General features: G+C 39.5%; 7 protein-coding genes and 1 pseudogene across 10 annotated transcripts; 4 read left to right on the top strand and 4 right to left on the bottom strand.

Annotated features, from left to right (window-relative positions):
• The first annotated feature begins 23,417 nt into the window (after positions 1-23,417).
• LOC104710818 (amino acid transporter AVT6A) lies at positions 23,418-26,211 on the top strand. Of its 3 annotated transcripts, XM_087464146.1 has the most exons (7): positions 23,651-23,901; positions 23,976-24,031; positions 24,149-24,584; positions 24,685-24,837; positions 24,969-25,172; positions 25,271-25,736; positions 25,831-26,211. In XM_087464146.1, exons 3-7 carry the CDS (start codon positions 24,167-24,169, stop codon positions 25,964-25,966), a joined length of 1,377 nt encoding a protein of 458 aa, XP_087320272.1. In that variant the 5' UTR covers positions 23,651-23,901; positions 23,976-24,031; positions 24,149-24,166; the 3' UTR covers positions 25,967-26,211. The 3 variants fall into 3 exon arrangements, with proteins under 3 accessions (XP_010425778.2, XP_010425779.2, XP_087320272.1); XM_010427476.3 differs by lacking the exon at positions 23,976-24,031 and having other exon boundaries at positions 23,418-23,901; XM_010427477.3 differs by lacking the exon at positions 23,976-24,031 and having other exon boundaries at positions 23,550-23,870.
• Positions 26,212-26,380: 169 nt separating this feature from the next.
• LOC104710819 (uncharacterized) lies at positions 26,381-29,139 on the bottom strand. Of its 2 annotated transcripts, XM_087464148.1 has the most exons (7): positions 28,851-29,101; positions 28,294-28,735; positions 27,704-27,740; positions 27,370-27,606; positions 27,229-27,276; positions 26,703-27,139; positions 26,381-26,619 (listed from the first exon to the last, which is right to left on the bottom strand). In XM_087464148.1, the coding sequence occupies exons 2-7, from the start codon at positions 28,590-28,592 to the stop codon at positions 26,547-26,549; spliced, it is 1,131 nt and encodes a 376-aa protein (XP_087320274.1). In that variant the 5' UTR covers positions 28,593-28,735; positions 28,851-29,101; the 3' UTR covers positions 26,381-26,546. The 2 variants fall into 2 exon arrangements, with proteins under 2 accessions (XP_087320274.1, XP_087320273.1); XM_087464147.1 differs by having other exon boundaries at positions 28,294-29,139.
• A 1,760-nt stretch (positions 29,140-30,899) lies between these two features.
• On the top strand, positions 30,900-32,159 carry LOC104743761 (uncharacterized). Its single transcript, XM_087463780.1, has one exon. It carries the CDS (start codon positions 30,900-30,902, stop codon positions 32,157-32,159), a length of 1,260 nt encoding a protein of 419 aa, XP_087319906.1.
• A 327-nt stretch (positions 32,160-32,486) lies between these two features.
• Positions 32,487-33,029, bottom strand: LOC147938042 (uncharacterized protein At4g04775 pseudogene; annotated as a pseudogene).
• Positions 33,030-33,462: 433 nt separating this feature from the next.
• On the bottom strand, positions 33,463-36,450 carry LOC147938041 (uncharacterized). The gene is made up of 5 exons (XM_087465440.1): positions 35,596-36,450; positions 34,815-35,402; positions 34,391-34,590; positions 34,223-34,304; positions 33,463-34,146 (listed from the first exon to the last, which is right to left on the bottom strand). Exons 1-5 carry the CDS (start codon positions 36,448-36,450, stop codon positions 33,463-33,465), a joined length of 2,409 nt encoding a protein of 802 aa, XP_087321566.1.
• A 12,075-nt stretch (positions 36,451-48,525) lies between these two features.
• LOC147938040 (uncharacterized) lies at positions 48,526-49,137 on the top strand. Its single transcript, XM_087465439.1, has one exon. It carries the CDS (start codon positions 48,526-48,528, stop codon positions 49,135-49,137), a length of 612 nt encoding a protein of 203 aa, XP_087321565.1.
• A 69-nt stretch (positions 49,138-49,206) lies between these two features.
• Positions 49,207-49,697, top strand: LOC147938039 (uncharacterized). The gene is made up of 2 exons (XM_087465438.1): positions 49,207-49,293; positions 49,410-49,697. Exons 1-2 carry the CDS (start codon positions 49,207-49,209, stop codon positions 49,695-49,697), a joined length of 375 nt encoding a protein of 124 aa, XP_087321564.1.
• Positions 49,698-49,729: 32 nt separating this feature from the next.
• LOC109131579 (uncharacterized) lies at positions 49,730-51,724 on the bottom strand. Its single transcript, XM_087465437.1, has 7 exons — positions 51,590-51,724; positions 51,239-51,503; positions 50,966-51,059; positions 50,734-50,876; positions 50,570-50,654; positions 50,422-50,482; positions 49,730-49,867 (listed from the first exon to the last, which is right to left on the bottom strand). Exons 1-7 carry the CDS (start codon positions 51,722-51,724, stop codon positions 49,730-49,732), a joined length of 921 nt encoding a protein of 306 aa, XP_087321563.1.
• Positions 51,725-70,981: the final 19,257 nt, after the last annotated feature.

Raw genomic sequence — 70,981 nt, 5'->3', positions numbered from 1 at the left:
ACAAATGTCCTAAACAGGACCACCACCAAGGCCAAACAAATGTCCTCAACAGGACCGTCACAAAGGCCAAACAAATGTCCTAAACAGGACCGCCACCAAGGCCAAACAAATGTCCTAACCAGGACCGCCACCAAGGCCACTCGTCCCGAAGGACTGTCACAAAGACCACTTGTCTCGAAGGACCGTCAGAAAGACCACACTGGCTAAACAGCCCGCCACAAAGGCCACACATCTGGCTAAACAGCCCGGCACAAAGTAAACACAACTGGCTAAACAGCCCACCACAAAGGCCACACATCTTGCTAAACAGCCCGCCACAAAGGCCACACAACTGGCTAAACAGCCCGCCACAAAGGCCACACAATGTCTCAAAAGACTGCCACACACGGGCACACGACTCAAAAGTCCACCACTAAGGCCACACAAGCCCTTCCAAGGCTCTCGACCACCAAAATGGACAAATTCTAACTCCCATAAAACTTTCCATTTTTAGCACTTTCCACTTTTGGAAACTTCTATTTCATGAAACTTTCCTCCAAAAACCCCGTCTCACGGAAACTTTGTACCCCGAGCACCACCTCATCTTGTTACTGAGTCGCACAACCAACCATCCCAAGCGACCAAGTAAACAAGAGAGATGGGCTGGAATACTCCATTCCCGCTCCAGCCACAGATTACAGATGGGACCAGGCTAGACAAGCTCAACTCGCGGCTTGCTTCTCATACCACTTCTTAAACCTTTCCTTCATCCTCGCCTCTGGCTCCCAAGTCTGCTCCTCAACACCATCACAGTCCCAAAGGACTATCATCAAAGGAATCTTCTTCTTCCGAAGTTCCTTGATCCTTCTCTCGAGAACCCTCACTGGTCTCGCCTCCAAAGTCATGTTAGGCTGAAGATCTTCAGGAATCTTAGTCAACAACTGATCATCCTCACAGAGACACTTTCGCAACATAGAAATATGAAACACCTTGTGGAACGCACGCATAGCCTCAGGCAACTCCAGACTATATGCTACCGGTCCCACCCGCTCAATCGCTCTGAACGGACCCATAAACCTCGGACTCAACTTAGTCTCTGTCAATGACCTGTTCGGACTCCGTAACATGGCCATCTTGAGGTACACTCTGTTTCCTACCTGAAACTCAAGATCTCTCCTCCTCCTATCGGCATAACTCCTCTGCCGATCCTGAGCTTCCTTCATGTTCAGCTTGAGCACTCTCTGAGGTCTCCTGAACAAAATCTACCCTGAACATGCTCCTCTCCCCCACCTGAGTCCAGCATAACAGTGTACGGCATGGCCTCCCATACAAAGACTCATAAGGAGCCATCTTAATACTCGCCTGATAATTGTTGTTGTAAGCAAACTCTACCATGTTCAGGTGATATGCCCAATGGCCACCCCAATCCAACACACACATCCTCAACAAATCCTCCAGCGTCTGGATTGTCCTCTCTGACTGTCCATCTGTCTAGGGATGATAAGCTATACTCATATGCACCTTAGTGCCCATCTCTGCATGTAATGCCTTCCAGAACACCGAAGTGAACTTAGAATCCCTGTCAGACACAATGCTCGCTGGCACTCCATGCAATCTGACTATCTCTCTCACATACTTCTTAGCCAAGACCGCTGCTCCACCAGTCTTCTTAATGGCCAGAAAATGTGCTGACTTAGTCAACCGGTCCACAATGACCCAAATAGCATCAAAAGTCCGAGACACTAGCAATCCTACCACAAAATCCATCGTGATCATATCCCACTTCCACTCAGGAATGGGTAGACTCTTCAGTAACCCGCCTAGAACCTGCTGCTCAACCTTCACTAGCTGACACACATCGCACCTCACGACCCAACTAGCTACATCCTTCTTCATCCCGACCCAGTAATAGTACCTCTTGAGATCACGGTACATCTTAGTCGCTCCTGGATGAATAGAAAACCGGCTCGCATGAGCCTCTCTCAGGATCTCCTGCCTCAACTCCTCATCCTTGGGCACACAAACCCGACCGTGCACCAAGATAGTACCATTATCTGAGACCTGATACTCTGAATCAACATCCTTTGAGGCATTTACCAGCCCCAAATCACATTCTTGAGCCAACCGCACCCTACTCAGAACATCTGCTCTATCAAATGCCTCCAAACCCAACGGTTCCTGAGACACTGCACACAAATTCAACGCACTGATCTCTCCTACCAGAGACTCCATCTCCTGCTCCTGAGCCGAAGCTACCCTCTTCCGACTCAAAGCATCTGCAACCAAGTTAGCCCTACCAGAATGATAGGCTATCTCAAAATCATAGTCTGCCACAAGTTCCATCCACCGCCTCTGTCTCAAATTCAACTCAGGCTGAGTGAATATATACTTCAGACTCTTATGATCTGTAAACAGTTGTACCTTTGCACCATAAAGATAAGATCTCCAAATCTTCAGGGCAAAGACTACAACACCCATCTCCAAATCATGAGTAGGATAGTTTTCCTCATGTTTCCGCAACTGTCGCGAAGCGTAGGCAATCACCTTCCCATGCTGCATCAACACACACCCCAAAACAACTCTGGATGCATCAGTATAAACCACATAGGGTTCTCCCTACTCCGGCAAAGCCAACACTGGCGTAGTAATCAACATCTCCTTAAGGCTTGCAAAGCCCTCCTCACACTCCTGTGACCCAAACAAAAGGAACATCCTTCCCTGTCAACTTAGTCAACAGACGTGCTCTGCTTGCAAACCCCTGCACAAACCTCCTGTAGTAACCTGCCAGACCAAGGAAACTCCTGATCTCTGTGGCATTTTGCGGTCTAGGCCAATCCCTGATAGCCTGAATCTTCTCCGGATCTACCGAAACTCCCTCTGCAGAAAGAATGTGACCCAGAAAACTCATCTCACGCTGACAAAAACTGCACTTGCTCAACTTAGCAAACAACTTTTGCTCCCGCAGCTTCTCCAGAATTGCCCTCAAATGTACTGCATGCTCTTCAGGACTCTTAGAAAATACCAGGATATCGTCGATGAAAATGATGACAGACACGTTCAGAAACTCCTTAAACACGCTGTTCATCAACCTCATAAACGCTGCTGGTGCGTTAGTCAACCCTAAAGGCATCACCACAAATTCATAATGCCCATACCTCGTCCTGAAAGCCGTCTTCCTCACATCTGCCTCATCTATCGGTATCTGATGATAACCTGATGCCAGATTTACCTTGGAGAACCAAGTAGTACCCCTCAGCTGATCGAACAACTCATCGATCCTGGGAAGAGGGTACTTGTTCTTCATAGTGACCCGGTTCAAACCCCGATAATCAATACATAACCGAAAACTCCCATCCTTCTTCTTCACAAACAACACCAGCACTCCCCATGGTGATACACTAGGACAGATGAATCCCTTACTCAACAAATCCTCTAGCTGCTTTTTCAGCTCTTCCATCTCTGCTGGAGCCATTATGTAAGAAGCCTTGTATAACGGCGTCGTCCCCGGTTCCAGTTCAATAGTAAAAGGATCCGACCGAGATGGTGGTAATCCCTGCAATGACTGAGACACGTCCTCAAACTCCTCCACTACCGGAATACCGCTAACCGTAGACTTCCCCACTGACTCTAGCATAGATATAGTAACCAGATAAGCCTCACGACCCTTCTCGATCATCTTCCCAGCCTGAATGGCCAAGATCACGAGACTCCCCAAAGTCGGTTTAATACCCTGAAAAACCAACTTTCCTCCTGGACGCTCAAACTCCACTCTACCTCGATGACAATCCAAATGCACCATATGCCGATGCAACCAATCCATCCCGAGAATAACATCATATAACTCCACTGGACTGATAAGCAAATCCGCTGGCCATGACTCCCCTGCGATCTGAATATCAACTCCTCTAGCTTGTCCAATAACTCTCAGGAACTTGCCTCCCGCAACCCTGACAACTCCTGCACGCTCTCCGGGATCCCCTCTGATCCCCGCGCTCTCTGCACACTCCGGAGTAATGAAGCTATGAGAAGCTCCATTATCAAACATAACATGTGACTTAAACCAGCCCACCAACAAGGTCCCTATACAAACCTTATGTGTTGAGAACCTAACACTTTATCACAGGAAAACATAAAATCTGAACCTACTAAAAATTCACAAAGCTTAAGTGCCAGAAATTGTACCTGTGATCGCCCCGGCACTGGTTCCACCAGTCTCCACTATCGTGTAGACCTGTGGCGCCTGCTCAATCTGTGCCACCTGCTGTCCTCCAGGCTGCACCTGCTGCAACCCTGCCACTGCTACCGGCTGCAACTTGGGACATATGGGCCTGATATGCCCTGGCTCCCTACAATGATAGCATACACGAGCTGCTGCCGTCGGGACATTCCTCATGGGACAACTAGCAACCTTGTGATCCTTTCTCCCACAACTGAAGCAACTCGCACCACTCGGCCTCTGCGTAGCCTCCCACCTCCTCTTGGTTCCCTGTGCAGGCCTACCGCCCCTGCTAGAACCACCCTGCTGCTGAGCCTTACTAGGCTGAACTGCTGGACTAGCCACCACTGTCTGTGCCCGGATATCCTCCTCAATCTCTACTGTAGTCTCAACCAGCTCTACACGCGTAGCATAACTCCGTCCTCTACAATGGACTCTCAAATCATCACATAGAGCCCTCAAAAACCTCATGATCTGAGCCTCCTCAGACTCCATAGCCCGACCCCATAACATAGAAGTCCACTTAACTCCAAGTCCAGCTCCCGCACTGACCGCGTCCCTGAGATAACTGAAGGAACTGAACCTCTAACCGGTCCAATGCCTCTCTAGGAAAATACTTGCGGTTGAACTCCAAGACGAAGTCAGCCCAAGTCATCTCCCGTTGCACTCTCCTAGCAGCCACTGATCTCCACCACAACTCAGCTTCACCACTCAAATGGTGGACCCCTATGTCCACCCAAAACTCCTCAGGACATCTCAGAGTATGGTGGACCCCTATGTCCACCCAAAACTCCTTAGGACTCCTCAGGACATTCCACACTCGTCCTCCACGCATCTGCAGCAGTAGGATCTGTACCACCCGAAAACCGCGAAGTCTCGATGCCCTTCATCTCCTTGAGCATGGACAAATAATGTCCATGTGCTCATGCATCCGCAGCAACTGGCTGCCGCTCCTCCGCCACCACTGGTGGCACTACCTGAGCCTGAGCCGGTACCACTGGTGGTAACCGCTCTAACACCTGTGCTAGCATAGCCGCAAAGTCAACACCAGTGACTCCATCCGCTGGAACTCCCACACCCGGGACCCTAGCATCACCGACCACTGGAGCATCAACACCGCCCCCTCCGGCCACACTCACTGAATCCCCCGGAACACCCTGCGACTCGCCAACACCCTCAACTTTCACACTCTGGTCCTCGGCCTCACTAACCTCTGGGACTCTGCCCCTACCACGACCACGTCCGCGTCCATGACCACATCCGCGTCCACGACCACGACCAGGAATAGTACCATCTGTAGCCATCTGCACTACCATGAACAGAAGACTAAGCACATAATTACTATTATAACACAGAAAGCATAAACTCACCGTGGAATCACACAGTAGGCTCGAAGAGGATGTTCTAGGACTCCATGCCACACACAATTGACTAACTCGCATAATCAATCAAAGCATGCAAATCCCAAACATCTACATCACAAAGCCTGGTGAACCCAAACCTAGAACCGTAAGGGCTCTGATACCAAAATGAAAGGACCGACCTTTTTTTTTTAATAATAAATAATATATAATTATTAATATATAATAAATATATATACAGACTACAACTAGTGGTCCCATATCCACTAGCCACCTAACCACATTCACAATCAACAGTGGAATAACCATACCAATATCCAATAATAAACCAATAATAATCCAATATTATAGCATCAGCAATATTCCAATACCAAACAACAAGAAACGTTAAACCAGCAACCTAGAAATGTTTCTAATGACTCAACTCTAGCAACCTAGCAATGCCAGACAACATCCAATCGACTCCCTAGAACATCCTCCTCTTCATTGCCTTGATTCCACGATCACACTTTGCCTTTATCTGCACCACAAATACAAATTAAGATGCATGAGTATTGTGACAACCCGTCCCGTTGACCCCACTAGTCCACCGCTAGCTTGCCCCCATAGGCCCGAAGCTGGCCCTGCAGGGCATCGAATCTAACCCCTCAGGTCAATTGGTGACAGCTTGTCATGTGGGAAGGTTGTTAAAGGGTGGGGACCAGGGTTCGAGGAACGCTTGGCGCACCAATAACCTACTGTTGATTTGGATGAATAGTTCCATTTGCCCAGTGAGGGGTTAGGATCGATGCCCTGCAGGGCCAGCTTCGGGCCTATGGGGGCAAGCTAGCGGTGGGCTAGTGGGGTCAACGGGACGGGTTGTCACAAGTATTTGATAAATAGTCAGTGAGGCAATCCTCCCATCTACTGGGCTATACACACAAGCAGCAGAGATTCCAAGTTCCAAACAATCAACAAAACAAGGCACACAAACCAGGAAATCAAACATCGTCTCGCTGGAAGGGAGGTGTCGACCGACACCTGCCAAGTGTCGATCGACACTGGCTCTTGGAGTCGACCGACACTACCCCACAGTGTCGATCGATGCTCAATTTGCTGGTGTCGACCGACACCAAGTGGTGTCGAGCGACACTCCCTCTGCAATCGCGATCCGCTCAAAGCCGAGAGTCGAGTCTCGCTCCCGAACTCCCCCAAATCGTCCAATACTCGAAACCCAAGCCTTATACATCTGTAGGAACCTGTAGCAACCAATCCCAGCAAGAAAAACACACAAACAAGCAAACAACCAAGCAAGAACAAGGAATCAAAGGCTTAGATAAGCCATGGTCATGCACTCACCGCTTTGCAGGAAGATAAAGACCAATAGCAACGAACCTAACCCTCTTAGCAAGCTTCTAGATCCTTTCTAGCTCCAAAACTCTCAAGAACAGCCAGAAATCTCACCAACCTCTCTCAAAATCTCAGGAACAATGCTTTTCTCTCCTTTTTCTCTCAAAAGCATTAAACGGCGAAAGAGAACTTCCCAAAATCCTTCTGGTCGACAAAACACTTAAATATCTCGGTTTAGTGGTTTTTCCTAAACTAAACCGGTTCAAATCGATAATAAAATTGAACTGGTCAAACCAGAAAAACAATGGTGTCGACCGACACCCCCTTGGTGTCGATCGACACCCTCGTCCAAAACGCATAATTTGGTTCGCGGGTGTTACATTGTTCATCTACAATTTTGCCACTCTAAATTTGTCCACATTTTGTTTTAATAATTGTTTCCTCACTAAAATAAAAGAGTTTAAACAAATCTTATTATAATTTTCAGAATATCGAAAATTCAATATCAGTTACTAGTTACTTAAATTATTTTCAATTAATTTCAACCATAATCAATGAAAATTCATTATGGATTTCATTTTATACTATTCATCATTTATTTTAATTTATCATATTATTTTATTGTAAAATTAGAATTTTAACGAAATTAGAATTTAGTAGATAGTTCATAAATTTTAAAATAATAATTTATTTTTATCTATAATCTATATATACATTTTCGAAGATATTTATAAAATAAATTTTGAAGTTGGCACTTATTTACAGGTATGCCATTGACATTAAACAATTAATTTAATAAACAAATAAACTCTTGTTCTATTTAATTTTTTATAGAAACTAACTGATTTAAAAGGTAACAAACATAATTGTAAACATATACAGATTTTATCTCCTTGTTTTATAAGGAGGTGAGTGAAGAGATATTGTTCATTAAAAATTTGAAAAACTGATTTGATAAAAAGTAACTTTTTGGCATACCCCTTTTCAAAAATGCCCTTTTTTGAACATTTTCATTTTTGCCCTCTTTTACATAATTACCTTATGTTAAATTAATTTTTAGAATTTGTTTTTTTTGTTTGGGTTCCCAATTTACAATTAGAATATAGTTTTTAAGGCATAGGGTTTAGTATTTGGGGTTTAGGTTTTATAATTTTGTCATTTTATATATTAAAAACTGTATTTTTTTAAATGGACACCATCAAAGGGTATTTTTGAAAAGTGACATAGAAAAATGGATATTTTTGAAAATCCCCTTTATGAAAATTGAATTAAAAATAATAATAATTACCTAATATTTATGGAAATTATTTAAGTTTATTGCCATAAAACTCAGACTCTTAAATTCGTAATTACATATATGTAAATATATTTAATTTTTAATATATATTGAGATATTTCTGGAAACAACTATTTAATTATAATATAATGATAACTATTTAGATGGGTAAAAAGTAGTCCAAATTAATTTGTTATCATAAATAATGTGGTTAATTAAAGGAAACAAATATTGGATTATCAAAAATAGAAATAGATAACGTTAGGTTTTTAAATTTGTTCAAAAAAAAACTAGAAAAAAATACTTTTGTGAAATAAAACAATAGTTACAAACAAGACCACAATAACCAATGAAAACTATCTATAAAAGGAATATGTTCTTTTCTATTGATTTCAAAATGTTTAATAAGAAAGTATTTCAAAAATCTATTCAAACTAGGTTTTCACCTGCAGTACACCGCGAGACAGCGCATGACTAAATTATAAATTAATGTATTGTAAATAATAATTTTTAATTTATTTAATTTTCAAATTCCCAATTAATTAAATTTTATCTAATTAATTTCTAATTTTGTTTAGAATATTTTTTCTTCTTCTTACGTTTTATACAATTTATAACCTAATTACATTAAATTTGTTATTAAATAGAATATAAAATTTTAAAACACTTAGTTTTGTTTTCTATAAATTAATAGAGGTATATGCCTATATGGTATGTTAGTGTATATTTTTATGTGTATACATTTTTTTTTGAATATTAGGAATGTGTTTGTAGTATGTGTAATATATTGTAATTCATATACTAAATCATTTATAAGTTAATTTTCCAAACTATGACTACAAATCTATAGTATATGAAATAAACTAATAGTTTTAGTGATGGTTCTATAGTCTAAACCCGCCATGCTAGGCAGAACATGCAAGACGTTCAAAGATTTTTAATTCACAAAAACTCATCATACGAAACCCGTAAAAGTAAAATATAGTAGGGGGATTGATGTGACCCGAGGACACGGTCACGATACGATCGCGGTACGGACGCGGCTTGAGCTCTCGGTCAACTTTCAGTCGGTGAAGCTTTTCTCGGCCGAGGTCCTGGGCTTCGGTTCTAGGAGAGAATCAAACGAGGGAAACGGAGTTTGAAGGAATTCAAACGAGCCGATCGGGAGATACGTCGAGAAGCCACGAACGGTTCAATCGGACAGTACAGATGCGGAACGAGCGGGGATGATTTGAGGTGATTCGAGGGGACTCGAGAACTGATGAAAGAGGACTCGAATTTAAGAAGAGGACAGATGGAAACGAGGTGAGGGGGAATACGGATGGATCGATTGACGACACAAGAGGTTTGGCTCTCCTCTTGATACGGTCGCTAACAAGGGCGAACCCGGTTCGCGGCTTGTTAGGGTTTTCTCAAGGTTCAATCCCGGATTGAAGAAAGAGAAGAGTGAGACAAGTTTCAAGAATCTCTCTTGAGGAAAAGTTTATTTTCATACAAGTCAAAGGAGGAACAAGGGCTTAAGGAGAGTTTAAATAGCTAGGTCTAGATAGGAGCTTTAGGACACGCGGATTCATCTTGATTCGCACATCGTCCTTTTGACGTGTCCCCTTTACAAAGAGAACACATCGCCACCTTTTGACTAACACGCTTAGCCACAAACACTCTCCAACGTTCACAAACATAGGATCAAAAGAGAATATTCTCAGGTTCAAAAAATTAGACCAAAAATAAGAGGGAAAGAGAGATAACCGCCTTGGCCTTGCGCGTGAAGCAACTTAGCCTTTAGGCGTTTTGCGTTTAGCTCCATGCCTCGTTAAAACCTCCTCCGGTAAACCCATTGGGACAAACCCGGAGTGAGGAAAAAGAGTACACCTCCTCGCTTAACGACTTGACCGTCTTCACTCTTGGGTAAGAGTGAAGACTAAGCGGACTGAGCCTTCGGAGTTTTCGTGGGGTGGCTGGTGTTGGACGTAGGTTCGGACAAATAGGTTGAGCCGCTGTTTGGCTGCCTTTGCTGAGCTCTTGGAACGTGTGGTGGCTCCGGGAAGGATCGTTGGAGCCTTGGCCGCGTCTAAAGAGGTTGCCCTGGTCGCGTCCGATGCGTCTTGGTCAGGCGTCTCGGTCGCGTCCGGCGTGCCTTGGTCTTCTTGGCTGAGGTCGCGTCCTGCGATCACATCATTCCCTCCCCCTTGAAAAGGTTTTGTCCCCAAAACATCTTCGTCCTCACCTACATCAAACGGAACGAGGTCAGTGACATTGAATGAGGTGGATGTACCAAACTCACCTGGAAGCTCAAGTCGGTAGGCGTTATCGTTGATCTTCTCGATGACTCGGAATGGGCCATCTCCTCGCGGGCTGAGCTTGTCCTTGCGTTTCTGCTGGAACTCCCCGGCCTTAAGTGTAACCAGACCCAATCACCAGGCTTGAACAGCATCGGTTTACGTCCTCGGTTGAGGAAGCGTGCATACTGCTTGTTCCTTCGCTCTATGTTGGCTCGGACCTCCTCGTGCAAAGCCTTGACCATTTCTGCTCGTGCGACTCCGTCTTGATTCTCAGCTTCATTCGGTGGTATAGGGAGGAGATCCAGGGGCGTCAAAGGCTTGAATCCGTATACGACCTCAAACGGCGACCTTTTCGTAGCTGAATGCACCGCTTGGTTGCATGCAAACTCGATGATCGGAATGCACTCGAGCCAGGAGCCTTTGTTGCTGGCGATAGCTGTGCGGAGTAAGGCGCCTATTGATCTGTTGACGACCTCCGTTTGGCCGTCGGTCTGAGGGTGAGCCGCGGTGGAGTACAGTAACTTCGTCCCGAGCTTGCGCCAAATAGTTCGCCAGAAGTGACCAAGAAACTTGGGATCCCGATCGGATATGATGGTGCGCGGAACGCCATGAAGCCTTACGACCTGATTAAAGAACAAGTTTGCCAATTGCACAGCATCATTGTTCTTATTGCATGGAATGAAGTGAGCCATCTTCGAGAATCTATCAACAACCACCATGATACTATCTTTATGCGCCAAGAAGGGTAGGCCGAGGATGAAATCCATGGAGAGATCGATCCATGGTGCGGTGGACACGGGCAAAGGCATGTAGAGGCCATGCGGGTGAGTTGTCGACTTGGAGGTGCGACAAACTATGCAACGGCCGACGTGCTTCTCTACCATACTTCGCATCTTTGGCCAGTAAAAATGCTCCTTGAGCACGGCTAAGGTCTTGGTGATGCCAAAATGACCCGCTAAACCTCCACTATGGGCTTCACGAACTAACAACTCCCGGATAGAACCATTTGGTATACACAGCCTTCGACCTCTGAACAGGAAACCCTCGTGAATGTAGAACTTGGTGTAGATTCCTTTCCCATGGTTCTGGAAGCAATCTCCAAACTCAGCATCTCCAGCATAAGCATCTTTGATGCTTTCAAAACCCAATACTCGCGCGTCCATTGTGGTGATTAGTGCATGCCATCTCGACAAGGCGTCGGCGACTACGTTCTCCTTGCCCTTCTTGTACTTAATGACGTATGGAAACGACTCAATGAACTCCAACCATTTCGCATGACATCTCTTGAGGTTGGTCTGGCCGCGGAGGTGCTTGAGAGTTTCGTGATCAGTGTGAATCACAAACTCTCTCGCCAATAGATAATGTTGCCAAACCTCCATGGCACGAACGAGGGCGTATAACTCCTTGTCATACGTAGGGTAATTAAGCGTAGCTCCACTAAGCTTCTCACTAAAGTATGCCACCGGTTTGCCTCCTTGAGTCAGGACAGCTCCGACTCCAACTCCCGACGCATCGCACTCAACCTCAAAAGTTTTGTTGAAGTCGGGCAATGTAAGCAAGGGTGCTTGCGTGAGGCGTTTCTTGAGCTCGGTGAACGCCTTGTCTTGTTCCTCTCCCCATCGAGACTCGCTGTTCTTCTTGATCACGGAGGTGAGAGGCGCGGCGACCGTACTGAAATCTCGCACAAACCTCCGGTAAAAGCTGGCTAGGCCGTGGAACGACCGGACTTGAGTGATGCTCGTCGGTGTGGGCCACTCCTCTATTGCGCGTATCTTCTCTCCATCGACCTTGAGGCCCTGCGAACTCACAACAAAGCCCAAAAAGACCAATTCATCAGCAGCAAACACACACTTTTTCAAGTTTGCGTAGAGTTGCTCTTCGCGGAGGGTAAACAAGATAGCCTCTAGGTGTTTTATATGATCAGTCAAACTAGAGCTATATACCAATATATCATCAAAATAAACCACTACGAGTTTATTGATAAACGATCTCAAAACATGGTTCATAAGACGCATAAAGGTAGAGGGGGCGTTCGAAAGACCGAATGGCATTACCAGCCATTCGTACAAACCCTGTTTTGTCTTGAAGGCCGTTTTCCACTCGTCACCCTCCTTCATCCGAACTTGATGGTAGCCGCTCTTCAAATCGATCTTTGAGAAGACACTGGCGCCGCTAAGCTCGTCTAGCATGTCATCGAGGCGTGGAATGGGGTGGCGGTATTTGATAGTGATGTTGTTGACGGCTCGACAGTCAACGCACATCCTCCATGATCCGTCTTTCTTTGGGACTAGGAGCACTGGTACAGCACACGGACTCAAACTCTCTCGGACGTAACCTTGCGCCATGAGCTCTTTGACTTGTCGCTCAAGCTCCTTCGCCTCTTCGGGGTTGACACGGTAGGCTGGCCGATTGGGAAGCTGCGCTCCTGGAACTAGATCGATCTGATGTTCGATGCCTCTGATCGGTGGTAGGCCTTCGGGGAGTTCTTCGGGGAACACATCGGCAAATCGCTTGAGGACGCCGCGTATGACCTCCGGTAAGGCCTCTAGTGACCCATCAAGACCTGAAAGCAATGCATCTCGAAACAACATCAAAATCACTTGGGATGAGTCCTTAAGGGACTTTCTAACATCACCATACTGAATCAGGAAATTCTTTTTATCGTTCGAGTCTTTAGACAACTTGTCTTGCATTTCATGTACTTGCGTGGGGCTCAAGGGTTTTAGGCAAATACGTTTGTTTTCATGAACGAAAAAGTATTGGTTAGTATGGCCGCAGTGTGTGGTGCGCTTATCAAACTGCCATGGGCGCCCCAATAAGAGGTGGCTAGCTTGCATAGGCACCAAATCACAAAGGACTTGATCCTTATACGGACCGATACTGAATGGGACCGTGACTTGTTCCTTTACTTGGATCACGGTCTTATCATTTAACCATCTCAAGCGATAAGGGCGAGGGTGGTTTGTGGTTTCAAGAGAAAGTTTCTTGACAAGACTGGAACTTGCCACGTTAGTGCAAGAACCTCCATCTATGATCAGGCCACAAACGCGACCACTTACAGTGCATCTCGTGTGGAAAATGTTGTCACGTTGGTTGGCGTCATCCATGGCTACACCGGCGTTCAGGATGCAGCGTATCATGAGCAGTTCTCCGACCTCGGGTTCCGCAACAGCTTCTTCCAGCTCGGTTTCTCCTCGCACCATTTCTTTAGTGGCCTCATTGTCGGACTCGATCTCGCCAGCCTCGGTCAGTATCATCGTCCGTGCGTTCGGACAATCACGAGCGTAATGGCCTCTCCCTTGACACTTGAAACATACAATGTCGCGGCTCCGGACGTCGGTGGTGTTGCGTCGCGGATCTTGGCGCTCATTGGTGACCGGCTCCCTAGGTTTGAATTTCGAGTCCGCGCTGGTCCGGCAATCGGTTTGATGGCGACGCGTTAGGAGTCCAATTGGTAGCTCCTTGAATTCGGCCACGAGGCGCAGAGGCGCTCTTCTTCTTGATTTGAGTCTCAATTTGCACCGAGAGATGCAATAACTCCTCAAAGGTTTGAAAGGGTTGGCGCTTGACCTTGCGCGCAATGCGTTCCTGCAATCCGTCCAAAAACTGAGCCATGAGTGACTCTTCGGAGTCATCGACTTGCAACCGGTTGCGCAAGTGTTCAAATTCTTCGTAATACTCTTCCACGTTCCGTGCGCCTTGCGTTAGTCGCCGAAACTTCTTCTGGAGCTCGCGGTGGTAGTATGGAGGCACGTAGCGCCTTCGCATCTCTGCTTTCAAGACCTCCCAAACGGTGATAGGTCGATCGCGGTTGCGTTGTTGTTCAGCTTCCAGTCGATCCCACCAGGTAAGGGCGTGATCGGTGAATTGTGCCACCGCATATTGGACCTTTTGTAGCTCCGGATAGGCATGGCACGAGTATAAGTGGTCCATGCGACTTTCCCATTCAAGATAGGCCTCGGGGTCTGACTTGCCTGCAAACGTTGGTGGGACCATCTTGTCGTTCGGCTCGTAACGTCTCGGACCTTCGTCGTCTTGATCATCATAGCGGTGTCGTCGTCTAGGTCTCGGTTCAAAGTCCTCATCGGACTGATCACTCGCCGGCTCGCGTCGTGGTCGCCTCGCGGGTAACGGATCTTCGCGAGGAGGATTCATAAGTTCAATCCTCGTGAGGCGATCAGCTAGTTGCTCTAGGCTGGTTCGTAATGCGGCGAGGGTGACACCAATCTCTGGTGGTGCTGGTGGAATTTCTTCGGCCATCGTACGGACTGTTTGTTGGTGACGAGGTGTGGCTCCGCGGTATAAGTTTGCATTTAAACCTCGCAAAAAAAAGAATACCACACGTGAGTTTCGCACGCTCAAGAGGACCACACAAAGATTCGTTTCACTAACAATGATTAAGGACAGCTATGACACATGCAATCCTATGACTAAAACAAATAAAGCAAAAGCAAAAGTAAAAGTGCTACGCGACAAGAATTGCTTTATGCCTAAGACCGGAAACACAAAAACTAAACGCGAAACTAGCTTTGTGGATCTAAAAGTGAGCTCGCAAGAACACAAAGGAACAGAGATATGAACACGAAGAACAAATACGACTTCTAACAACCTAAGCGAACGAAAGACAATCCTAAGCATGCACCAAATTAAACCAAAAGAACAAGCGAGTCCTATGGAGCTAAAAGATGCAAGCTTTAAACTCAAAGATTGAAACTTTAAAGGAACAGAGAGTTCTGGAAAGAAACAACCTCGTAGGAGCTTTGAATCTCTGATACCAAGTTGATGTGACCCGAGGACACGGTCACGATAAGATTGCGGTACGGACGCGGCTTGAGCTCTCGGTCAACTTTCAGTCGGTGAAGCTTTTCTCGGCCGAGGTCCTGGGCTTCGGTTCTAGGAGAGAATCAAACGAGGGAAACGGAGTTTGAAGGAATTCAAACGAGCCGATCGGGAGATACTTCGAGAAGCCACGAACGGTTCAATCGGACAGTACAGATGCGGAACGAGCGGGGATGATTTGAGGTGATTCGAGGGGACTCGAGAACTGATGAAAGAGGACTCGAATTTAAGAAGAGGACAGATGGAAACGAGGTGAGGGGGAATACGGATGGATCGATTGACGACACAAGAGGTTTGGCTCTCCTCTTGATACGGTCGCTAACAAGGGCGAACCCGGTTCGCGGCTTGTTAGGGTTTTCTCAAGGTTCAATCCCGGATTGAAGAAAGAGAAGTGTGAGACAAGTTTCAAGAATCTCTCTTGAGGAAAAGTTTATTTTCGTACAAGTCTAAGGAGGAACAAGGGCTTAAGGAGAGTTTAAATAGCTAGGTCTAGATAGGAGCTTTAGGACACGTGGATTCATCTTGATCCGCACATCGTCCTTTTGACGTGTCCCCTTTACAAAGAGAACACATCGCCACCTTTTGACTAACACGCTTAGCCACAAACACTCTCCAACGTTCACAAACATAGGATCAAAAGAGAATATTCTCAAGTTCAAAAAATTAAACCAAAAATAAGAGGGAAAGAGAGATAACCGCCTTGGCCTTGCGCGTGAAGCAACTTAGCCTTTAGGCATTTTGCGTTTAGCTCCATGCCTCGTTAAAACCTCCTCCGGTAAACCCATTGGGACAAACCCGGAGTGAGGAAAAAGAGTACACTTCCTCGCTTAACGACTTGACCGTCTTCACTCTTGGGTAAGAGTGAAGACTAAGCGGACTGAGCCTTCGGAGTCTTCGTGGGGTGGCTGGTGTTGGACGTAGGTTCGGACAAATAGGTTGAGCCGCTGTTTGGCTGCCTTTGCTGAGCGCTTGGAACGTGTGGTGGCTCCGGGAAGGATCGTTGGATCCTTGGCCGCGTCTGAAGAGGTTGCCCTGGTCGCGTCCGATGCGTCTTGGCCAGGCGTCTCGGTCGCGTCCGGCGTGCCTTGGTCTTCTTGGCTGAGGTCGCGTCCTGCGATCACATCAGGGATTTTCAAAAATACCCATTTCTCTGTCACTTTTTAAAAATACCCTTTGTTGGTGTCCATTTTAAAAAATACCCCTTTTTAATATATGAAATGACAAAATTGTAAACCCTAAACCCCAAATACTAAACTTTTTTTTTTGTCAAAATTAATTAAGCAGCATCCTCAAAAAGAGGTGAGTTCTTACAACCAGATTTAACATAAACAAAGCAACATAAAGATAAGAGTTCCATGAGCTTAACAAAGGGATTTTCAACTTGAACAAGTTTTACAATATTTGAGAAGTCTATTGGAACCAATGCGGATTCGTCTTTGAAGCAAGGCTTCACGAGATCCTCGACCCAAGAGAGGTCATAAAAAGCTCTAGCGGATAACGCATTCGAGCTTGTAGAAAAGTGTTCCACGGGGGGAACAATTGGAGAGCTTCTTGCCTATAGGAGAGGGTTCATGAGCATAGTCACATAATCTTTTAAGCTTTTAGAAACAGACCTCATTGTTCTAGATGAAGCTAAAATCGGGATTTGCAGAGAGTGGGTAACAAACTGTATCAAAGCAGGTGGGTCCTCCCTCACATGAAACTCAATGTCATGGAGGTTAAGGAAATCCACACAAAGCTTGAAGTCAGTTTGGCCCTGAAAGTTAACAACATACCCAGGCTTAAGATCTAGTGGCGATAGATGGGAAGTGGGTTCAATGGGTAGAAGCAGCAGGTTCAAAAACAAAGTCGGTTCAGGTTCATACTTATTGCTACCCAATGCAAACATCCGACCAAGGCTGATAACATGGTCTCGACACACAAGTCTATCAAACCATTCTAAAGACGCCAATGCTCTGCTACCGAGGAAATCTCGACTTGACCAAGCAGAAGTAGTGGGTACTAAAGAGGGTGAGCTTGATATAACCTTATCGGCATCGAAACTGGGAGGGTTTAAGTTCGGTTCAAGGTCAGGGAAAGGGACAATGGCTTGATACGTATCATAATACATAATGTTCAAGACTCCACAAAGCTTCAAACATAAAATTACGTCCGGTGGCAGGTAAAATGCAATATCCATACGGTTTTGAGGATTGATTAAACTAGTTTTCTCTAAAAACAATGTTCCTATGACCGAATGGGAGACCTTTCTCTCCATTATCAAGCAAACACTTTTCTGAGAGAAACTAAGCATAGCAGTTGAGAAATCAGACCTGGATATGGTCCACATTGGGTTTAATGGGCCATAAAGATAACTGAGGCCCATCCTAGTAAACCCTAGGGTTGATGCTGTTGGGTGGTGAGAGCAAAATTCGCTGCCGTTCTGAAGGATTGGAGTGGCGTACGGCGATGGAGCACCTTGTTGGACCATCCGCCAGCTGATGAGCTCACCGTGTGCCGTCGGCGTTCCCACTGGAAAAGGCACATCTGATGGTCCAAAAGAAACTCTTGCCATCAACGAAATCCAGTAGGAAGGAGAAAAAGGTGGTCCCGATGCTAGTCCAGATCTAGAGCGAAAAGATGTATTGATGAAGTCTTGCTCAGATGTATGAGATAACGAGCATTTGGACTGATTTGAAGCTTCTGATGTAGGGTTCACGAGCGGGTATGCATCCGAGGCCTGGTTCAGATCGGATCTTGTAGAGTAACAAATAACTCTTCTGTCGGTAGAGTAACCCTGAGAAAAGAAAGCTTCTTGGAGATTTTTGCTTGGATTTTTAGGGGTAGAGAAATTAGGGGTAAAATATAAGAACAGAGCAAAGCTTAGATAGATAACAGAGAGATTAAACAGGTTTATCACCCCCCAATGCTGGCGAAACGAGATCTCACCGGCGCCGGAAGGCATGGTTGGTAAGGGGATCTCGATTCCTGTGCCTGAGAGCAAAGCGTTAAATAAATGTCTCTTTTCACTTTCTATCCCAAATACTAAACCCTATCCCTTAAAAACTATACTCTAAATGTAAATTGGAAACCCAAACCTAAAAAAAAAAATCTAAAAATTAATTTAACATAGGGTAATTGTGTAAAAGAGGGCAAAAATGAAAATATTCAAAAAAAAATGAGCATTTTTGAAAAGGGATAGGCCAAAAAGAGCATTTCTAACAAATTCTATTTTCATAAACATTATGTAATTATTATCTTGTTAATTGCGCTGTTATAGTATAATAATTTCAATTAAATATATTTACATATATGAAATTTCAAATTTAAGAGTACGACTTTTATGGCAACAAACTTAAATAATTTCCATAAATATTAGGTAATTATTATTATTTTTAAATCAATTTCTATAAACATTAGATAATTTTTATCCTGTTGATTGCGTAATTTCCATAAATATAGGTAATTACGTGGGAAGATTTATTTAGCTTTTAGAAAAATATACACATTAATATGTGTCATCTTGTTTGGCTACGATTTTTATTTGTTTAGCTTAAATGACATATACAATTAAATACTAAATAATATCTGTTTGGCTCCATTTTTTTTGCTAATCCTAACTCATTTAGTGTCTGTTTGGCTCGAAGATTAAGTCTAATTTGAGGGGCATTTCATGTAATAATCTCTTAATCTATGTCTATTTACTAAAAATACTTCCCTTTTAATAGTATAGATGATAAATTAGATTCAAAGAAAAAATATCATATAAACAACTAATGCAACATTTAGCTGAAAAGAGATTGAAAAACTATTGGTTTGAATGGTAACTGTGATTAGGGTGGCCAAATCCATCTGCGGTCTGGACCGCTCCATTTTTAAGGCGGACTACAGACTGCTGCGGACCAACTCTATTTGTATGCAAAAGCGGTCCGCAATTGGTCCGCTGCGGTTTTGTCTCTGCTTTATTTGGACCGCACTACTGTAGACTACATTTGCTGAATGATAAATAAAAAGCAGTCTAGTCCGTAGACGGATTTGTCCGCCCCAACCGCTGCACAACCATTCATACCCTATGAATTTAAAAATAAGCTCTTGAACCAACGGAGGATGTCCTTGTGGTATATCACCCATGCCTTGTATCGATAATAGGCAGTTCCGAACCTGTTTGTCAATCCATTTTATTAAAAGAGGAGCTGGGTTGGGAGTTCCTCCATGCCTTCTTCCATTTCTTTCACGCCAAACCATGTAGACCGTGGTTTGAAAAAAGTAACGATGTAACATCCCCAAATTCTATAGGTGTGGGCTTCTTTGTATTTGGATCCATTAATGGCCCAATTGGAGAAAAATCTCAAAATAGAGAAAGGTTGGTTGAGTGTGGCCAGATATATGTATATAAGTGTAAACATCTCCCTTTACGTTTAGAAAATATTAAAAACTAACCTAAGCCGCCAAGGGAGAGGGAGAGAGAAGCCGCCAAGGGAGAGGGAGAGAGAAGCCGCCAAGGGAGAGGGAGAGAGAAAGCCGTGAGAAGAAGAGAGAGAAGGACACGTCGCGGAGATGGCGGATCTAATAATGCTTATAGTGACTGTGGCAAGCTTTGATGGTGGTGGGGAAGCAAAACCGGAGTAAACAGAGGTGGAGTAAGAAAATAAAGAGAAAGGACAAAGATTAATTAAGGAGGCAGATCCGAGTTCATGTTTTGTGGGGATTATTTCCGTCACACCAGAAGGAGTTAGGCCACAAGTAGGACGTTTCTGGAAAGCTGATGCAGTGAAAAAATCGCAGCAGTTGACGGAACCTTAATCGGAAATAAACCCAAGGAGTTATGGGCGTTGCTTTCTGGACAAGTAACTGCAAGTCTGTAAACTCAGAAACCCTAAGAGGCTGTTCCGAGATAGGTTCTTCATGGCAACGTTTGGAGGTCATAGCAATGTCCGATCGGTCTGAATCTTTGTGGAGTTCTTCATGCTATTACTAGCTACATATTCAACGGTGGGATCGTGATTTTAACGGTTAGTTAAGGTTTTACCTGTGTTCTCCTGAGACATATTTGTATAGAAATAAATGGTGACATTGTAATGTTTGGTTGGCAAACGAGATTGGATGGAGCTACAGCTTTGTAGGAGTATTCATGAATCTTGGGTCTGACATTAAAAGGGAAAGGATAATTGATCTCCATCATTTAAGTGGCAAAGGCGAGGGTGGTTATCGCGGAAACACAATGATTATTTTCTAAACATGTTCTTCATGAATTGATTGTATAGGCTTGGAAACTATGTGATTGGATATGTCTATTGTTTGATATTGTAAGCTTTGATATGATGATTAGATGTATGATTATAATGAATGATGACATGATATGATGAGTTGATGTGTAACATGATGATCGTTGTGTAGTGATATGAAATGAGATTGTGTGTTGGGGACACAAACATGGGATTTGTTTTGTGTCTCGTGATGGGCGGAACATGGGATTTGTTTCGTACCTGGTGATGGGCGGAACATGGGATTTGTTTCGTACCTGGTGATTGGACGAACATGAGATTTGTTTCGTGCCATGCTAAGCGGATGGGATTTCGGTTTAGCGATATTGATGAACGTGGATATGATTGACTATGATGATTTGAGAAATGTGGTTAAAATGATATTATGATTATATGCTAGGTTGAATATTATGTGAAATCATTATGCTTGTTGGATGTATGTCAAGAATGTGGAGTCTCATTCTATGCAATGCACTGATTGTTGAATGTGATTAGAATGTCGTCATTGTGTTCACCCTTTTATCTTTTCCCTCAGGTTAAAAAAACAAGATTGAAGAGTTTTATTTTTAAGAAAGAAGGATTTTGGCGAGACCATTTGAATAACACCTTGTCTTGGCCGATAAGATGGGATGGGTGTTACAATTTTGGTATCAGAGCCTAGGTTAAGGCCACTCCGGTTCTGACCCGGAGGGTCAGATTTTAAAAATCGTTTTCAAAAAAAAAAAAAAAAAAACATTTTGGTTGTTTAATTGTTGTGTGCTTATGTTAAGTGAGTTGATTTATCGTGTTTGAATTTATGATTGTGTTGGTTGCTTTTAAAGTTCTTTCCGCGTGAGAGTAAGAATAGCGGTTGCATTAAAGTTCCGAGGTGGTTAAGTTGGAAGTTCCGCTAAATAGTCACTCGATTAGTCGACAGTGAGATTGCATCTTGAATATGAAAGAAGATCAGAAAGCTTTGTATTAAAGATGACCGCTAAGAATTTGGGGACGAATTCCGTTTGAGTGGAGGAGAATTGTAACATCCCCAAATTCTATAAGGGTGGGCTTCTTTGTATTTGGATCCATTAATGGCCCAATTGGAGAAAAATCTCAAAATAGAGAAAGGTTGGTTGAGTGTGGCCAGATATATGTATATAAGAGAAAGCCGTGAGAAGAAGAGAGAGAAGGACATGTCGCGGAAGTGGCGGATCTAATAATACTTATAGTGACTGTGGCAAGCTTTGATGGTGGTGGGGAAGCAAAACAGGAGTAAACAGAGGTGGAGTAAGAAAACAAAGAGAAAGGAGAAAGATTAATTAAGGAGGCAGATCCGAGTTCATGCTTTGTGGGGATTATTTCCGTCGGACCAGAAGGAGTTAGGCCACGAGTAGGACGTCTCTGGAAAGCTGATGCAGTGAAGAATTCGCAGCAGTTGACAGAACCTTAATCGGAGTTAAACCCGAGGAGTTATGGGCGTTGCTTTCTGGAGAAGTAACTGCAAGTCTGTAAACTCAGAAACCCTAAGAGGCTGTTCCGAGATAGGTTCTTCATGGCAACGTTTGGAGGTCATAGCAATGTCCGATCGGTCTGAATCTTTGTGGAGTTCTTCATGCTATTACTAGCTACATATTCAACAGTGGGATCGTGATTTTAACGGTTAGTTAAGGTTTTACCTGTGTGTTCCTGAGACATATTTGTGTGGAAATAAATGGTGACAATGTAATGTTTGGTTGGCAAACGAGGTTGGATGGAGCTGCAGCTTTGTAGGAGTGTTCATGAATCTTGGGTCTGACATTAAAAGGGAAAGGATAATTGATCTCCATCAATTAAGTGGCAAAGGTGAGGGTGGTAATCGCGGAAACACAATGATTATTTTCTAAACATGTTCTTCATGAATTGATTGTATAGGCTTGGAAACTATGTGATTGGATATGTCTATTGTTTGATATTGTATGCTTTGATATGATGATTAGATGTATGATTATAATGAATGTTGACATGATATGATGAGTTGATGTGTAACATGATGATCGTTGTGTAGTGATATGAAATGAGATTGTGTGTTGGGGACACAAACATGGGATTTGTTTTGTGTCTCGTGATGGGTGGAACATGGGATTTGTTTCGTACCTGGTGATGGGCGGAACATGGGATTTGTTTTGTACCTGGTGATTGGACGAACATGGGATTTGTTTCGTGCCATGCTAAGCCGATGGGATTTCAGTTTAGCGATATTGATGAACGTGGATATGATTGACTATGATGATTTGAGAAATGTGGTTAAAATGATATTATGATTATATGCTAGGTTGAATATTATGTGAAATCGTTATGCTTGTTGGATGTATGTCAAGAATGTGGAGTCTGATTCTATGCAATGCACTGATTGTTGAACGTGATTAAAATGTCGTCATTGTGTTCACCCTTTAATGTTTTTCCTCAGGTTAAAAAAACAAGATTGAAGAGTTTTATTTTTAAGAAAGAAGGATTTTGGCGGGACCATTTGAATAACACCTTATCTTGGCCGATAAGGCGGGATGGGTGTTACAAACGAGCTATGAAACCCTCTAGTCGATTTTGCAATGTTTCAGAGATAGTTTTAAGTAAGTCCATGGAGTATCTTGATTTGTAAACGTTTTCGGCTAGAGCTTCCCAAACCTGCGAGATAAAACCACAAGCAAAAACAGGTTGTTTCTAGTCTATGTATTGCAGAAGACACATGTACATTAACGATCACATAATACTTCTTCCTAAACTTGTAGAACTCTTAAACATCCCTGAAATGGCAAGCTCACATCAAAATGTTATATATACAACCATCCTCTCTCTTTTTTTTTTTTTTTTTTTTTTGACAGCAAACAGAAATAATTAACGTCTTGCTATTTTTTAACACCACATATGTACATCTCTTCATTTTAGATAACTTCAAGCAAATTATATACGAATTCAGTGAATCCTGAAAACACCGCGTCGATTCTCACCCAAATCGAATCAGCACACCTAAGGTCAAATAAATCGTCAGCACAATAATAATACAGTAAATTTGACAATATTTAATTCACCTCTTCCGGCTAAACACGTTTCTCATCATCCAATAACAAACAAAAACTCTTCTTTTAAAAAAAGAAGATTAAACAGAGTTTCGTACAGAATCATCATTTGCATCGTCAGCAAAACCAAATTCGTGTGGCCTATAATTTCCCATCACCCCCCAAATCTCTTTCTCCACAAAAACTCTTCTTCAGGAGATAAATCAATCTTCTCTCTAATCTAATCTCTCTCCAACTCTTTTGATAAAACTTTTCCCTAATTTCTTCTTCTACTTTGGGTGTCTGATCTCTCCAACTGGGTTTCGATCAAAATTAGGTCTTTTTGATTCCCTACTTTGTCTAATCCTGTAAGTTTATCAATCAAAGTTCAAATCTTTATCCCAAAAAAAAGAGTCAAATTCGTCTAATTTCAATTTGCCAGCTTAATAATCAGAATCCATTTTCTGGGTCGAACCAGTTTTGCTCAGCTTCAACTGGGTTTGAATCAATTTTACGACTTTTTGATTTCATACTTGTTGAATCAAACCTCGTCTCTTTAATGGTTGTTAAAAACTTTTGTCTTTTTTCCTTTTTTTTTTTTAATGATGTTGACAGCTTGTGGAATAGAAGAAGATGACGATTGAAGATGTAACTCCGGTTCCAAAGAGGAACGGTTCTTCATCTGATGAAATCGTTGCTCCGTTATTACCAAAGTCTCAAGGAGACGAAGTTGCTTATGATGAATTCAATGGAGCTTCGTTTAGTGGAGCGGTTTTTAATCTCGCTACGACTGTAATAGGTGCTGGTATCATGGCTTTGCCTGCTACGATGAAGATACTTGGGCTTGTACTTGGAATCATTATGATTGTTGTTATGGCTTTCTTGACTGATGCCTCCATTGAGTTCTTGCTTAGGTTTAGTAAAGCTGGCAAGAATCGATCTTATGGTGGTTTGATGGGTGGTTCTTTTGGTAATCCTGGAAGGATTTTGCTTCAAGTCGCTGTTTTAGTTAACAACATCGGTGTTTTGATCGTCTACATGATCATCATTGGTATAGTAAATCATCTCCTTGTTTTTTCTAGATTCTGATCATTTGTTGTTGCTACTACTGTGGTTGTTGAATCTTGTTTTTTTTTTTTTTTGGTTTGAAGGTGATGTGTTGGCTGGGAAGACAGAAGATGGAACCCACCATTTCGGTGTTCTTGAAGGATGGTTCGGTCACCATTGGTGGAACGGAAGAGCTGCTATTCTTCTTATTACAACTCTTGGTGTGTTTGCTCCTTTGGCTTGCTTCAAGCGAATTGGTTAGTGTTTTTGAGTTCGAACACGAATTGTCTAATTCTTTCCTTTTGTCGTAGATATTCCTAGAATGGGATGGGGACTGTGTTACTTTTTATCTTTAGTCCTGATGTATAATTATGCTTTTTCTTTGCAGATTCTTTGAAATTTACATCTGCCTTATCGGTAGCTCTGGCGGTTGTGTTTCTCATCATCACAGCTGGAATTTCGATTATGATGTTGATCAGTGGTGGCGTGGCAATGCCAAGATTGCTACCGGATGTTACTGACTTAACATCCTTTTGGAATCTTTTCACAGTTGTGCCCGTTCTTGTCACAGCGTTTATTTGCCATTACAATAGTATGTATCTGAGTTGTTGATTTGAAAGCATAGCTTTGATGAATAAAAAGATAAACAAAAAAAATCATGTGTTATTGGTTTTGCTTGATTTGTTGCAGTTCACAGCATACAGAACGAGCTCGAAGACCCTACTCAGATAAGACCTGTTGTCAGATCAGCACTTATGCTCTGCTCATCTGTTTACATAATGACAAGTATTTTCGGGTTCCTCTTGTTTGGCGATGATACTCTTGATGACGTCCTTGCAAACTTTGACACCGATCTTGGAATCCCTTTTGGCTCGGTCCTTAATGATGCGGTTCGAGTTAGCTATGCGCTTCATCTGATGCTTGTATTCCCAATTGTTTTCTACCCTCTGCGGATTAACATTGACGGGCTCTTGTTCCCTTCTGCTCCTTCATTAACTTCCTCAAATGTGAGGTTCGGTTGCCTCACTGCCGGTCTCATTTCTGTAATCTTCTTGGGTGCAAACTTCATCCCAAGCATTTGGGATGCTTTCCAATTCACTGGAGCAACTGCAGCCGTTTGTCTCGGCTTCATCTTCCCAGCTTCTATTATACTAAAGTAAGTTGATTGTTTATATATATCATCTACACACAATCTTTAAGCAGGGTTTGGTTTTTGGTAATTTATTTTGATTTTTATGTTGTTGTTGCAGGGATCGTCATAGCAAAGCAACAAACAGGGACACGACCTTAGCCATTTTCATGATCGTTCTTGCGGTATTGTCCAATGCAATCGCCATTTACAGTGATGCTTATGCGTTATTCAAGAAGAACGCACCTCGTGAGTAAATCTTGGCCGAGAAATTTGTGTAATTTGGTGTTTCTGGATGAAGGAAGAAAAATAAATCATTCGTTTTTTCTTCTATGTGAGATCGAATAATGAAGAAGACGAGACTTATCTTCTCTATATGTTTGTACCATTGTTGTTGAGTGTTGTTCTAAGCGGACTTTTTCCTTGCTTCTTGATAGATACCAGCTTGAGTGTTGTTTATAGAAACTCTGTATAAAATGTAATGCAGATACATATTTTTATTTTTTCATGGCTCTGATTTGATTGCTTCATATTACCAATTGCTACAGTTGGTGCTCCTCGGCACGAGGCGATCCTTATGGTGTCTATTATGAGTCAGCATTGTAGATTTCTCATATTAACTGTCAAGTAAATACGCGTAAGCATATTCTGATTTGTTGTTTCATAGTTCATGATAACCAAAATCAAGCTTTTGAAATCCAGCAGGACTTGTTAAATTTCAAAACACAAGAGGAAGTAAGTGGGAAAGAGATAACAAACCATCAAACAATTATAATTAGATGTTTTGAATCCATGTGAGAGTGAGTGTCTATGTGTGTTCATGTTTCTTCTTTCACCTTACATGGCTGTTGTTGTAGGCTTGAAACAGTCTATGTTGCAAAATCCTACTGATCTTATCATCTCCCCAAACCTGTCATCAAGTGATCAAACATCATAACCATCACAATCATCATATATGACCAAATCATATAAATCTGAGAAACTGTGTTTTACCTGTCAATGCTATTCCTCCCTTTCTCTGGTTGTAGCTGCAGTTCCGTGGAATTACTCGGTTTCTGAGACCCATCAACGCTTTTTCTCCTTCTCTCTCTCTTATCAATACTAGCCCTCGCTTTATCTGTACTCAACTTCGGCATCTCTCTTTGGTCCATGCTTGTTCTTGATTTCTCTCTTTGATCTGTGCTTGGTCTTGCAGGTTCTCTAATATCCGTACTGCTCCTCGCCTTCTCTGTTTGTGGCACAGGTCCGTTTCTAAGATGAGGTGATTTCTCAATTGCCGACACAAATTTCCTTAAATGTTTTATGTATTGCGGGTATAGCTCTAAGTCACAGTGGTTTCCTCCTTTGATCCAAAGCGGTTCATATTTTTCTTTACACAGATCAAACAATTGCTTCCCATGAGACCAATTAACAACATCATCTGATGTTCCCTGCACACACAACCGAAGGCCTCTGGTGAACAATGAAACTGACTTTGAAAGGAACTAAGAAACCGAAATGGACACGAGATGATACGCACGTGAATTACCAAAACCGGACATTTGACAAAAGATATCTTCTCAATATTCTGCAATTCACAAAAACATATTAGAACAGCAGTAATATCAAGAATCAAGAAAAAGAAAAAAAAACAAGCGGATAAGGAGAAATGTAATATTGCCTTGTAAATGTCAAACCAGTAAGTTCGTTTGACAGGGTACATGACTCTAAGACCAGATGCAATAGCACTATGAAGAACAACAGCTCGTAGGTTTGGCAAACGAGAAGCAAATTCTAATGTCGGACCGCTTCCTACAGATTGTCCATATAAGATAACATCTTGTTCCTTCACACCATATTTCTCTTCCAAACATCTATATACTGCTTCTATATCGCAATACGTGTTCTGTTCACTAGGCTGTTGGGAAAAACACAACACCAGAGTGAATATTATATACGTAAAACATCATTTTCGAGAAATTTGATAGATTATAATCAAACACAATGGATCATACCTTTCCTGAAGACCTCCCATAACCCGAATAATCATACCTGATTCATATAACACAGTCAAATAACACAAATCAATATTCATACAATGGATCTCAATTATGTCTGATTTTAACAACTAAACAAAGCCTCAAGATGCACTTACACAGTTACACTAACCGAGAAACCAAAAACTTGTCCTAAATCCTAATCCGTGAGAACAACTTCAAACTTCCTCGAATCTTATCCAAAAACTTGTCCTAAATCCTAATCCTAATCCAAATATTGCAGAAATCAATCCAATGGGATCCCACTTATGTATGTTGTAACAAGTCAGATCATTTTCTAGTTGACATAAAATGAATATGTTACTACTAGAAGAGCCCTACTCGAAGGAGCAAAGTAATGCTACGTTCCTATTTGGGTCGGGTTTTGGGCAATTTGCACCAAATCGCAGCAGATCCATTAGCATTCATTCTCAATTACTAATCATTCATTCTCCATTATTTTTCAAACCGACAAACAAAACAACTTGTCTTAATCCTTAAAAACATCTCCAAAATGTCTGAACCAACCAAATTCCAAGCAAGAAGAGTAACTAATTAAATTAAATTACCCAATTAAGTTGACACGAAGATGAAGGCTGAGCTCAGAGAAAAGCTCAAACATCTGACCAAGATCGGCTGCGTTACCATGAGAATACAGAAGCGTAAGTGAAGCTGTAGGGTTCTTAATATAGGCCGCAACCACCTGATTCCCTCTCTTCGTCTTCAGCTTCAATACTTCAACGTTCTCTTTCACGTTCTCCACACCAACCAGCTTCAGCTTTCCTCCCACCACCTCTACGCCGTACGACGGCGGATTTGGCGGGAAGAACGCAAACTTCGCCGCCATTGATGACGTCACCGCCCCCATTATATCCAGAAGAAAAAATGATAAACCTTTCAACGAATTCAAAGATTCTGAGAGCTACCCTTTTCTTTATACGAACCAAGATATCGAAAAAACCGAACTTTTCTAGGAAAATTACAAACTTTGCTCTGTTTTGAATTCGATTACTGCAGATGCAGAACAAAGTTTAGATTAAAAAAAAAAATCGTTTTTTGGGAAGCCGATAATAAAAATAAAAAAAATTTAAAATTCAAAATTTGATCTAGATTTGGGTTGACTCACCGACCCGGAGAGAGAGAAGATAAAAAATTGGAATTGGAAGATTTTATCGAGTAAAAGAAGAAGAAGAAGAATACATCAATGGAGGACTTTATTTATTTATTATTATTACAAAAAGTGAAAGAGGAAAGTGGAGAGAGAGAATTTAGGGTTAGGGGGGAATCTGGAAGATAGGAAAATAAATGCAGTTTTCACGGGGGAGGAAGAGGAAAATCCGGTGATGCGGAGGAGGAGGAGAAGCACTAGCACGTGTTTTTGTTTTTATTCAATTCCTTTTTTTTATATATAACATGAATATTAACGAGGGAAAATTATAAACAAAGGATATTTTTCCAAAAATTTGGTCATTTACACCTTTTTTTTCAAGATTGTCAATTGTGACGAAAATGCCCCTACTAGTAGAAATAGTGAAGTTTTGAAAAATTTGAACCAATAAACAAACAGAAAACTCATGTTAGTATACAACTGTTAAAAAAAAAATTGAAAAAAAAATGTTTTGGGTGTCAAAAATCAGTTTGTAAATTGCTGATTTCTGGTCTAAATTGTTTAGAATAGACTTTCTACGATTTTTTCTCTTTCTGAAACATTTAGATTGTTCATTCTACAGTTTGTACATGTTCTAAGAAGTTTAGACGGAAAATTTGTTCTAAAAATTTCAGAACCTCAATTTTGTATGTTCTACAAAATTAAGAATATGTATTCTACGTTTTTCTTCATTCTACATCAATTCAGAATTCGTTTTCTACGTTTTACCCTATATACTAAAAGAAGTAGAAGATATATCATAGAAATTTTTAGAATTTGTAATCTGTAAACCTTAGAATACCCTAAAATAGAAAGAAAATAAATTAAATAAGGAAAGTGAATAATTTTAAATATTTTTTAAATATTCTTAATTTATGGTTAAGATTTCGTAATTATTGTTTAGATTTGTTCTAATACATTTTAGAATGCGTATTCTACATTATTTAGAAGATAAACAAATTAAGAAAAATCGACATTATACCTCAACGTGATCGATCTCCATCTCTTCCACCTTCCACAAAAGCTTTCACTTACCTGTTTATGATGCAAATCTATGTTACTTGTGGTGTATGGACACTGGATGCCAAGAAGGAGTGGAGATTTATTGATGATGAAGAAAAACGTGCTAGATTACTGACTTTGCAACCCACTACATCTCTTGAAGAGTTGAAGGTTATGGTTTCAGAAGACTATGAAATAGAGCAAAATATGTTTGATGTGGAATTCAGTTATCTACCCACAGAGGTTAAAGTTGATTGTCCTCCTGTTGTTGTGACAAATGATAGAGGTATGAAGAATTTTCTTGCATATCTGAAAAAGATAAACATGATTCGGTTGTGTGTTACTTTCAAAAGAGTAGTTGATGAAGGTGATAGGAGTAAAGTCCAGTTCGATCTGAATAAGTTCCCAGTTGATAGTAGCGATGGTTGTAATGTGGAAGTTGATGTGGGAAAATCAGTATGTGTTATTTCAAGGAATTCACCAAAGCCGACTAATGATGTATTAGAAAAGCATACTGATGCTAATCTTGTTGATGCTGCTGGTTTTAAGTTGGAAGATTCAATGGTAAAAAAGGGTGAATATTTCAGCAGTAAGGAAGCTTTACAGGCTACTATGGAAATGTATGCAATGAAATATAACTGCGACTACAGGATTACAAAATCTGATAAGAGATGGTGGTGTATACGCTGCATTGATAGTGTTTGTAACTGGCGTCTCCGGGCTGAGTGTTTACAAGCGTCTACATATTTCAAAATCAACAAGTTTGTGGGTAACCATACATGTGCCCCTTCAAAAAAAAACTCCTTTTGTAGGATTCCATCTGCAAGAACAATTGGACATCTCATTAAGCAAAGCTATGAGGGTGTGAAGGAAGGTCCTAAACCGAATGATATAGTTAATATTATTCGTTCAAGGTACGGCTGCGAGCTAACATATCACCAAGCTTGGGAGTCTCGGGAGTATGCAGTTAACGAAGTTAGAGGAATTCCTGAGAAAAGCTATGGTAAGATTCCAAAATACTTGCACATGCTACAAGAAGCGAATCCTGGTACGTTCACGAATTATGAAATTGACTTTGAGGGAAGATTTAAATATCTATTTATTTCTTTTGGTCAATCAACAAGAGGGTTCTACAAATCAATGCGGAAAGTAATAGTAGTTGATGGTACATTTTTGAAGAATAAATACAAAGGGGTTCTCCTAGTTGCTACAGCTGTAGATGGTAACTCCAATTTGTATCCAATCGCATTTGGAATTGCTGATTCTGAGAATGATTGTTCATGGGAGTGGTTTTTTATGCAACTTAAGATGGTTATAGCTGATGAAGAAGGTTTAGCATTTGTGTCAGATAGAGCTACATCGATTGCTAAAGCAATTGGAAACATCTATCCATTGGCTAAACATGGTATTTGCATCCACCACTTGATTAGTAATGTGATAACATATCATAAGGGCAGAGGTGTCGCTGGTAAGGTTGCAAAAGCATCAAAAGCTTATAGAGTTGCTGAGTTTGAGAAAGAGTTTGGGCGAATTAATAATATTAGTCCTGCTATTGGAAGTTATCTAGAGGAAGCCGATGTGACAAAATGGGCTCGCTGTCATTTTCCGGGTTATAGGTATGATATTAACATCAACAATGCAGCTGAATCAATCAATGCTGCTTTGAGGACACCAAGAGAGTATCCAATAATTCCTTTGTTAGACAGCATCAGAGAAATGATGACACGCTGGTTTTATGAGAGTAGAGAGTTAAGTGCAAAGCATAAAGATCCTTTAACTGTTGAGGTGGAGAAAAAGATTTCAAGAAGAATAGTGAAAGGTAAATTCATGAACGGTTATTTGATGAGCAGATCGCAGATCCAGGTTAAAGGTAATGGAGTAGACTACATTGTTGACTTAGAAAGAAGGACTTGTTCATGTGGAAAGTTCAGCATCCAAAAACTCCCTTGTAGACATGCTATAAAAGGAGCTTTTGATATAGGCAAGGATCTATATCCTTATGCTGATGATGTGTATACCACAACTGCATGGAGATCGCAATATGAGGAAACTGTTAATCCAATAGGTGTTCCTGAAGAAGAATGGCAAGTCCCACAGCATGTTGAAGATGCAAAAGTTCGACCACTTGAAACAAGAAGACATCCAGGACGGCGAAGAAAAAGAAGATATGAATCCGCTGAAGACAAGATAAAATCATCACAAAACTCACAAGGGTCAAAGAGACATAAGTGTGCGCGGTGTGGCAAAGAAGGGCATAACAGAACGACCTGTGATATCGTGATATAACAATGGTTAGTGCATCAACTCATGATGGTGTTTGATGGTTTTTATTTTCGATTAATAGACTCATTTGTTTTGAAATTCGTGGGTTGTGTTTCACGGCAGGACCTTTGTGATGAATGATGGTGTTTGATGGTTTTTATTTTCGATTAGTAGACTCATTTGTTTTGAAATTCATTGATGGTGATTTCTTTCAATCAAACTTTCACTCATGTCTTTTGTAATTCCTTGTTGGAGTTTTCTTTCAATCAAACTTTCATTAAAACCAGAGTACAAAAAACAAGACTAACAAAAAGTGTTAAGCATAACAACAAAATACAGAAAGCAAAGACATCATATCATCTTCTTATAAAGCCACGCCATTGAAACTGCCAATACGACTAGTACACAAATCCTCTGCTTGTTCGACTTCTCCATACTCTCTTTTGCAACCATTAGCTCTTGCCTGATGATCTCAATCATATGCTTCTCCATCTTTTCTTCCATCTCCTTCACCATCTCCTTTTGGAGCTCCACATTGTTTGTTACCATCTTTTTTAGATCCTCTAAGAGTTGGTTTTGTTTGCTTTCAACCATCCTAATCTCCTCTAGTACAGCATCATCAACCCAACGGAACATGTGTTTCTCCTTCTTCTCCTAAAATCATTGTTTGGATAACAATATTTAATAAATTTCAGCTATTGTGATGAATAACGACTGATAAAAGTAAATTACCTTCACACCAACAACACATCTGTAAAATCTTCTACAGGGATTCTCTTCCGTCTTTGAGGTGTAGGTTCTAATCTCTCCACCACACCAGCATCTACACGGAACTCCAAATTGAGAACTTCTCGACGGTAACCCTGACGAACCAGCCGAAGAACGTTGGCTCATGGCTCCTATCAGTTTTTACGATGAAGAAGAAGAAAGTATCGGGAAAGAAGAATAAGAGAGTATTGGAGAAGAAGATCAAGTATTGGAAAAGAAGATCCCTAATTTTATTTTTTTCCTTAAATATTAAAATTAAAAACCGGGTCATCGGTATGCTTACATCGGGTCATCGGTATGTTTAAATCGTGTATGTTTAAATCGGTATGCTTAAATCGGTATGCTTAAATCGTGTATGTTTAATCCGGGTCATCGGTATGCTTAAATCGTGTATGTTTTTGTGTTCTTATGCTTATGACGTTATGTTATTGAGTCTCATTTTAGTCAGTCCTAAAGCAAATATACATCAAGGATTAATACTAATGACTCTTATATTAGTCTAACAAGTAAAAGCATCAAAAACCATCATTTACAAAACAATCATAAAGAAACTTAAAAATTAGCCAAGGTCTACAAACTCAGCCGCATACACTGGACGCACATAATTTTTCATTGGTTCCACTAGCACAGGATCCTTTGCTGCTGACCAAAGATCGACTGCCAACTTCAAACGAGCACGCTTGATATTTTCATCGTCAATCAACTCATAAGATAGACCACGCATGTGACACTCGATATACTTCAGGGCATAAACTCCACAATCACAACTTGACTTATTTAATTTAGCGGGCATACAAACCGGGATGATCTCGTATGGAGTCAACAAGGGAGCTTTTCCATCAACCTTTTTGTGAATCTCCTTCATGAGACGAGGGATGACATTAGCGAATGGCTCAACGTGTCTTCTGTTTTGGTATTGGTTGCAGTCGAAGACTTCAATTGTTCTAAGACTGAAGTTAATGCAAACTGAGATCCAGTGATTACCGTTAATGAAGACCGGTGCATAAATTCTGTCCAAATCTACAGCCCAACTTTTTCCTGTCTTTCCATGAGATGGCAGTTCACCTTTGGCATACTCTAACAGGAGGTGATTCCAAGTGTGGGTTCGTCCTGTCGATCTAAACTTATTGTAGTCGGCCTTGACGTGCTCGCTAAACTGACAATTCATGAAACCTACACGATCCAACTCTAGGCGGCCTAAAGATGTATGCTCCCGAAAAATATACATCGTTGCATCCATTTCCTGTAAATATTTAAAGACTAAAGTTTGTCATACTTTAATAATATAAATTATAATATTTCAAAAGATTGACACATACCTCGTTTCCAAGCCATTTGCCACCCATCATGACTCGCTCAAACAATTCTCGATCAAGTAAAGTTGGACCCAGTTGAATGCTTCTGTAAAAGTAAAACAATTGTAAGATTACAAAACAAAAAAAATTGATAAATCATAACATGTATATAAAAATGTTTGAATCACGTACTCGTAGTGGATCCTACTCCACTCTTCAAAAGCATTCCATAGATCATCAGAAACGAAAGTCAATACCGCATCCGGTTCATCTTTACCCGCGTCTTTGGGACTCAGTGTAGGATCAAATCCGGACACAATAGACTTTTGAGATAAGTGTCCTACTGTGTTCTTTAGATAGTCTTGTGTATCTACATTGAGGTCTATCAACAGCTTATCTAAATCAAACGGTTCAACTTGTCAAAAAAAAATATAATAATATGAAGGGCTTTAGTTAAAGTTACAACACATAAATTATGACACATAAGTTTACGTAACATAAGTTACAACACATAAATTATGTTTACAACATACACATACAAACAAGGATACAACAAAAACGAAAGAACACACAACATATTACAATCGAACAAGGCATTGAGCTACTTCTTATGTACCAAAGTTTTGGGCTTCACTCGTGATGGACTAGGATCCACTACTAGTGGCTTAGGATCCACTGCTGCTGGTCTGGATATCAAGGCCTTGATATCTGATACATCTTTCTCCAAAGTTAGCAAACGTTCCCCAAAGGTCTCTGTGAAGCTCTTGAAAGAAGAGTCAATCAACTCCTTAAAGAACCGCTTCATATCATCTCCACAAGAACAATGTGAAGTTGATGCTCTCTGATTTAAGACCATTCTTTTCCGTGTCTCTGCTACATGGTCAACTAGCTTCTTCTTCCTCTTCTTCAAGCTAGACACTTCTGGGATATCAGCTTGCTTCTGACCACTCTCCTCTCCAACCGAAACTTCATTGTCCCCTCCAACAGTCTGAGATTGTTCCACACCAGCATCCTCAATGTTATCATCTTCCACACCATATCCTTCAACACTCTCCCAAATAAAATCTCCAAAATCATAGTCAGATCTGATCAAAGCTTCCAAGTTGTCCACTTCACAATCTTCAATTTCATCACCCCTCAAAAATTTAATGGACTCCAATATATCAAAGTTTCCAGTGGAGGAAATGCATGGATAACCAACATCCTGACAAAACAAAAACAAAGAAACCAATTCAAAAAAAAACTCAATGTATTCACCATTCAAAACCGTAATCACCAATTCAAAAAAAATGTATTCAAAAACGTCGTCACCATTCAAAAACGTATTCACCAATTCAAAAAAAAAACTCAATGTATTCGAATTTAAACTTAAAAGAAAAAAGAAGAAGTCAACTAACCTTGTTTCCAATTGATTTCTCTAAAAGGAGGAGCTCATCATATGATACTTTAGCAGCACCTTTCCAATTAGAGATTCGGCTATGTGTAATCTCTGTGTCAATCTTCTCTCCCATAAGTTGTCCAATGAGAGGAATGGCTTCCATAACCCAAACTTGAAAAGCATATGAGAAACCATTGAGGATGTAACTAATGGGGTTCTTCAGTTTCTTTCTTGCTTCCACTATAGAGCTAACTAAATGGTCAAAAGCTACAAGACCCCAAGGATAAGTCCTAACCTTCTCTAGATCCATGACCAGCTTGATGTATGAATGTGGTATAGCTTTCTTCTCATCCTTAGCCACTACCAGCCCAGCAATCACACAAACATACACAAACCGAATTCTATCTTCTTGTTTTCTCCATGATGGAGCTGCTTCAAGGTGGGTATTCATCAAGTTTTGAATGGTAATGATACCACCTCTCTTCAACAATTTGCTCCAAAACCCATTATCATCTGTCCAACTCTCTGAATCATGACTGAAATCGGCTGAGTACTTAAGACCAGTAACTGCATGGAATTCTTGCATTGAGAATCTAAGCGGCTTCTTACCAAACACAAACCACAGCTCATGTCTTCTCTTAGTCACCAACTGCCTACACATGATGCTGTGTATCAACCGAGCTGAGTACCCAAGACCATTCTCATACAATGCAAATACAGATGCGAAAACTGGATCACCCTTCACAATCTCATACTCTTCTGGTAATGCCTTCTTGATTTTGTGTAAGATTGACATTCGACAAGTGTTATTTATCTGCCCAACTTGTGGCTCGCTTCCATCTTCCATAAGCCGTTTAGGGTACTTCTTTTCCATTCCTGCCGAGAAAAGTAAAAAATGAATTAGTATAAATTAGCCAAAACTGAAATAAATCAACAAAGATATGAGACTTCAATTTTGCAAAACAAAAAAAACAGATTACTAAAAGTATGATTTATAAGTCCATAGAACCAATAGAGTCAATCCATAAGCCCAATAAAACCAATAGAGTCAAACACTAAAGATTACTAAAGCTATGATTTAAGAAGAAAAAAATCTGTTTATTTTTATTAATCATTTAGATGCAACATACGCAAAAAGGAAGCAAACCGTGAGATGATGCTTACTCAATTTCTTGAGATAGTGTATTTGTGTAAATATAATGCTTATAAGGTCAACAAACAAGATATAATTTCTACCAAACAAGCATTTAGTTTAAGAAAATACAGATTACTAAAGCTATGATTTAAGAACAAAAAAACTTTGTTTATTAATCATTTAGATGCAACACATGATTTTAAAAACAAAAACATTTGGAAAAAGGAACCAAACCGTGATTCCAGATATATAAAACCCAAAAAATAATTCACAGTTGAATAAAATGATTTACAAGTAACATACACAAACCTTTTTTATCTGGCAAAAAATGAAAACTAAGACTACTAATCATTAAGATGCAAACAGGAACTTGAAATAAAAAAAGACAGGAACAAGCGAGATACGATTTTTAAAAAAAAAAACACGGTTCTTACTTGTACCAGAATCTGATGGTGCTTTTGTTGAGGACATTGACAAAAGCTCCTTATGTTCCAATTCTGCTCTCAGCCAAGGTCAATCTCTGACAAATATAATTGACTGCAAAGAGAATATAAAGAGGGTCATGACTGATATAGAGAAGCAGTCAATAAATCCATATGATTAATGCAAACTTTCTCAAACACAGCTAAAATCAAGAGATGTATGCAAACTTTTTAACTAAATGATGATAAAAACAAAACAATGTTACAATCTGTTGCTGCTACAAGTGTGGATACGCTTCAATCAACACCCTAATCACTCATATCTAAGCTCATATCACCCTACTTAGAATCAAACAAACTAAGAAAAAGAAAAAATGAAGAACTCATAAGAAAAAGCAAGAGATTGAAGCAAACTTTTTCACTAACCTTATCGTTCACAAAAAATGTTCACTACTGTTCCCATCATCACTCTTGTTCTTGTTAACTAGCTTTATCGATCTTGTTTCATCAACCCTGGTACACAATTTACACTTTAAAGTCAATAGAAAACAAAAAATAATAATCCACAAGCTAAAAAAATCAAGAATTATATGGTCAATATGCTAAACGGATCTAAAACTATGATGTTCTATAAAAACCTTTGATGTTCATTTGAATTCTGGATTGAAATAGAGATTACAAAAGAAAAAAGTTAAAAATTAGCAAAAAAATTCCACAATTAAACATACCAAATTCGATAAATATGGAGTCATGATTAAGAGAAATCCAAACTGAACATTTGATAATTTACTTATCATTGGACAATTCTAGATTGAAATCGAGATTAAACAAGGACAAAATTTAAACATGCAAAAAAAAATACACAAATTAACTTACCCAATTCGATCGACAAGGAGGAATAGAGAAGAGAAATTCAACCGGATTGAGCTTGAGATAGTGAAGAGGAGACCACCAAAACGACTAAGAAGCAGATGGATAGACGGCGGAAGACGGTGAAGAAATCGGCGGAGGATGGTGAAGATGGAGAGAGATGGTGACGATTGAGAAAGACGACGTGAGATGGTCAAGATGGAACGACGGTGAGATGGTGACGATGGTGAGAGACGACGGTGAGATGGTGACGATGGTGAGAGACGACAGTGAGATGGTGACAATGGTGAGAGACGACGGTGAGATGGTGACGACGAGATTGTCACGATGGTGAGATACGGCGGAAGGGTTTGTCGCGATTACCTTAATTAGTTTCCAATCGTGAAATTAAACCTTATTTTGTCATAACCCAAAACAACAATTTAGGCCCACTCGATGAAGCCCAAAACCTTTTTTTTGTTTCGGTTTTATGAAGAAGAAAAAACAGGAGAGAAATATATCCCGATTAATTTATGTTTTTTTAATTTCAGGAGACAAAAAATCTACAAAATATATCTGAAAAAACAATTAAGGGCATAATTGGCTAATTTTATATCATAAAACCTATTTGGCCAAACTTTTGAAAAAAAGGTGTAGATGGCCAAATTTTTGGAAAAAGATCCTTAATTTATAATTTTCCCTATTAATGACTCTTCATAATCATAACTAGCCTTTACTTTTGTTTTATACTTCCTCTGTTTCATATTAAGTGTCATTTTAGGATCTTCACACAGATTAAGAAAATCATTAAATTTTCTATTTTACCTCTTATCAATATATATATTTTTTTTTCTATTGGTCAATACATTAAATTGGTAGGGATAAAATTGGAAAATTTACCAAACATCTACGTTGGAAATACAAAATGACACTTATTTTGTAACAAAATATTCAGCCTAAAATGACACTTAATATGAAACAGAGGGAGTATAGTACTAATTTTACTTTTGTTTCTTTAAACCCCTCTCTTACATAAGGATTATTGCGGTTTTGTGTTCCATAAAAATTTGCTAAAATTGAATTGTAAAGATATGTTAATTTAAAAAAAAAGATTTTTTTACTTTTCAAAGAAGTTCAGTTTTCCTTTTTTGAAATTTTGTTATTAAAACATTTCCAATATTAAATGGTGGTACGAGATAGAATGTTAAAAACAGTTTGTTTTAGTAACATTAGAGTATAATATAAAATCAAGAGAATTTGTTAAAAATATCCTTTTTAAGATGTTCTTTTTCAAATATACTTTTTTTTGAACATTTTTATTTTGGTCCTCTTTTACATAATTACAATATGTTTAATTAATTTTAGAATTTTTTTTTAGGTTTGGGTTCTCTATTTTACTTTTTAGGTATAGTTTTTAGGGATGTCAAACGGGCATGCCCGCACCCAAATGGACCGCCCGTGATGGACCCGTATTTTCAGTGAACCGCTGCGGACAGGTGCGCTGCGGGCGACGGGCGACGTATCAGTGCCCATGCCTGCTCCGCCTATCTTTGCGGACTAATGGGCATGCCCGCGGGCGTCTTCTAACTATGGCACAGCTCTGAGTCTCTGACTCGTTAGAGAAGATGACGACGCGAGTACTTACGGTTTGGCCTTTGCTGCTTGTGAACAAACTTATGTCTAACACACAGTCACACTCATACAGCATCGAGTCATTGACTGATGTCGGTTATTAACCGGTTACGACATCGTCCACGGTTTTGTGATCAATGGTTCTTGTATTATTTATAGCATGATTACTTATGACAAAACAAGTACGTGATTGTTTAATAAGAAACCGAAATGTGCACTTAGCTTTTAATTGTGATAATGGAGCTAACAATGCCATAACCAATACAGAAACGCAAACGCATAATGAATATGTTTAAACTGAAATTTAAATTAGATAAATAGTAAACTGAAACAATAAACCAAAGTATTAAACTGAAATGGAAAGCTGAAAACAAAAATCTCAAGGTCAAGATGTCTCTTCAACCAAATCAAGCTTCATCATCGACAATTGATTGGAAAGAAGGTAGTGTCTCATCTTCATAAAATTCTTCATCCTCCTCTACATATGGTAAAGTAATAGAAGAAGGTCAAGGTAACTATATATCACTTAAAAGTTACACAATCAATACCAAAATGGGAAAATTGTTTGCTTACCATTTTCATAGGCTTCAAAACCTTTTAACCAATTGCGGCAGCATATTAGTGCTTGAACATTCTTTGGGAGAAGACGGCTTCTGTACTTGTTCAAAACTCGAGCTCCAATACTAAAAGAAGATTCAGATGCTACTGTTGTGATTGGTATACTAAGGAGGTCGCAAGCCATTGACGCCAGTTCTCCATACCGCTGAGAGTTATCTTTCCAATATTTTAAAATATCCAAACTCTCATACTCTATCATGTCTATCGGCGGATTATCTAGATACATTTCCAAAGAAGACTTTCCACTAGTAACAACAGTTTGTTTGCGAAAGTTAATAAAATCCTGTAAATATATAAAACTAATCTTTTTATTCAAACAAAAAAAAATTAACAAGACATGAACATTTTAAAAAAAATCTGCACATTTCTCAAACAACTTAAGACATAATTAAAACAAACCAAACTGCACCTAAACCACAAAAAAAAAGTGTACGTAAATAAAGTTTCAAACCGAAGAGAGTGAGATCATAACTAAAGTACGTAACCAAAGTTTCAAAAAGTGTACGTAACTAAAGTTTTATAGCCTACGTAAAAGATTACATAGCCTAAGAGAGTGAGAATTTGAATACTTACATCATAGTTGCCAAAACTCCCTTTTTTCCTTCATTCTCATCAGTTTGATGATTAGTTTCACGTGTCTCTGTAGAAGATGATGTGAAAATGGACTTATTCTCATAAGATTCAAAAAGAGTAGCAAGCTTACCATGCAAATGTTTAATCTTTATCTCAGCAGAACCCTTGTCGTTCTTTCCAAAACAATAATTGACCAGTGTTAGCTTCAACCTTGGATCAAACACTGTTGTCATTGCAAAGACATCACTAACCTCTTCCCAATACTTATCAAACCTTTCTCTCATTGGAACAATCATACTTCTGATGACTTCATCTTGATTCTGTGAATTCGATATCAACCAATTGTTGATCTTCCAAACTTGCATGAAATACAAGTTTGAAGTTTGGATATGTTGAACATGAGCTCAGATTAGTGATTTCATCAAAAGGCTCCAAAAACTCACAAATCTGCTTCAATCGGTGCCATTCAGCTTCTGTAGGATGATTCTTGTAGTTTCTCCCATCAATGACTTTCAGATCACCAAAGGCAGCTCGATACTTGAGAGCCCTATCAAGCATCTTGTATGTTGAGTTCCATCTAGTTTTCACATCCATAATCAAGCCCGCTTTCAACTGTAGACCAACTGCTTCAACACACTTTGCAAACAATACCTCACGTTTTCCAGAAGCTTGTACATATCTAATACTCTCTCTGATCTTTTCCAATGTATCACCTATATCTTTCAGGCCAATCTGAACAATGATGTTGAGAATATGTGCTGCGCATTGCACATGAAAATACTCTCCTCCACACAACAAATCATTCCGCAACATAAGCTGAGATTTCAGAATATCTTGTGATGTGTCATTGTTAGTAGCATTGTCTAACGTGATGGAAAACACTTTTTTCTCAATTCCCCAATCCTTCCACTTCTCTAAAATTTCCATTGCTATGTTCATACCTGAATGTGGAGGCGGAACAGCATAGAAAGCAAGAATCTTGCTGTTTAATTTCCAGTTCCTGTCAACATAATGTGCTGTTAGACACATGTAGCCCTCATGAGTGATTGCAGTCCACAAATCAGAAGTGAAACTAATCCTCCCTGGAAGGTGAGCTAATTCTCTCTTTAAATTCTCTATCTCGTTCTCATAGAACTTGTAAACATCTGCTGCAGCTGTGTTCCGACTAATAAACTTCACATCTGCGTTCAAATACTTCCAAACTGATCTAACTCTCTCATATTCAACATAGGCAAATGGCAGATCATGCTGAATGATACACTTAGCTACCATTTCGCGAAAAACCATATGATCTATCTTCCTAGCTTGTAACTTTGCTTCAGAGTTGAGCATCACCTTACTAATATCAACTTTACTAAGCCGAACCTTACAAGTTTCCATATGATGATTGTAAGAATGTGTACCGTTCTTGTGTGAATTGTAGGCATAGTCCCTCTTGCAGTGATTGCATTCGGCTCTGTCTTGAAGTTTTCCATTAATAGTCTTCTTAACCACTGTAAAATGCTCCCAGCAATCTGCATACTGCTTTCTCTTTGTCGGTTCTGTTGTTGTAGCTTTCCCTTTTCCTTTATCTCCTACGACATTGTCATGTAGATCATCATCATCATCATCGATATCAATTGCTGCCCTTTTACCAGATTTTTCTCCATCAAACTTATTCTGCTTTCTCTTCTTCGGTACTGATGATGCTGTCTTTCCTTTGTCCTTTTCAACACCATCTACATCAATATGAATTGCTGCTCTCTTACGACTTGTAGATGGCTCTGCTCCATCAAACATATTCTGTTATTCTTCAGCGTTTGCAGTATTAATTACTCTTTGAGACTCTAAGTCTATTGATCTCAGATCATACGAATCACTTGAATCCTTTACAAAAAAAAAAAACCAACTGAGATATCATATCACAAGAGTTTATAGGATTGGGGTTTTGACAATAGACAAAAAGGAACAATATAGCTTACCATCACGATAGACTTTGAGGACTGGAGTCGTGTGTCAGCTCACAGGGTTTGGTGTGTCTCGATGAAGTCTCGATGAAGTCGTGTGTTTTGGCATAAACTATTTAGGGTTTTCAGCTTTTATACAAACTCTCGACGACTAAATCTTCTAATATCTAGTTAGTATTTACTAATTACTAAATATTTTTTTTAAATTATCTTTCAAAGCACCGATAGAAAAAACAATATAAGCCAGCTAACCAAAGCTCAATCAAAAGATATGTGAGCAAACCATCATCGGTACCAAGGAATTATTAGTCAATAAAACAGACCTGGAAAGGCTTTTCTTCCTCAGTCTCTTGTGAAATCTCCATCTTCTATTTGCTACAATGGTGCTAGTCTTAGATTGTCTACAATAAGTGACTGCAGACTGCAGACTGCAGACTGATCATATATAGTCTGCAGAAATGGAAAGTGTTAGATCCAAAGATTTTAGTTGCTATATATTTATGAAGAGTAGTAGTCTCAAAAAGCCAAAAACTGAAACTTTACTTTTTTGCTTTGTCAATGGTCTTTGATACCAGATCGAAGTCCATAGAGAAGAAAGCAAGTTGCAATGTATAGAATACCAAGTCCATCTTTTGCCCCATAGTGACAGTTTTCCCCCGTGAGTTTTAGCTGCTCTAAAGCTTTCTCCTATAGTATTAGTGTATTACACAACCAACAAACTTTTAATTGCCAAGGAAGTTTCTCTTTAAGTGCGTAACTAACTATTAACTTTGACATGCTCACATACCTTATCACTGATCCTGATGAAATACAGAGCCTCAGCAAGATGAGCTTCACCGTGAAGCCTTCACGTACTTCACTTTCACCCAAATTTTCTTCTGCATCTGCAATCCTAAAACAAAAAAAGAAGGAAAAGAATATGTAAGAGAAACTCAACAAGAGTCAGTAGTGAAATTGTTTGACTGATGATGACATGCTGGATCACAAGTGCTTGTTAGATTCTATCTATGCGGGCCAATGATAGTGCACAACATTAGATAATGGTTATCTCCATGTGAATTACTAAGACATCATGCTACAGTAAACAAACCCTCTACCACATCTTAAACTCGGTCACTCGAAATCTTTACATAAGCAGCCACACAGTACACACACAGAGATTCCCATATGGCAAAAGAGGATTTATGCAAAACACAATTCTGAAACGACACCAAGTTAATCCAAATGCTACACTTCTTTATCTATTACTCTAAACCAAAAGTCCAATAATACGACCTTCAAGGAACTGCCGAGATTATATCCACACGCAAGTTGTAATATTTTGAATCGGCAGTGGAAATTCCACTGTGAATTTTAAATAAGAAACTAGTGGTATATTATGAATCAATAAAACTTACTTCTCATCGAGCTTTTTAAGCTCCTCTTCGTTATCGGGACTGTCAAGAACAGAAGAAGGAGAACATGATTACCCAATGTTCCATCGGTAGAGATGTCAAGAAGAAGATGAAATCATCTAAGATCTGACCATAAAAAATCAGTTGTAAATCTCTACCGATGGAACATCCTTCATCTTCTTCTTCTCTGCTTCGTCTTCGTCTCCACTCTCCACATATCGATGGACCATCGGGTAATCCGCAGAACCGCAATCTGCGACGGGCATGCCCGCTTGAATCCGCCGACCAAACGGGTCATGTCCACTATGCCCGCAAAATTTTGGGCTTCAATGAATAAGCCCATGCCCGCTCCGCTTTGCCTCTTATTGGGCTATGCCCGCGGGCATCTGGCCCGTTTGACACCCCTAGGTAGGGTTTAGTATTGGAGTTTAGGTTTTAGAATTTTGTCATTTTATATATTAAATAGGGGTATTTTTGAAAATAGACACCATAATATAATATTTTTAAAAAATGACATAGAAAAAGAATATTTCGAAAATCCTCCTAAAATCAATGGTAACGAATTTTTGTTGTTGTTGCAAAATACGAAATTTTTAAAATTGAAATATAAATTTTGTTAGACTATATATATATATATATATTGAAATATATGAATATTAGTTGTCTAATGTCTTTAAACATATTTAAAAATGTTTGTTATTATGTTATCAGAAATAGAAAAAGTTGCTATAAAATTTGTAATAATTTCTATTTATTTTTGTTAAATTAAACTTAAAATCTGTGTGATGAGTTTAGAGTAACAAACTTAAAGTCTATGTGATGAGTTTCATCTTTATGATTATCATAAATAACATGATATTTATAAATTATTATGCTAAAATATCAAAATATTATATTATTTTGTTTTCTGAATTTTTCTTCAGAAAAAATTATATTACTCCGCTTAAATTAATTAAAAAAATGACCTTAGTCTGCTACTATTCATTTACTGATTCTTAAGAATTCTTTAAAATAATGTATTTGTAAATCACGTTTAATAGGTTATATTTTTTTGTTATTCAATTAGAATTTCAAGTAGTTCATTAAACTCTATTTTTATTTGAACTAGATGATTTTTTTTTTTGTAGTATACAGTCATTTGATATGAAAGATTATAGAGTCATGAGTAAATGATTAGAATCAAAATCCAAAGTATATTGCATATAATTTGAATATCCACACATTAAAAAATTACAATTTTAATTTTTTTTTTTTTAAAGATTGTGAAATCGAAAGAATTCACTTTAAATTTAGAGAATTTGTTAAAAACACCCTTTTTAATATACCCCTTTTCAAAAATATCCCATTTTTGGTCATTTTTCTTTTTGCCATTCTTTAATAATTAATGACTATTTTACCCTTAAATGAAAAATATTTTGTTCAATAAAAAGAAAAACAAAATTTTCCCGCCAAAAAAATTTCAAAAAAATTTCCTGCCAAAAAATTTTTTGTCAAAAAGATTTTGATAAAACTTTTCGACAAAAAAATTTTCTAGCCAAAAAAAAATTACAAGGTTTTTAAAAGAGTTTTAAAAGATTTTTTAAACACCTTGTAAACCCTTTTACAAGGTTTTTATAAGATTTTTATAAGGTTTTTAAAAGTTTTCAAAATGGTTTCAAAATAGTTTTAAAAAAGTTTTTAAAAGGTTTTTAAACACCTTGTAAACAATGGTTTTTAAAAGATTTTTAATGCGTTTACAAGGTTTTTAAAAGGTTTTAAACACCTTTTAAACGCTTTTAAAAACCTTTTAAAAGTGTTTACAATGTATTTAAAAGCGTTTCTAATGTTTTTATAAGATATAAATTTCAAATGTTTTGATTTTGGCGGGAAAAAAATTTTTGGCGGGAAAACTTTTTTTTGACGGGTTTAAATTTTCAATTTTTGCGAGAAAAAAAAACATCTTTTGCAGAATTTTTTTCATATTTGGCGAGAAATTTTTTTGATTTTGGTGACTGTACATTTTTGTTGTCATTCAAAGAAAGGGTAATTTGATCATTTTGTAGATAAAAAAGATAGTTTTTAAAATAGTCAACATGGAGGGGTATGTTTAAAAAATGACATGAAAAAGAGGGTATTTTTGAAAATGCCTCTTAAATTTATTGTTGAATAATAACCCGTAATTATTGATTTTTGGGATTTGTTTGGATACAAAATTAAAAATTGAAAAATTTAGAAATTTTCTCATTAAATAGATTTTTTTCTTTATTCCAATAACATATAGGGGTGAGTTACTAGAATATTGCATAAAAGCTTCCTTATTACAAAAGTAACATACAATTGTTTGTAATTACTAGAATAAACCATTGTACCTATACTACCCCTGAAACTAGTGTTGAGAAAAAACGTAATTACGGCTAATGCCATTAGAAAAAAAAAACATTGGAAGTTGGGACTAAGTCTACCGATCCTTTGATGGTAGATTTATACACGTGGACTGATTAAAGGTGTACGTCAGATATTTTTGGTACACTTAGTTGTAGTGCTGGTACACTTTGCCGTCGACGTAGATGGTACACTTAGTTGTAGTGTTTGTACACTTATCGGTCGACGTATATGAAATCGATTCGTTAGATTAAGTTGGTAGAGGAATTTCCCTTTGATGATAGACTTTTGTTTTTAGCGCGTGTAGCGGCAAATGTAAAAGGGTGGGAAATGGTAGACTAATGGCCTGTTGCGACAGATTTATGCGACAGCCTTCTCTCCTTACAGATATTTTTGGTATACTTTGTTTGTTTTTTGAAATAGTTTTCGTAGTGTTGTGGTAGGCTTCTTGTCCGTGGTAGATTTAGTAAGCAAGATTGACAGCTGTAAAGTCTTACCAGAATAATACGAATTTGTTTGAGCTGGCAAAGACAGTCGAGCGTTGCGATAGACTTATTGGAAGAAGATCTAAACACATTTCCTGTTCTTCCGATCTATGGTGTTCATGTAATAAAGTTTGTAGCAGATTCATCAATCGTGTTCTGTTTGTCTGCCGGAGCAAACGTCTTTTTCCTACTCAGTTTCGTTAATCTTTCCTCTCGGTTCATCCATGGAAGAGCAAGATATCGTTTTGGCGTGTGGGAGGTGGAGGGTAGACAAAAAGCGATGGTTGTTTGATGTTGATACTAGCAAAGGGTGCAGGATTATAGTTGCCGATAAAGAAACAAAGTTTGAAGACTTTACTGCTATGGTGTACGATGACTTTGGTTTCTGTGAAAGAACTTCCGCGATAAAGTTGAGCTATATGTTAGATAGATATAAAAAAAGCGGATGTTATATGCCACCGGTGATTGTTTCGAATGGTCGGCAGTTTCAAAACTTTCTCAAACAGCATAGGAGTGAACTCATCCGGCTATGCGTTGAGATCGAAGCTAAATCTGGTGAAACCTTGTTCGAGGAAGTTAAACCGAAAACCCCAGAACCAACACCCAAGACCCCTAAAGTCGTTGTAGATGATTTCGTAGGCGTGGCAGAGGAAATGGGACAGAAAGATGATGAGTACGAGAGTCGGAAGGAAGACGGTGAAGATAATGTAGGAAATGATGTAGATGAAGATGAAGCAGATGACGAGGACAACAGTAGATTTGATTACTGTGACGACAGCGATGGTGCAAGTTCTGGGGATGAAGACTATCTGCTGTACTCCAACTTCGCCCCGGATGAAGCAGAGGAATCATTGGACGACGGACCTGGGGGTGGGTCTTGTATAGAGGAAAATGTGTGTAACACAGAATCAAATAACCGTACCCGCAAGACTAACTCTGCAGCTGATGCAATTGAGAAGGAGGTTCGCTAAATAGAAAACAGAGGTGGTGATATTGTTGTGGGGGATAAGTTTGATAGCAAAGAAACGTTGGTGGCAAGGTTGAGGGTGCTGAGTGTATTAGATAAATATGATTACAATGTTCGATATTCAACGCCCATTTTGTTTATCGTTGAGTGTTGGGTAAAAGGTTGTAAATGGAGAATACGGGCTTCAACCATGGGTGATTCGCCGGTGTTTCATATTCGCAGATATTGTCGTGAACATACTTGCTCTGTTACGGAACGATATGGCCGTAGCCGTAATGCTAAACCACCAATCCTAGCTCAATTATACAAGGATTATGTTGGTGGTGTGGGAGGTTCTGTTGTGCCAAATCTTGTTGGGGATGGGCTCAAACTACGATATGGTGTACAGGTTGGCTACTGGAATACTTTAATATGTTTGTTTTATGGTTGGCTCTGTGAGTGTACTTGTTTATATGGTGTACAAACAGATCGTAGCTTAAGTTTGTTGGGTTTGTCATAAATTAGTTGATTCTATGGCCTGCACTGCACATATATATAATTCGATCTAGTTGATATTGTTTAGTGCTGATGTCCTCTAATCCGGGGACCCTTACTAGACTGGTCGTTGATGCAGAAGACAGATTCAAGTATGTTTTCATTGCGATTGCTGGATGCATTAAGGGTTTCAGGTATATGCGGAAAGTTGTAGTTGTAGATGGAGCCTTTTTGAAAAGTGAATTCAAAGGGACTCTTCTGATAGCGACAACACAAGATGGGAATTTTAATATTTTCCCTCTGGCATATGCGGTTGTTGATACAGAGAACGATGTGTCGTGGGAATGGTTCTTTACTCAATTAAGTAGTGTAATTCCTGATGATGAAGAGCTTGCCCTGATATCTGACCGGCATAAATCTATTGGTAAAGCTATCGCGAAAGTGTACCCCCTGGCAAGTCGAGGAATCTGCACTTATCATCTTCACAAGAATATTATCCTAAGATTTAGTGGGAGCAAAATATTCTGGCTGGTAAAAAAAGCAGCTGTAGTGTACCGGGTAGTTGATTTCGAAGAAATCTTCCAGCAAATTCAAGAAGCGAATCCGCAACTGCATGCTTACTTGGTTCGTGCAGATGTAACCAAGTGGAGCAGGGCGCACTTTCCTGGTGATAGGTACAACTTCACCACGAGCAACATTGCATAATCGCTAAACAAAGTACTGAATCCTGCGAGAGCCTATCCCATTGTAGAGTTATTAGAAGCTGTTCGGAATATGTTGACACGTTGGTTTGCTACAAGGAGAAAACAAGCTGCCGCAATGCCAACTTTACTCACCAAAGGAGTGGAGAACCTGTTACAGGTGTGACATTCATTAACATATCCTTCGATATATATGTTAACGAAAGGCCTGGAAAATGTTAGTGGATATGTTGTGTTGTTTTTGTTATATGAACTTACACTTTGATTTACTCATAGGCACATATTGAACATTCAAGGCGTCTAAAGGTTCAAGAAATTGATGAAGATCGATTTGAAGTAAGTGGTGGTACCTCAACGCATGTTGTCAATCTGAGGTATAAGAGGTGTTCATGTAGGCGTTTTGATCTAGAGAGGATGCCATGCGTACATGCTATCGCAGCCGCATATACGGCCAACATATCAGTTATAAACCAGCACCATCCATACTTCCGCAGAGACAGCCTCTGCAGTGGGTATGCGGAGGCGATAATGCCGATAGATACATCCTGCAGGAAGGCCAACTGATATTACACCGTCCATATGTAAACCGCCTTTTGTTAGGAATCCTCCAGGAAGGCCAAAGATGACGAGGAGGAAGTCTTTTGTCGAGGTTGCGTTGGAGACGAAGCGGCCCCGCAAACAGCATGCTTGTTCTCAGTGTCAACAGGTTGGCCACAACCGTACAACATGTCCAGCTAATACGTAGTGCATGGGTGACAATAGACGTGTTATCTTTTATTGGCGTGAGGATAATACTCTTTTTTCCTAAGTGCCAACATAGCTTTTTGTAATGATGGACCTTTTTAATTTCTAAGCCCACATTGTTGTTTAACTATAATTGTTGGAGAAATTGTCCCCGGCTGCCCTAGTTGGGCCTATTACTCGTGTGGGCTTTTTAGAAATCTCAAGCAAACGGTTTTCTGTTTGAATAAGAAGATTAGAAAAGCGAAATATATCTATTTGTGTATTTTATATGGTCCATTAGAGAGGACATAATGCGAGGGAAGGATAGTGTTTACATGTACACTTATCATAGATAACTATTGTTGTGTACACTAAATTTTATATTTTGTTGACAAAACATAACCATATATTATCCAGAATCAGCGTAACAATGGGTTCACTCAAAAGTACACACACACCGGGAAAAAAAAAGTTAATAAATTGCATAGATCTGTGGCGGTTCTTTCAATATGAAACTCCCTGAGCTCTCCCTTTCGCCCATCTAGTTCCTTTATTCTCAAGGTACTGCATTATCCCCTACGTGCTCCATTATATGTTCTATATAGTAACGTCCAACGAATTCAGATCTGCGGTAAATATAGAAAGTGTATTAACGTATTTGACAGTAGCAACAAATACAATTAGATATTTTAGTAGGAAAACAAAGAGCTTACATCGCCTTGTGATGTTCCATTCCCTCGAAATCTGGTTTTATATAAATTTGCGAAGAGGCGGTTGTGTTGACGAGGCAAGGAGCACCTACAGAACATTTACAAAATTAGATGTATATGGTTTCACAAGGCTAGTTTCCTTATCTGATCTATCAAATCAAACGTACCTTCGTAGCTTCCAACCTTCCAGAACCGCAAAATACAAAAGACGGGTTCGGATGTAAAAGTAAGATGACACCCGAGTGCTTCCCAAGCATTTATGAAGCGAGCAGCATAGTCATCTAGGGCACGACACTTGAGGGTTTCATTCCTACGGTTTTCTCATGTTAATATAGAACAGGAATAGGAAAAAAACTTTAAATGCCAATGTATTGAAAGTGTAGCACAAATCTCCTTTACCTCCCATTCAGTAGGGTGAGGACAACTTCATTGGCCGCATTTGCCCCCTCGAGCAATCTTCTGTCTTCCACTCCAACTACACACCCACAGACATCTGATTCGGGATAGACACATACTTTAAACGTTACGACCTATGTATTTTGATTGTCTACTAACTTTTTTATTTAGTATCAGGACTAAAAACTAGTAATGTGCACTAATATATCATTTAGCAAACGTTTTTTAACGTTGTTTCAAACGATTTGTGTAATTGAAAATTGAAGATAAGCGTACCGAATGATATGGGATGGGTAATTCTCCCTCGAGATATATCACCCAAATCCTTGAAACGGAAGTAGTGTCTTTGATTCACCGGTGAGAGCAGGCCCATCGTCGACTCATCAGTAAATTTGATTTGGAAAGGATGATGTGTATTCCTCTCCCTAAGTGTTGGCTGGATGACCTTGAAATTCCTAATTTCATACCAATCACCATCATAGATATACTTCCTCATTTTCTTATAGGTCCCTGGTAAAAACGCCACCTCGATTGTGTCACCCTACAAATTGCATATCAATTGTGTATAAGACCACTGCGTTGGTTAACAACTTCGTGCAAATATTTTACAAAGCAAAGTGGACTAACCCGTGTATCAGCAAGGAGCAGAACCCGCTTTTGAAAGAACTCAGTAACATACCACGAATTCAAGACCTTTGCTTGGATAATCCAATTCGTTTTTCCTGGTCTAAGATCAGCGATGACATCAACTCTAAACTCCATGGTTTTTTCTGATAATTTCATGTTACTCGTTTCTACCCTGGGTTTGGAAAGGAGACAGGGTGATGCTATTTAAATAAAACAAAACGTCGCCACTGGTAGTTGCGTCTTTCTACCGACTCCCCCTCTCTCCTTCTCTAATAAGCGCGACTCTTCGCTTTCTTTGTTTTTCTTCGGGTTTATATTTCAAATTTACTTTAATTCGTAGTGTACGTACAGACAACTAATTTACGTTTTGTACGTGGTTTTATTTTATTTTCTTGTTGATGTATGCTTTTTCCCCCCAATACTTTCTTAATTACGTTATGGCGCCCACCCACTTTGACAAAATTGATTCAATGGTTGAAACGTAGAGTTATCCTAGTCACAATTTGGTTGAAACAACCCAAAATTTCATTGCCGGTCCACCAATATTGGAGGCCCAATATGGAAAGAAATTGTATTTTTTTCTTTTAAATTGTTTTTCTCAGTAAGTCCGATGTAATTTTTTAATTTTTAAATGGGGCCTCAACTCAAACTCTTAAATTGAGGCCTTTTTATTAAGAAAATATACAAAAAATCCTTACCGAATGGGCTTACTAAAATTGAGGCCCGATACCTATGTATCATAGGGATGTGTACACATCTGACATCACCAACCGAATGCACAGTTGTAACAAAACAATACATTACTCGTACCAAACGTAAGCACCCATGTACCCAAACACACTTTGTTGTACATACACAATAGGCAGATGTATCAATTGTGTATAGTTGTTTTGCAAGATAGAACAGTAAAAAAGGAAAGGATACAACATCAAGTGGTACATGCTTAAAAATAACTAGAAAATAAAACCATGGAAACAAAAGGCCGGATTCAGTGCGCGTACACCCTATGACGTAGATATTAGTATGGCGTTTATAACAGAAAACATTTAGATGAAACGTTTAGGGCGAAACATCTAAAGAGATAATATAACTAAAGGATCTCGGATATAGATTTCGCCAACCACCAAAGGCCGCAATTGTTGCACACCATGTCATAGTCTCGATAGTTGAGAGAGTACAAACCATGCTCCAATAAACACAATTTAGCACATTCCGGAGAAGGGATCAAAGGGGCAATCGGATAGACGAATGTATCCTTGTACATGTTTTCTCGCGCCGTCTGATATCTACCCAGCAACATGAACAACTCCCTGCCCAAAATCCTTGTTTGAGTTGTATTTAGTTGGTAGTGGTATGCAAAAAACAGGTAAAGATAATGACCCGCCATGTCGAGTTCCCATGTAACATAGAAAAAAACCCACATGCTAGTGTGGCATCATCTTCTGCGGGTACGTTACGAGTTAGAAGTGCAATACCTCCCTCAATGTCGCTTTCCTCGGCAACAACCCGGAGACCTTCGTAATAGATTGCCTTTTTGTTCCCAGCGTCAAGGCATTTTTCGAAGATACGCCGGTGCATCCCTTCCTCTTTTATTCTACGATTTCGATGATGTAATTTTTGGAACCAAGAAGGATGGCAAGTAATGCTGGAGATGTTAGCATCCTTGAGAACTTGAGGCCTAAGCGCTGTTTTGACTCCTCGAGGTCCTGCCTTGACTATTGGAGCTAGGTAGTTCAAACCATCTACTGCGAGAAACCCGGAGATGATAATCAACATCTCATCTGGTAGATGAGGCATTTTTTGAGACGCAGACGCCATCTTGCTGTGAATTTTCAGTAGGAACTGCTACTTGTAAAAAAGGGTGTTTGAAGAACTCAAAGTTCAGGTTGCACTCAGTGGGACTGGTAATTATAATTTATAGGAGGCTAAAGAGCTACTTATTTAGCTAACACCATACCTGTTTATTGTTGTAATGTGCCGAGACATACGTCACTTACTACTGTTTAATTTAAACTCGCTGAGATATAAATCACATCATGTTAATGGTAACACGACTTTGGGGGTATGAGTTGTCACTTCGTCCAACCTACTGCTGTCATGTCTACCCTAAGTAGAGCCTAGCGGAATTTAAGAGAAATAATTGTGTAAGTAGTGTATAACGCATTTGACATCCGTTATTATGGTGGCGCCACGTATATACTAATACGAAATAGAAGAATATGCGTCAGCGGATTTATTAATATTTAATTTCCATAAAGGGGGTTTTGCTCAAATAAAAAAAATTGCATAAAGGGAGATAATGCCCGAACTATTCCTTCCCATTCTACGTACATGCAATTTGCAAACTGTAATACGTACAAGGCCTTAAAGTATAAACTTTTGTACGAACACTAAACGTACTTACTCTTGAACGTACACTGAAATTTTAAACGTTGTTATTACACTAACATCTTTCAGGTTGTGTACGTCTTAGTATTATATTTAAGTGGTTTTGCAATGGGAAGGTACGAGTTATATAATTTTATATTCATAAATCATCTCCGATGGTCACGTTTACGCACCCAACCACTTAGCTTTCGTAAACAACATATTAAGTAGCGATAGATTCCGCGTTCTTATAAAGGATACAACATTAGGTGATACATGAACCAAAATGTAGTACAACAGGGAGACATTCTAAACGGATTTATAGGCCGTACAAGGATTCTAGAAGATATTAGAACTGCGTTGATAACAGGATATTCTTTAGATATTACGTTTAGGGCGAAACATATTATGAGAAAAAATAACAACAGGATCTCGGACACAGCATTCGCCTACTACAAACACATCATATTAAACGTACTCATCAAGACACATCGATGAGATATAAGTCACATCCCTCTACTTAATTGTAAAGAACTCTTATACATCTTCGTATAAACGACTTTTGCGGGTATCAGTTGTCACATCACAGTTGCCAACTGGTGTCATGTCTGCCACTACGTTAAGCTGAGCGGGTAGTGAATAATCGAGATTGAGATAGTAGCTTATAGTAGGTTTCAAATCCGTAATATGGTTATGACACGTGTATACTAATGGGAAATGGGGGATCATATATGGTTATGATGTAAAGAGGCCTAAAATATTAACGGCCCATTAAGATTCTCAAAACGACACTCCATCTATTTTGTTAGTGGATGTTAACAAATATAATAATTAGTGGGTTGATGTCACCTCGCTATCTTGGCTTAAATTTTAAACTTTTGTATGTACACTAAACGTACTTACTCTTGAACGTACACTGAAATTTTAAACGTTGTTATTACACTAACATCTTTCAGGTTGTGTACGTCTTACTATCATATTTAAGTGGTCTTGCAAAGTGAAGAACAAATTATATAGTTTTATATTTATAATTCATCTCCGAGGCCTTGGTCATCTTTAGGCAGCCAACCACTTACCATTGTTAAACAACATAATAAGTAGCAATAGATACCGCATTCTTATAAAGGATACAACATTAGGTGTTACATGAACCAAGTTTAGTACACCAGGAGACATTCTAAACTAAAGGCCGGATATATAGTACTTACATGGATTCTAGAAGATTTAAGAACTGCATTGATAACAGGATATTCGTCAGATAGTACGTTTAGGGCGAAACATTTTATGAGAAAATATAACTACAGGATCTCGCATATAGCTTTCGCCAACTACCAGAGGCCGCACTTTGTGCAGACAATATCATAATCTTCATACCGGAGAGAGTAGAAACCATGCTCCCGTAAACACAATCGAGTACATTCCGGTTTAGGAATAAAGGGAGCAATAGGATAGACGAATGTGTCCCAGTATGTGTTGACTCGCGCCGTCTGATATCTACCCAGCAACCGGAACAACCCCTTGGCCAGAAACCTTGCTCGTTCCGATTTAAGTGGGTAGTGATGTGAATCAAACAGTTCAAGAAAATGAGTAGCCATCTCGCAGTTCCCAACTAACATAGAAAAAAACCCACAAGCTAGTGTCGAGATAGGTTCCGCGGGAACGTTACGAGTTAGAAGTGAGATACCTTGTTTAATGTCTTCCACCTCGGCAACAACCCGGAAACCTTCGAAAAAAATTGCCTGTTTGTTGCCAGCATCTAGGCATTTTTCGAAGATACGCCTATGGATCCCTTCATTTTGGACTCTACCATTTGGGTGATGTGGTGTTTGGAACATCGTCGGATGCCAGCATAAGCTGAAGATGTTAGCAACCTTTAAAACTTCGGGAGAGAGCGCCGTTTCTACACCTCGATGACTTGCCTTCAGTATTAGAGCAAGGTACTCCAAACCATCAACTGCGAGAAAGCCGAGGATTTTAATCAATATTTCATTGGGTATATCAGGCATTTTTCCAGTTGCATGCAGCATTTTCACTTGCTTTTTCTAAAACAATGTTTCGTATGTGTTGCAACTTGTGGTTGGTGTTCAACACCTACATACAATAATAAAGGGAGAGTTGTAGGTGGGAGTTACAGGTTTTTTAATCATTATATATATAGAATACTAACCAGAAACTTATTTAGTTCACACTGTGGTCGTTTAGTACAGTTGTGACCAGATTTCGTAACTTAGTAATGATTACAAATACACTCCTATTAAACGTACTCATCAAGACACATCGATGAGATATAAGTCACATCCCTCTACTTACTTGTAAAACAACTCTTCTACGTCTTCGCATATAAGACTTTTGCGGGTATCAGTTGTCACATCGCAGTTGCCAACTGGTGTCATGTCTGCCACTACGTTAAGCTGAGCGGGTATTGAATAATCGAGATTGAGATAGTAGATTATAATAGACTTCAAATTCGTAATATGGTTATGACACGTGTATACTAATAGGAAATGGGGGATCATATATGGTTATGATGTAAAGAGCCCTAAAATATTAACGCCCCATTAAGATTCCCAAAACGACACTTCATCTATTTTGTTAGTGGATGTTGAAAAATCTTAATAATTAGTGGTTTGATGTCACCTTGCCATCTTGTCACGCAGTTATATCAAGTATCATTTATATCCATGCCAAATACTTCCCCAACCATATCAACAAGTTTGTATTATAAATCGTTTGCATTCCTATGTGCACATAATACTTTTATTACAAATATGACCAACCCAAATCTTTCTGACGATCTGTTGGCGCGAATAGCTAAACTAATGGCAGCAAAACACTGGTGGTACATGCAGTCACTCCTACGTTCGGGAAATAGAGGCAAAACTATAGTTTACCGTCCCGACGTCTTGAAAGAGGCAAACATCTTCAACATGTACAGTGACCCCGATGATATCATGTTTGGTGGTCGACACAGGAAGTTTTTTGAAAGCTGCCTTGATGCGGATAATCCAACGGCCATATATTATGAAGGCCTTCGTCTTGCAACAAAAGATGGGGACATTGAAGGGGCCGTAAATTTACTCCTGCGTAACGTACCAACACATGTCGACGCTACTCTTTTGTCTGCCATGTTGTGCATCTGTAAAGGGTCCGGAGTCCAGGCGGGTCATTTGCTTCAGCTGTTTTCCATAAAACACTACCCACTTGACTCCGAAGAGGTTGGAGATATGTGTGAAGAACTCATCACTGAGCTTATTCACTATGGAGCATCACACAATACAACTTATGGTGTGTTTTTTGACTACCCTGATGATGGGGAAATAACAACTCCTTCGTGCGCAATAAAATGCGCGCTCTCAATGAGGAAGAAAGACGTGGACAATATGTTGGGCCCTTACAAGCATCGTTGCAGGAAATGCACAATCTGGTGGTGCGCTCGCCAAATTAGTCAAATGCTTTGGTAGTTATAACGAAACATGTTTGCATTTCCTCGTTTCCGTGTACACCTTCTCTCTTATCAATTCTAATTTTAATATTAAACGGAGTATTTTGTCAGCGATGCACCTTTGCAGAATAAGGCAAGCTAATAAAGCTAACCACGAACTTTGTTAGATGTGATAACTGGACATTTGAATTAATTTTCGTACACAAATATATTTAACGAAGTTGATAACACATGCACAACATAGGGATGAAGCAATATGGTAGATTTTCAATACACTTTAGGTTGCTCTACTATTCTCCACAAGCTGAACATAGTCAAATGTTTAGTTCCATGAAAACTAGTAGTTTCTCGAATATATTATTCTGTACGATACATGGCTAAGACTTACATCAACAGTTACATGCCCGTGTAGCTTGTATTGAATTGTACCCTTTTATACTTAAAATTGAAACCACTATATTTAATATATAATATAGGGAAATTAACAATGTGTTTGTATCTATTAGTAGTCGTATTCAATGCAATGACATGTTGCCAATTTTAATGCAATCGCCAACTGATTTGACGTCCATATAAGTCAATTTTAATCGATATGAGTTGCAGGGTTGTAGATGTCAAATATCAGTTATGTAATTTTACTTATATACGTACACGAGTACCAAAGAACCAACAGAGCTTGTTGAATACATTTGGCGTGGCTAATAAACAGACTTAAATCATTACATTTTTATATAAATATATTCCTATACAATCATTACATTTTACTGTTAAATACCAACGAGTTAATTACCTGTTATAGTAAAAATAAAATTACCACTGTTCTCACTATATATAGAGGTGCGTACGTAAGAAGATGTTCTATTCCCTACACACAGCAAATACCATCCACAGCCCATATCGTCTCCAACAAAAAAAAAAAAAAAAAACAATGAACACCCCTCCGAACGAGATATTCTTGGCCATCAAGCTGCCAAACCCTATAAGCCTCCTTGTCAATTTTCTACCCATATCTGTCACTCCTATCCCCGCCTTGGTCGAGGCGCTGAACACTGTCGACCTCCAAACTGTTCAACTTCGTCCGTTCATCACGTGGCCACAGTTCATCACTATGGAGTCTAAGTTCAGGCCCTACTTTGAGCTTCTCCTCTACAAGGGCCACATCGTAGCGAACTATCTTGAGGGCGTCAGGCTAGCTTCAAACTCCCCGACCGTTGGTGAAGGTATGGCGTTGCTACGTTTTTTTGCACCAACGGATCCGTATGCGAACTTCGCTTACGTGCTGTTCGCAACGTTTACCGGCCAAGTGATGGAGGCCGAGGCGTTTGGCAATATTTTCTGGTTCATGGTCCCTCACATGAACACCGCCGTTGAAGTCGCTGGCCTGGTTATGTTCCATGTTGCGAACCTCCATCTCCGTGGTCCCCTTTTTGAAGTGAGATCGTCGCCTTCTCTCCTCCACCACCGTAGGTGTACTTGCAGTAGCTACCTCAGCGGGTGTAAGTCCTGTTTTTTCTACTAGTATGCACAGGAGTTGCGCTCGTTCTTTTAAGATCCTCTTTTCATGTTTTTTTTGCGGCTTAACCTTAGTGACGACGTTTTCAACTAAGTTAATGTTGAAATATTTTGTACTTGATGGTTGTTTTTATCTTTTTGGAACCTCGAACTGTTATCCGGTGTATGCCGGAGTTTATTTTATAATCAACGAATGTATTCTCTTTAGTGTTATCCACCATCGTACACAGACGTATGGCATCTACCACCTTGCCACAACTATGAATTTGTGTACGTACACAGAAACATAAACATCGTACATAAATACATAGTTGTACATGGTGCCAAACTAGTTCTATTGTGTGGGACGTGTACGTAATCATGGACTAGTCCTGTTCATATCGTTCTGTTTTATTTAATTACCATACACGCTGGCATTACCATAAATACATAGTTCGTGCCGACTATGTCAAATTAATATAAGTTATCTGTTATCGAACGGGAATCAAATAAATGATAACCATAATATGAGATAACCATGAACTTCTCCGTCGTTCGTATTAGTTATACATACTTCATAATAACATACCTTACAAATTATCAATGTACGTACCACCGCTCATATATGTTCACATGTACGTACCAGACGTTTACAACCGTACATTACAACAAAAAACTAAAAACTTTAAAGAGCAACCATTGGAGATTATAGAACTAAAGGATTTCACATATAGATTTCGCCAACCACCAAAGTCCGCAATTAGTACACAAAATGTCGTAATCGCGAAAGTTTATAGAGAAGAAACCGGATTGGATACAACAGATGGCGGCACAGTCCAGGTTAGGGATCAGGTGAGTAGATGGATAGACTAGTTTATTTATGAACGTGTTTTGAAGTGCCACCTGGTATGTAAACAACAGGCGAAACACAGACTTGCCGACAAATCTGACCCCATGCGATTTGAGAGGAAAGTGATGTGCATCAAATAAGTGAAGAAAATGAACCGCCATCTGTTCGCTTCCATATAACATAGAAAAGATACCACATGCCAGTGTTGCCTCAGCGTCTGCGGGAACGTTACGAGATAGAACAGAAATGCCTTGCTTGATGTCTCTCTCCTCTGCAACAATTCGGAGGCCCTCGTAGTAGATTGCAACTTCGTTTCTAGCTTTGAAGCATTTTTTGAATATACGCCTATGCATCCCTTTATCTTGAGGGCCACCATTTGGGTCGTCTGACGATTGGATCAATAACGGATGCCAACAGATGTTGTAGATGTTTGCATCCTTTAGAACATAGGGGTCGAGCACCGTCTTCAGTCCTCGCCGACCCGACTTTAAAATTGGAGCAAGGTGCGACAGGCCATCTACTGCGAGAAGCCTAAAGATTTCGAGTAAAATATCATCAGGGAGATATGGGAGCTTATTGTGTGCTTTCGACATTTTTTCTTTTTATGGGATTTTGTTATTGGAGCTATTATATATGCTTCAACAACAGAGGAGTTAGGTGGTGAAATTTGTATATATACTGTACAATATAATTACTCTACGTGTCCATTTACAATGGGGGTGTTGAAAATAAAATTCAACAGTTTAACTAATGAAATGGGGGTGTTGAAAGTTGGAAAAAGATGATGTGGATTCACAAGTGTTGAATTATTTCAACGGGTTGAAAACAAAAGAGAGGGACCAATCTTTACATGTGTCATGTGTTAATTGTACCAAAAAAAATCTGCCAAACAAGATATAGATAGATACATCCGAAAAATAATATAGTGTATTTATCGGGTTTTTTTGACATATACATTATTAAAAAATAAAAAATTATATCAAAATGCATAATGAAGTATAAGTTACACTGTTTTAGTTGGGAAAAGGAGTACGTAATGCTTACGCAACATCATACGGGTTCACACGATAAAGGTTGTTCTCTCGTCGTCTCGGTAACGAAAAATATATTTCGTTCAGATAAAAAGTATACTGTACTCGTTGGGCAAAGTTTATAATTATTACTTGCTTAAAAAGTGTTCAGTGAACACTATGATGAGATAATAGTCATTTCAAAATTTAAGTAAGAACGACTTTCCACAAAAGAAGATGTCAAATCCCTGCATGTACTTGTCGCATTTAATGCAATAGCTATTGGCTGTTCCGGACGTGAAAGTGGACAAGTTGTGTAGTTCGTATATAATTCGACTCAAATCCGGTTTGTAGAAAAAGACACATTTCCATACAAGCATATTTTACAAATAAATTTATACGAGTAAGGCCTTGAATGGGGAAAAGCATGAAGTTCTCTTATCATTTTATAAATCAAATATGTGGCTGTTCAAGTGCAGATCAAGGGTGAAAAGCATCAAGTCCTCTTATCACTTTATAAGTTACCATTCAAGATAGATATTATTTCTAACTTTAGTTTATTTGTCTTTTTGTGGTTAATGCATGAGAAATACATGCATAAATTGTCTACCTTTTTTAATGCTCTTCATCCTTAATCTGGACATGAACAGCTAAATATTTCATCTACCTTTATTCTGCTTGTAAATCTGAAACCGCTAATAACCGAATATTATTTAAAACAAGCCCGATTAAACCATCTCTTGAAGTGTTTATCACAATTATGGGTCAGGGTTTCGAATTGAGGGAAACATAATTATGGTCTATCGATGCTTGTTAATATTTAGGAGTTTAATGGTTAAGGTGTTGGCTTAGCGATATCCTCTTTCCTTTTGGTAGGGATCTCGTTATTAATTTATGATTCCCGGTTATTTGTTAGTGTTGTAAATATACAAACTATACATATGTACGTATACTACATTGGGAACGTACGTACATTTGGGGTCTTATTAAACGGACACCATGGAAAGTCGAAAGGCCGCGTCGTTTTGAGGTGTCGTTCTCCATAAATATTTAAATTGCTCCCAACCTTCGTCTTTCCTAACACGGTTTAAAGTAAGAGAGATCCAAAATCTGAGATCACCATGATCTTCAGAACCGATCGTATTGCTGAACTGGACCGCGACAGAAGGAATTGGTGTTGGTGTATCCACGCTAAGGTGTTGAACGCTTGGTCGATTCGCCAATGCTTTGTAAAACGGGTTCTCCTACTTGTGGATGAAGAGGTTAGTTAAACAAGTCTTTCTTATTTCGCTAAATCCAACAGTTTTTGATGTATAACAATTTATCTATTATGAAGGGTTCCACAATCGAAGTGGCGTTTCTACAGGGTGAATACCCAAATATCCCACCAAACCCTGAAATCGGTACCTGGTACGATATTCGGGAGTTTAAATTAATCAATCCAACTCTCAAGGAGAGGAATACTCATCACCCATACCAAATCAAGTTTACGCATGAGTCAACCATGGATGTGATCCAACCTTTGAATCACAAAAATTACTTCCGCTTCGAGGATATCGATGATATAACTAGTGGCAGAGTTACTCATCCCGTATCTTTCAGTATGTTTTATCTATAATTTCTTTAATATGTATATATTAATGTCCGTTAAATTATGAACTTGCGATGGTTGCTGAGATTCATTTAGTGGTCGTTTGGTCAGTTTAGAACGTCGGTTTTAAGTGTATCATTTGCAAAAGTACAAAATAAACGTTACATCTAGAAATTTTGATTTTCCCGCGCTAGATGTTTGTGGGTGCATCGTAAATGTGGACGTCATAAGAAGACGCCTCGATGGCAGGTGTATTGAAGTTGTTTTCACTCTCCTGAGTGGCAGGTTAAGGACCTATTATGCTATAAACATAGTAATATACAAATATATATTTGAACTTCATAGATTTAACTTTGATAGCAACTGTGCGTTAATGCAGGAATGAAAGTGTCAAATGTCGTCTCATAGACTTCTATGCCCATCAATTCCTCTCTGATTGGGAATCACAGGGATGTCATGTTCTCCACAAATCCGAACCAGTGTTTTGTGTCTTCCGGTTCTTTAAGGTTGGGAGTTATGAAGGTATGTTAGAGTAAATTGATATTATGATAGAAGCAAGTACATGTAATTTGTCTAGCAACTCAATTACGTAAATGGGTGTAGGCGTACCATGTCTTGTACACACCGAAGCGTCTTCTAGAATCTTCATTCGAGCAGATTTCGAAGGACTTGGACATCACAAGCATATGTAAGTTGATATTATATTAATATTTGGTTTGAAAGCGTATGTGTTCTTATCTGTTCACAGTCTCACATGTACAGTTTTTTTTTTACTTATAGAAGTGAGTTTGCAGCACATTACCTCATTCACAATGTGATGGGACACGACAGGACAACAATTGAAACAATTGCCCAGGAAAGAGAAAGCTCCGGAACCCATACAGAAACAAGGCAGACGTTCGTCAGACTGTCCGGGGAATGAGGAATGAAAAAATGACTAGAAATAGAAATCAAATGTTGTTTTCTATTTCAAATATTGGTTTAATTTCGTCAGACTATGTACAATGGTTTTATTTTTAAAACTTACTCTATTCTTTTTATTTTATATTCTAATAATTATTGAAATTGAGATAGAAAATAATATGTAGAATTTTGAATATTAAAATTGTTATTTTAGAATCTATTTCACAAAAATAATTTATTTAAAGATATAAAATGACATTCTTTTTTTAATGTCCAAATAAAATGAACTAAGTTCCTATTTATAAAGTAAAAGAAATCACGGAATGCTTGTACTATCTCCTAATAATAAGTAGAATCTTTAATGTTGTATTGTTTTATCAGAATGATAATTTATTCCCCACACCATAGTTGATGTACGTTGGGAGTCATAATATATTGTGGTAGTCGTCTACGTACAGAAGCTTAAATAATCGTACAATCAAAACAAGTGAATAGCAACCCTTTGGATTGATCTCGTTGAGAGGAAGTGATGATAATTACGTAACTGGATACACATCAAATAAACATAATGATGAGAAAACTATCATATCTAAGCAACAATAAATACGACTCTTGATAGGATTTCCCTAGGATAGAAACTCTGATGAAGGCTGTAGACTGATGAATGATGATGAGACTCGATGGTGATGGTGCGGAAGTGCCAATATGGTGGAGATAATGATGTGAGATCGTGAATGTAGAGGGATATGGTGATGATCAGATGTTAGAACAATGATTCGATGGAGATAGATTGTTTAGGTGGTGATATGGAATGTAACAAGTGAAGAGTTTCTGAATCACAAAGTGTATAGAAACCCAGAAATCAAGAACGCATTCAAGAATTCAAATTGAGAGAAGAAAGTTCACAAAACGTGTTTACAACATACTTCTTCGCTAAAGAACAAGGAGGCGTGGCTATGGGGCTTTATAATCAACCCTAGGCTCGACACTCCAAACAACAGGAAGTTCAAAATAAAACAACAAGACGTTTTAAGGAAAACAAGAAAAACAGCAAAACATCAGGTACTGAAGTCTGGCGACTTAATACTGAAGTCTGGTGACTTAATTCTGAAGTCTGGTGACTAAAGTCTGAAGTCTGGTGACTAAGGTCTGAAGTCTGGTGACTAAAGTCTGAAGTCTGGTGACTGAAGTCTGAAGTCTGGTGACACAATAATGAAGTCTGGGGACTTGTACATTATTTCCCATTGGCAATGACTTCTAGATAACTCGACGTAGTGATCCATTTGCCTTATTAAAAACCATGCGAAGAAAACCCAGTGGGACAAAACTCAGCAATGGGAAAAAGAGTACAAACTTCACACCTAAGTTATCTAGTTATCATTACCGAGTGAAGTCTTCAAGGTGGAGATGTTAAAGACCTGGATCCTCGGTAGGTTGAATGACCCGTCAGCTATGAGTGAATGAGCTTCCTTAGCCATCTCCTTAGCTCTTGAGCGAGTGATCCTTCCCACAATCTCCGGTTCCTCTGCAGCTTCTGACTCCTTGCTAGCCATGATCATATCATCCTCCCCCTCTTCAAAAGGATTTGTCCTCAAATCGGAATCTGCATAATAAGGAAGCAAATCAGAAACATTGAATGTGGAAGATATCTTATACTTACCTTGAAGATCAATCTCGTAGGCATTGTTGTTGATCTTCTTGATGACTTCAAATGGTCCATCAGCTCGCGGTAGAAGCTTGCTTTCCCTCTCTTCTGGGAACCTATCCTTGCGTAAATGAATCCACACCAAGTCTCCTTCTTCGAAAATGAGCTCCTTTCTGCCCTTGTTCGCATGCTTCTCATACTGCTTGGTTCTTTTCTCTATGTTCTCCTTAGCTTTAGCATGTATCCTCCTCACCTGTTCAGCCTTTTCTTTGCCATCAAAGCTACACTTCACACTTAAAGGTAAAGGGATCAAGTCTAGAGGTGATTGTGGATTAAAACCATAAACAATTTCAAAAGGAGAAAATAGGGTTGCAGAATACTTAGCGTGATTATATGCAAACTCAACATGTGGTAGACATTCTTCCCATGACTTGAGATTGCTTCTCACTAAGGTCCTTAAGAGTGTAGATAGCGTCATGTTCACCACTTCGGTTTGCCCATCTGTTTGCAGGTGACATGTGGTGGAGAATAACAGCTTCGTTCCGAGTTTAGCCCATAATGTCCTCCAAAAGTGTCCTAGAAACTTGGTATCTCGGTCTGAAACAATTACTTAAGGCATTCCATGTAGGCGTACTACTTCCCTGAAGAACAAGCTAGCTACAATAACAGCATCATCCGTCTTGTGACTTGCAATAAAGTGAGCCATCTTGCTAAACCTGTCAACCACAACAAAAATAGAATCTCTACCATTTCTGGTTCGAGGTAAGCCAAGAACAAAATCCATAGAAATATGAGTCCAAGGTTGAGAAGGGATAGGGAGAGGAGTGTACAAGCCATGGTGCTGTACCTTACCCTTCGCCATTTTGCAGATATGGCACCTAGAACAAACCTTCTCAATGTCTTTCTTCATTTGAGGCCAATAGAAGTGTTCTTGCAGTCCAAGTAGAGTCTTTGACACTCCAAAATGTCCAGCTAGTCCACCTCTGTGAGCTTCTCTAATCAGCAGCTCTCTTATGGATCCTCTTAGTATACACAATCGGTCCTTATAAAACAAATATCCATTCTGCCTATAATAGTTTTCAAAAGCAAACTTATGGCATTTGCCATAGCTCTCAGCAAAATCGATGTCAGTCTCATAAAGTTCTACTATCTCATCAAAACCTTCAAGCTTAGAAGACAAAGTAGAAATGAGAGTGTACCTCCTGGATAATGCATCTGCAACTACATTATCTTTACCTTTCTTGTACTTAACCGTGTATGAGAAAGTCTCTATGAACTCCATCCATCTGGCATGTCTCTTGTTGAGCTTCTGTTGTCCCTTGAGATGCTTCAGGGACTCATGATCAGTGTGAATAACGAACTCCTTAGGCCACAGGTAATGCTGCCACGTTTGAAGAGCTCTAACCAAAGCATACAGCTCCTTGTCATATGTAGGATAGTTCAACGTTGATCCTCCAAGCTTTTCACTGAAGTAAGCTATTGGCTTCCTATCCTGCATCAAAACAGCACCTATACCCACTCCGGAAGCATCACATTCAATCTTAAAAGTTTTCATACAATCAGGAAGTAAGAGAATAGGGGCAGAGATAAGCTTCTCTTTTAAGGTTGAAAACGCCTTCTCTTGTGCTTCCTCCCATCTGAATCCTACTTCCTTCTTGACAACTTCTGTAAGTGGCGCTGCAATAGTACTGAAGTCTTGCACAAATCGCCTGTAGAAACCTGCTAGTCCATGAAAGCTCCTGACTTCTGCCACGTTTTTGGGTGTTGGCCACTCCTTGATAGCTTTGATCTTCTCATCATCCACTTTAACTCCTTCTGCACTAACAACAAAGCCTAGAAAAACAACTTCAGTAGTATAGAATGAACATTTAGAAAAATTAGCAAAGAGGGATTGAGAACGAAGAACATTTAGAACTTGGCGGATGTGTTCTAAGTGTTCTCCTAAACCTTTGCTGTAGATGAGGATGTCGTCGAAGTACACAACCACGAAGATGCCAATGAAAGGTCTGAGAGCATGATTCATTAATCGCATAAAGGTACTAGGAGCATTGGTGAGACCAAACGGCATGACTAGCCATTAGTAGAGCCCTTGCTTGGTCTTGAAAGCTGTTTTCCATTCATCTCCTTCCTTCATTCTGATCTGATGATACCCACTCTTTAAATCGATCTTGGAAAAGATTGTTGAACCACATAAGTGTCCAGCATGTCATCTAATCTCGGAATTGGATGTCTGTACTTCACTGTAATGTTGTTAATAACTCTGCAGTCAACACACATCCTCCATGAACCATCTTTCTTGGGTACAAGCAAAACTGGTACTGCACATGGACTGAGACTCTCTCTGATGTGTCCCTTGCTCATCAGCTCCTCTACTTGCTTCTGAAGCTCTTTAGTTTCTACTGGATTAGTTCGGTAAGCTGGTCTGTTCGGTAGAGCTGAACCTGGTACCAAATCAATCAGTGCTCTATCCCACGGATGGGAGGTAAACCTGGAGGTATCTCTTCTGGAAACACATCCTTGTACTCCTCTATAATTTCTATCATCTCGCGTGGAAGCTCTCCTGCGGACTTAGTACTGGTGAGTGTTTCCTTGTACACAAACATGAATGTGGTCATCTCTGGATCAAATAGCTTGTTGAACTCGCTGTGATTGATGTACAGGCTGTGAGACACTTTTTCTGTATCCTTGCGGTTCATGTGAAGCTGGTCCTTGTAGATTTCACTGGGTGTAAGTGGTAGAAGAGTGACCTTGCGTCCTTTGAACTCAAATGTTTGCTTGTTGGTGTAACCATCATGGAACACTCTTCTGTCGAACTGCCATGGTCTTCCCAAAAGGATATGACTTGACTTCATGGGAATAACATCACAAAGCAGCTCATCCTCATACTTCCCAATCGCTAGTTTCACCATCACTTGCTGCGAAACTGTCAAAGCACCCTTGTTGTTCAACCACTGTAGCTGATAAGGTCTTGGATGTGAAGTAGTCTTGAGATTAAGCTTCTGTACCATCTCTTCACTAGCTGCATTAGTACAGCTTCCACCATCAACGATCAAGGTACAGATCTTGTCTTGAACCATACACCGTGTGTGAAATAGGTTCTCACGCTGTCTTCTATCATCTGGATGAATCTGAACACTTAAAGCTCTGCGTGCTACCAACATCTCTCCCATTACTGCTGGTTCACCTTCTTCACCGAAATCTGACTCTGGTTCACTCTCTGAACTGTCTACTGGCACAATCTCTACTCCTTCTTGAAGAAGAAACATCTTCTTATTAGGACAATCTCTGGAATAATGCCCCATTCCTTGGCATTTGAAACACTTGATATGACTTGTAGAAGTGCTATTCTTGGGCTTGAAATCAATCTTAACATCCTCTTTGACTGTAGCTGTCGCAGGTTTGCTGTCCTTGGTGAAGGCGGGTTTACTGAACTCTCTTGGCTTGGAGATGTTAGGCGTAAAAGCTGACCTCACTCCCTTTCTCTTGATCTGCGATTCAATTAACTCTGCCTTATGTACCATTTCTTGCACATCTTCATAATTCTGCAGCTCTATCTTGTCTTGAATCTCTCTGTTTAAACCCCCAAGAAATCTAGACATAACCATGTCTTCACTTTCTCTTAGATCATCCCTGATCATAAGTGTTTCCACCTCTTGATAGTAGTCTCTAACAGACTTGGTACCTTGAATGAGACGCCTAAGCTTGTTAAGGATCTCTCGCTGGTAGTGTGTAGGAACAAACTTCTTTCTCATCTGCGTGACTAACTGTTCCCATGTAGTGATAGCAGGCTCTCTCTGTCGATGTCTAGTGAGCCCCAACTGCTCCCACCACAACAAAGCATAACCATTGAATTCGGATATGGCTATCTTCACCTTGTTCAACTCATAGGTTCCTTGAACCTGAAAATTCGACTCCATCTTCTTTTTCCAGTCTAGATAAGTCTCTGGGTCATTGGTACCATGGAAAGAAGGATACTGAATCTTGAGATGACTCAACTGCTGTCTCAAAGGATCATAATCCCTGCCATGATCTCTGTTTCTGTTTCTCCTCATTGTCTCTTGACTATGATCTGAAACTTCTTCTTCTTCAGAATACTCTCTATCTGACTCAATGTAGATTCGATGCCCAGCTACTTGTTCAGTGTGTCTTGGACGAATGTGATCTCTACTAGTTCTGCGCGGCTCTCTTTCTGTACCTTGAGTGTTTCTCCTTTGATTGAAACAAGTCTCTCTCCCCCCAGTAGGTGACTTAGCTGTTCTGATCCGTGTAGGCTTTGGAGAAGCTCTCACATGAGCCTTTCCTTTGGCTAAACGAAGGGCCTCATTAGGACTAGGCGGTTCTGTAGAACTCTGTTCTGAAGCACTAGATGCGTGAGCTATGTCCTTGAACTGTTTCTCAAACTTGTTACTGAGCTGCTCCATTTGTTGCTGAAACTGAGTAGACATTAACTTGTTTGCTTCTGCTATTTGCTTGGACATGGCTTGGTTCAAAGCTTCCATAGCCTCTGGAGAAAGCTCCATTGTACCTGCAAATTAAATAAGAAACTCGCAGTAAATTGTTCTTGGGATGAGAAAAACGAAAATAAACTCTAAGACTCAGAATTTTACACAATAGACTCACGGATATAGACTTAATATCGAACAAACTACAAGAGAATCGATCAATACCAACCCTATAATGAACAATTTCGAAATAAACAAACCCTAATTTGCAGTCTAATTTCGAACAACACAAAACTAAATCCTAAACTCCCAAAACTTGACCTAAACTCAAAGAATCAACAATAACTAAACCCTATTAGACCTAGACACAAACGAATCAACAAAAACAAATTCAAACCCTAAAACTAGACAACAAAATTAAGGAAAACACAAGAGATTAGGGTTCTTAGAATCGTTTAGCCTTGGCACAGAGTTGGCTCTGATACCACATGATAGGATTTCCCTAGGATAAAAACTCTGATGAAGGCTGTAGACTGATTAATGATGATGAGACTCGATGGTGATGGTGCAGAAGTGCCAATATGGTGGAGATAATGATGTGAGATCGTGATTGTAGAGGGATATGGTGATGATCAGATGTTAGAACAATGATTCGATGGAGATAGATTGTTTAGGTGGTGATATGGAATGTAACAAGTGAAGAGTTTCTGAATCACAAAGTGTATAGAAACCCAGAAATCAAGAACGCATTCAAGAATTCAAATTGAGAGAAGAAAGTTCACAAAACGTGTTTACAACATACTTCTTTGCTAAAGAACAAGGAGGCGTGGCTATGGGGCTTTATAATCAACCCTAGGCTCGACACTCCAAACAACAGGAAGTTCAAAATAAAACAACAAGACGTTTTAAGGAAAACAAGAAAAACAGCAAAACATCAGGTATTGAAGTCTGGCGACTTAATACTGAAGTCTGGTGACTTAATTGTGAAGTCTGGTGACTAAAGTCTGAAGTCTGGTGACTAAAGTCTGAAGTCTGGTGACTGAAGTCTGAAGTCTGGTGACACAATACTGAAGTCTGGGGACTTGTACATTATTTCCCATTGGCAATGACTTCTAGATAACTCGACGTAGTGATCCATTTGCCTCATTAAAAACCATGCCAAGAAAACCCAGTGGGACAAAACTCAGCTATGGGAAAAAGAGTACAAACTTCACACCTAAGTTATCTAGTTATCATTACCGGGTGAAGTCTTCAAGGTGGAGATGTTAAAGACCTGGATCCTCGGTAGGTTGAATGACCCGTCAGCTATGAGTGAATGAGCTTCCTTAGCCATCTCCTTAGCTCTTGAGCGAGTGATCCTTCCCACAATCTCCGGTTCCTCTGCAGCTTCTGACTCCTTGCTAGCCATGATCATATCAACTCTCTTCGAAGTTGTCACATCAGAGAACCTACAAATGTCATAGTCTAAGCTTAGGGTTAGCTGATGGGTGAGTTACAGCTAACCCTAAGCTTTAACGAATTCTTTAACGAATTCGAATATAATGAATTTGAAATCTGATAACACGAAACTGACACGTGGTTTGCACTACTTATTTGTTTTAGTAATTCTAATCGAGTAGGCGTGCATGAGAGCTCATAAACCTAAAATGGG

Source organism: Camelina sativa, chromosome 9, assembly GCF_030686135.1.
Source record: "Camelina sativa cultivar CO46 ecotype springtype chromosome 9, ASM3068613v1".
NCBI lineage: Eukaryota > Viridiplantae > Streptophyta > Magnoliopsida > Brassicales > Brassicaceae > Camelina > Camelina sativa.
Note: the sequence above shows the minus strand (reverse complement) of the source record. Positions and strands in the feature narration are given on the sequence as shown.

Coding starts and splice junctions, on each gene's coding strand:
- LOC104710818 (XM_010427476.3), top strand. CDS start 24,167: ATGACGATTGAAGATGTAACTCCGGTTCCAAAGAGGAACGGTTCTTCA. Junction 24,838..24,968: donor GGCTTGCTTCAAGCGAATTG/GTTAGTGTTTTT, acceptor TTTTCTTTGCAG/ATTCTTTGAAATTTACATCT. Junction 25,173..25,270: donor GTTTATTTGCCATTACAATA/GTATGTATCTGA, acceptor GATTTGTTGCAG/TTCACAGCATACAGAACGAG.
- LOC104710819 (XM_087464147.1), bottom strand. CDS start 28,592: ATGGGGGCGGTGACGTCATCAATGGCGGCGAAGTTTGCGTTCTTCCCG. Junction 27,741..28,293: donor CTTCGTGTCAACTTAATTGG/GTAATTTAATTT, acceptor TATATGAATCAG/GTATGATTATTCGGGTTATG. Junction 26,620..26,702: donor GGGAGGAATAGCATTGACAG/GTAAAACACAGT, acceptor ACTTGATGACAG/GTTTGGGGAGATGATAAGAT.
- LOC104743761 (XM_087463780.1), top strand. CDS start 30,900: ATGCTACAAGAAGCGAATCCTGGTACGTTCACGAATTATGAAATTGAC.
- LOC147938041 (XM_087465440.1), bottom strand. CDS start 36,450: ATGGAAAAGAAGTACCCTAAACGGCTTATGGAAGATGGAAGCGAGCCA. Junction 35,403..35,595: donor AGAAATCAATTGGAAACAAG/GTTAGTTGACTT, acceptor TTGTTTTGTCAG/GATGTTGGTTATCCATGCAT. Junction 34,591..34,814: donor GAGTGAAGCCCAAAACTTTG/GTACATAAGAAG, acceptor GATTTAGATAAG/CTGTTGATAGACCTCAATGT.
- LOC147938040 (XM_087465439.1), top strand. CDS start 48,526: ATGTCCTCTAATCCGGGGACCCTTACTAGACTGGTCGTTGATGCAGAA.
- LOC147938039 (XM_087465438.1), top strand. CDS start 49,207: ATGTTGACACGTTGGTTTGCTACAAGGAGAAAACAAGCTGCCGCAATG. Junction 49,294..49,409: donor GAGTGGAGAACCTGTTACAG/GTGTGACATTCA, acceptor ATTTACTCATAG/GCACATATTGAACATTCAAG.
- LOC109131579 (XM_087465437.1), bottom strand. CDS start 51,724: ATGGAGTTTAGAGTTGATGTCATCGCTGATCTTAGACCAGGAAAAACG. Junction 51,060..51,238: donor TACCCATCCCATATCATTCG/GTACGCTTATCT, acceptor ATCCCGAATCAG/ATGTCTGTGGGTGTGTAGTT. Junction 50,483..50,569: donor ATGGAACATCACAAGGCGAT/GTAAGCTCTTTG, acceptor TATTTACCGCAG/ATCTGAATTCGTTGGACGTT.